This window comes from Chroicocephalus ridibundus, chromosome 5 (genome assembly GCF_963924245.1).
Source record: "Chroicocephalus ridibundus chromosome 5, bChrRid1.1, whole genome shotgun sequence".
NCBI lineage: Eukaryota > Metazoa > Chordata > Aves > Charadriiformes > Laridae > Chroicocephalus > Chroicocephalus ridibundus.
In genome coordinates, this window is record NC_086288.1 from 2,352,496 (window position 1) to 2,424,584 (window position 72,089).

Consider the following 72,089-nt stretch of genomic DNA (forward strand, 5'->3'; position numbering starts at 1 on the left):
TGGGAGATTTACAGCACAAAGATATCTAGTTGATTTGAAGCAGTTCCGAGAAAGTCTAAACATAATCCCCACTTCTCCCTCCTGGCACTTTCCATGTGGGAGATATAGCAGGATGTATATTGGTTTTGAGGACAACTCAATGGACAGTGTAGGGAGAAAAGGTCCTGGCTCCTTGAATGCCGTTTCTGGAGACACTGCGATCAATGTGGGAGATATGTCAAGATGTGTGTTGGTTTTGAGGACGGCTCTCTGGAGAGTCTTAGCAAAGAGGTCACACAGATAATCAGAGCAATTCTCAGAGACACTGAGAACAAGCTCCACAATTCCCTCCTGGCACTTTCCCTGTAGGAGATACCGCAAGACGTTTCTGTATATTGGGCACAGCGCTCTGCACGGTGTTAGCAGAGACTTTCCCGGCACAGTGAAACCCTATGTCAGAGACACTGAGAAGAAGCCCCAATGTTCCCTCCAGGCACTTTCAGTGTGGGTGCCTTCTCCACGCGGTTCCTGGTTTCACTGCAGCTCTGAAGAGAATGTTAGCCAAGAGGTAACCGGGACAGTGAAAACAGTACTCAAAGACAGGGAGAGCAAGCTCTCTCTTGGCACTTTGGATGTGGGACATACAGCGAGATGTTTGCTGCTTTTGCGTTTGGCTGTTGGGAGATTTACAGCACAAAGATATCTAGTTGATTTGAAGCAGTTCCGAGAAAGTCTAAACATAATCCCCACTTCTCCCTCCTGGCACTTTCCATGTGGGAGATATAGCAGGATGTATATTGGTTTTGAGGACAACTCAATGGACAGTGTAGGGAGAAAAGGTCCTGGCTCCTTGAATGCCGTTTCTGGAGACACTGCGATCAATGTGGGAGATATGTCAAGATGTGTGTTGGTTTTGAGGACGGCTCTCTGGAGAGTCTTAGCAAAGAGGTCACAGGGATAATCAGAGCAATTCTCAGAGACACTGAGAACAAGCTCCACAATTCCCTCCTGGCACTTTCCCTGTAGGAGATACCGCAAGACGTTTCTGTATATTGGGCACAGCGCTCTGCACGGTTTTAGCAGAGACTTTCCCGGGACAGTGAAACCCTATGTCAGAGACACTGAGAAGAAGCCCCAATGTTCCCTCCAGGCACTTTCAGTGTGGGTGCCTTCTCCACGCGGTTCCTGGTTTCACTGCAGCTCTGAAGAGAATGTTAGCCAAGAGGTAACCGGGACAGTGAAAACAGTACTCAAAGACAGGGAGAGCAAGCTCTCTCTTGGCACTTTGGATGTGGGACATACAGCGAGATGTTTGCTGCTTTTGCGTTTGGCTGTTGGGAGATTTACAGCACAAAGATATCTAGTTGATTTGAAGCAGTTCCGAGAAAGTCTAAACATAATCCCCACTTCTCCCTCCTGGCACTTTCCATGTGGGAGATATAGCAGGATGTATATTGGTTTTGAGGACAACTCAATGGACAGTGTAGGGAGAAAAGGTCCTGGCTCCTTGAATGCCGTTTCTGGAGACACTGCGATCAATGTGGGAGATATGTCAAGATGTGTGTTGGTTTTGAGGACGGCTCTCTGGAGAGTCTTAGCAAAGAGGTCACACAGATAATCAGAGCAATTCTCAGAGACACTGAGAACAAGCTCCACAATTCCCTCCTGGCACTTTCCCTGTAGGAGATACCGCAAGACGTTTCTGTATATTGGGCACAGCGCTCTGCACGGTGTTAGCAGAGACTTTCCCGGCACAGTGAAACCCTATGTCAGAGACACTGAGAAGAAGCCCCAATGTTCCCTCCAGGCACTTTCAGTGTGGGTGCCTTCTCCACGCGGTTCCTGGTTTCACTGCAGCTCTGAAGAGAATGTTAGCCAAGAGGTAACCGGGACAGTGAAAACAGTACTCAAAGACAGGGAGAGCAAGCTCTCTCTTGGCACTTTGGATGTGGGACATACAGCGAGATGTTTGCTGCTTTTGCGTTTGGCTGTTGGGAGATTTACAGCACAAAGATATCTAGTTGATTTGAAGCAGTTCCGAGAAAGTCTAAACATAATCCCCACTTCTCCCTCCTGGCACTTTCCATGTGGGAGATATAGCAGGATGTATATTGGTTTTGAGGACAACTCAATGGACAGTGTAGGGAGAAAAGGTCCTGGCTCCTTGAATGCCGTTTCTGGAGACACTGCGATCAGTGTGGGAGATATGTCAAGATGTGTGTTGGTTTTGAGGACGGCTCTCTGGAGAGTCTTAGCAAAGAGGTCACACAGATAATCAGAGCAATTCTCAGAGACACTGAGAACAAGCTCCACAATTCCCTCCTAGCACTTTCCCTGTAGGAGATACCGCAAGACGTTTCTGTATATTGGGCACAGCGCTCTGCACGGTGTTAGCAGAGACTTTCCCGGGACAGTGAAACCCTATGTCAGAGACACTGAGAAGAAGCCCCAATGTTCCCTCCAGGCACTTTCAGTGTGGGTGCCTTCTCCACGCGGTTCCTGGTTTCACTGCAGCTCTGAAGAGAATGTTAGCAAAGAGGTATCCGGGACAGTGAAAACAGTACTCAAAGACAGGGAGAGCAAGCTCTCTCTTGGCACTTTGGATGTGGGACATACAGCGAGATGTTTGCTGCTTTTGCGTTTGGCTGTTGGGAGATTTACAGCACAAAGATATCTAGTTGATTTGAAGCAGTTCCGAGAAAGTCTAAACATAATCCCCACTTCTCCCTCCTGGCACTTTCCATGTGGGAGATATAGCAGGATGTATATTGGTTTTGAGGACAACTCAATGGACAGTGTAGGGAGAAAAGGTCCTGGCTCCTTGAATACCATTTCTGGAGACACTGCGATCAATGTGGGAGATATGTCAAGATGTGTGTTGGTTTTGAGGACGGCTCTCTGGAGAGTCTTAGCAAAGAGGTCACACAGATAATCAGAGCAATTCTCAGAGACACTGAGAACAAGCTCCACAATTCCCTCCTGGCACTTTCCCTGTAGGAGATACCGCAAGACGTTTCTGTATATTGGGCACAGCGCTCTGCACGGTGTTAGCAGAGACTTTCCCGGCACAGTGAAACCCTATGTCAGAGACACTGAGAAGAAGCCCCAATGTTCCCTCCAGGCACTTTCAGTGTGGGTGCCTTCTCCACGCGGTTCCTGGTTTCACTGCAGCTCTGAAGAGAATGTTAGCCAAGAGGTAACCGGGACAGTGAAAACAGTACTCAAAGACAGGGAGAGCAAGCTCTCTCTTGGCACTTTGGATGTGGGACATACAGCGAGATGTTTGCTGCTTTTGCGTTTGGCTGTTGGGAGATTTACAGCACAAAGATATCTAGTTGATTTGAAGCAGTTCCGAGAAAGTCTAAACATAATCCCCACTTCTCCCTCCTGGCACTTTCCATGTGGGAGATATAGCAGGATGTATATTGGTTTTGAGGACAACTCAATGGACAGTGTAGGGAGAAAAGGTCCTGGCTCCTTGAATGCCGTTTCTGGAGACACTGCGATCAATGTGGGAGATATGTCAAGATGTGTGTTGGTTTTGAGGACGGCTCTCTGGAGAGTCTTAGCAAAGAGGTAACACAGATAATCAGAGCAATTCTCAGAGACACTGAGAACAAGCTCCACAATTCCCTCCTGGCACTTTCCCTGTAGGAGATACCGCAAGACGTTTCTGTATATTGGGCACAGCGCTCTGCACGGTGTTAGCAGAGACTTTCCCGGGACAGTGAAACCCTATGTCAGAGACACTGAGAAGAAGCCCCAATGTTCCCTCCAGGCACTTTCAGTGTGGGTGCCTTCTCCACACGGTTCCTGGTTTCACTGCAGCTCTGAAGAGAATGTTAGCAAAGAGGTAACCGGGACAGTGAAAACAGTACTCAAAGACAGGGAGAGCAAGCTCTCTCTTGGCACTTTGGATGTGGGACATACAGCGAGATGTTTGCTGCTTTTGCGTTTGGCTGTTGGGAGATTTACAGCACAAAGATATCTAGTTGATTTGAAGCAGTTCCGAGAAAGTCTAAACATAATCCCCACTTCTCCCTCCTGGCACTTTCCATGTGGGAGATATAGCAGGATGTATATTGGTTTTGAGGACAACTCAATGGACAGTGTAGGGAGAAAAGGTCCTGGCTCCTTGAATGCCGTTTCTGGAGACACTGCGATCAATGTGGGAGATATGTCAAGATGTGTGTTGGTTTTGAGGACGGCTCTCTGGAGAGTCTTAGCAAAGAGGTCACACAGATAATCAGAGCAATTCTCAGAGACACTGAGAACAAGCTCCACAATTCCCTCCTGGCACTTTCCCTGTAGGAGATACCGCAAGACGTTTCTGTATATTGGGCACAGCGCTCTGCAGGGTGTTAGCAGAGACTTTCCCGGGACAGTGAAACCCTATGTCAGAGACACTGAGAAGAAGCCCCAATGTTCCCTCCAGGCACTTTCAGTGTGGGTGCCTTCTCCACGCGGTTCCTGGTTTCACTGCAGCTCTGAAGAGAATGTTAGCAAAGAGGTAACCGGGACAGTGAAAACAGTACTCAAAGACAGGGAGAGCAAGCTCTCTCTTGGCACTTTGGATGTGGGACATACAGCGAGATGTTTGCTGCTTTTGCGTTTGGCTGTTGGGAGATTTACAGCACAAAGATATCTAGTTGATTTGAAGCAGTTCCGAGAAAGTCTAAACATAATCCCCACTTCTCCCTCCTGGCACTTTCCATGTGGGAGATATAGCAGGATGTATATTGGTTTTGAGGACAACTCAATGGACAGTGTAGGGAGAAAAGGTCCTGGCTCCTTGAATGCCGTTTCTGGAGACACTGCGATCAATGTGGGAGATATGTCAAGATGTGTGTTGGTTTTGAGGACGGCTCTCTGGAGAGTCTTAGCAAAGAGGTCACACAGATAATCAGAGCAATTCTCAGAGACACTGAGAACAAGCTCCACAATTCCCTCCTGGCACTTTCCCTGTAGGAGATACCGCAAGACGTTTCTGTATATTGGGCACAGCGCTCTGCACGGTGTTAGCAGAGACTTTCCCGGGACAGTGAAACCCTATGTCAGAGACACTGAGAAGAAGCCCCAATGTTCCCTCCAGGCACTTTCAGTGTGGGTGCCTTCTCCACGCGGTTCCTGGTTTCACTGCAGCTCTGAAGAGAATGTTAGCAAAGAGGTAACCGGGACAGTGAAAACAGTACTCAAAGACAGGGAGAGCAAGCTCTCTCTTGGCACTTTGGATGTGGGACATACAGCGAGATGTTTGCTGCTTTTGCGTTTGGCTGTTGGGAGATTTACAGCACAAAGATATCTAGTTGATTTGAAGCAGTTCCGAGAAAGTCTAAACATAATCCCCACTTCTCCCTCCTGGCACTTTCCATGTGGGAGATATAGCAGGATGTATATTGGTTTTGAGGACAACTCAATGGACAGTGTAGGGAGAAAAGCTCCTGGCTCCTTGAATGCCGTTTCTGGAGACACTGCGATCAATGTGGGAGATATGTCAAGATGTGTGTTGGTTTTGAGGACGGCTCTCTGGAGAGTCTTAGCAAAGAGGTCACACAGATAATCAGAGCAATTCTCAGAGACACTGAGAACAAGCTCCACAATTCCCTCCTGGCACTTTCCCTGTAGGAGATACCGCAAGACGTTTCTGTATATTGGGCACAGCGCTCTGCACGGTGTTAGCAGAGACTTTCCCGGCACAGTGAAACCCTATGTCAGAGACACTGAGAAGAAGCCCCAATGTTCCCTCCAGGCACTTTCAGTGTGGGTGCCTTCTCCACACGGTTCCTGGTTTCACTGCAGCTCTGAAGAGAATGTTAGCAAAGAGGTAACCGGGACAGTGAAAACAGTACTCAAAGACAGGGAGAGCAAGCTCTCTCTTGGCACTTTGGATGTGGGACATACAGCGAGATGTTTGCTGCTTTTGCGTTTGGCTGTTGGGAGATTTACAGCACAAAGATATCTAGTTGATTTGAAGCAGTTCCGAGAAAGTCTAAACATAATCCCCACTTCTCCCTCCTGGCACTTTCCATGTGGGAGATATAGCAGGATGTATATTGGTTTTGAGGACAACTCAATGGACAGTGTAGGGAGAAAAGGTCCTGGCTCCTTGAATGCCGTTTCTGGAGACACTGCGATCAATGTGGGAGATATGTCAAGATGTGTGTTGGTTTTGAGGACGGCTCTCTGGAGAGTCTTAGCAAAGAGGTCACACAGATAATCAGAGCAATTCTCAGAGACACTGAGAACAAGCTCCACAATTCCCTCCTGGCACTTTCCCTGTAGGAGATACCGCAAGACGTTTCTGTATATTGGGCACAGCGCTCTGCACGGTTTTAGCAGAGACTTTCCCGGGACAGTGAAACCCTATGTCAGAGACACTGAGAAGAAGCCCCAATGTTCCCTCCAGGCACTTTCAGTGTGGGTGCCTTCTCCACGCGGTTCCTGGTTTCACTGCAGCTCTGAAGAGAATGTTAGCCAAGAGGTAACCAGGACAGTGAAAACAGTACTCAAAGACAGGGAGAGCAAGCTCTCTCTTGGCACTTTGGATGTGGGACATACAGCGAGATGTTTGCTGCTTTTGCGTTTGGCTGTTGGGAGATTTACAGCACAAAGATATCTAGTTGATTTGAAGCAGTTCCGAGAAAGTCTAAACATAATCCCCACTTCTCCCTCCTGGCACTTTCCATGTGGGAGATATAGCAGGATGTATATTGGTTTTGAGGACAACTCAATGGACAGTGTAGGGAGAAAAGGTCCTGGCTCCTTGAATGCCGTTTCTGGAGACACTGCGATCAATGTGGGAGATATGTCAAGACGTGTGTTGGTTTTGAGGACGGCTCTCTGGAGAGTCTTAGCAAAGAGGTCACACAGATAATCAGAGCAATTCTCAGAGACACTGAGAACAAGCTCCACAATTCCCTCCTGGCACTTTCCCTGTAGGAGATACCGCAAGACGTTTCTGTATATTGGGCACAGCGCTCTGCAGGGTGTTAGCAGAGACTTTCCCGGGACAGTGAAACCCTATGTCAGAGACACTGAGAAGAAGCCCCAATGTTCCCTCCAGGCACTTTCAGTGTGGGTGCCTTCTCCACGCGGTTCCTGGTTTCACTGCAGCTCTGAAGAGAATGTTAGCCAAGAGGTAACCAGGACAGTGAAAACAGTACTCAAAGACAGGGAGAGCAAGCTCTCTCTTGGCACTTTGGATGTGGGACATACAGCGAGATGTTTGCTGCTTTTGCGTTTGGCTGTTGGGAGATTTACAGCACAAAGATATCTAGTTGATTTGAAGCAGTTCCGAGAAAGTCTAAACATAATCCCCACTTCTCCCTCCTGGCACTTTCCATGTGGGAGATATAGCAGGATGTATATTGGTTTTGAGGACAACTCAATGGACAGTGTAGGGAGAAAAGGTCCTGGCTCCTTGAATGCCGTTTCTGGAGACACTGCGATCAATGTGGGAGATATGTCAAGACGTGTGTTGGTTTTGAGGACGGCTCTCTGGAGAGTCTTAGCAAAGAGGTCACAGGGATAATCAGAGCAATTCTCAGAGACACTGAGAACAAGCTCCACAATTCCCTCCTGGCACTTTCCCTGTAGGAGATACCGCAAGACGTTTCTGTATATTGGGCACAGCGCTCTGCAGGGTGTTAGCAGAGACTTTCCCGGGACAGTGAAACCCTATGTCAGAGACACTGAGAAGAAGCCCCAATGTTCCCTCCAGGCACTTTCAGTGTGGGTGCCTTCTCCACGCGGTTCCTGGTTTCACTGCAGCTCTGAAGAGAATGTTAGCCAAGAGGTAACCAGGACAGTGAAAACAGTACTCAAAGACAGGGAGAGCAAGCTCTCTCTTGGCACTTTGGATGTGGGACATACAGCGAGATGTTTGCTGCTTTTGCGTTTGGCTGTTGGGAGATTTACAGCACAAAGATATCTAGTTGGTTTGAAGCAGTTCCGAGAAAGTCTAAACATAATCCCCACTTCTCCCTCCTGGCACTTTCCATGTGGGAGATATAGCAGGATGTATATTGGTTTTGAGGACAACTCAATGGACAGTGTAGGGAGAAAAGGTCCTGGCTCCTTGAATGCCGTTTCTGGAGACACTGCGATCAATGTGGGAGATATGTCAAGACGTGTGTTGGTTTTGAGGACGGCTCTCTGGAGAGTCTTAGCAAAGAGGTCACAGGGATAATCAGAGCAATTCTCAGAGACACTGAGAACAAGCTCCACAATTCCCTCCTGGCACTTTCCCTGTAGGAGATACCGCAAGACGTTTCTGTATATTGGGCACAGCGCTCTGCACGGTGTTAGCAGAGACTTTCCCGGGACAGTGAAACCCTATGTCAGAGACACTGAGAAGAAGCCCCAATGTTCCCTCCAGGCACTTTCAGTGTGGGTGCCTTCTCCACACGGTTCCTGGTTTCACTGCAGCTCTGAAGAGAATGTTAGCAAAGAGGTAACCGGGACAGTGAAAACAGTACTCAAAGACAGGGAGAGCAAGCTCTCTCTTGGCACTTTGGATGTGGGACATACAGCGAGATGTTTGCTGCTTTTGCGTTTGGCTGTTGGGAGATTTACAGCACAAAGATATCTAGTTGATTTGAAGCAGTTCCGAGAAAGTCTAAACATAATCCCCACTTCTCCCTCCTGGCACTTTCCATGTGGGAGATATAGCAGGATGTATATTGGTTTTGAGGACAACTCAATGGACAGTGTAGGGAGAAAAGGTCCTGGCTCCTTGAATGCCGTTTCTGGAGACACTGCGATCAATGTGGGAGATATGTCAAGATGTGTGTTGGTTTTGAGGACGGCTCTCTGGAGAGTCTTAGCAAAGAGGTCACACAGATAATCAGAGCAATTCTCAGAGACACTGAGAACAAGCTCCACAATTCCCTCCTGGCACTTTCCCTGTAGGAGATACCGCAAGACGTTTCTGTATATTGGGCACAGCGCTCTGCACGGTGTTAGCAGAGACTTTCCCGGCACAGTGAAACCCTATGTCAGAGACACTGAGAAGAAGCCCCAATGTTCCCTCCAGGCACTTTCAGTGTGGGTGCCTTCTCCACACGGTTCCTGGTTTCACTGCAGCTCTGAAGAGAATGTTAGCCAAGAGGTAACCGGGACAGTGAAAACAGTACTCAAAGACAGGGAGAGCAAGCTCTCTCTTGGCACTTTGGATGTGGGACATACAGCGAGATGTTTGCTGCTTTTGCGTTTGGCTGTTGGGAGATTTACAGCACAAAGATATCTAGTTGATTTGAAGCAGTTCCGAGAAAGTCTAAACATAATCCCCACTTCTCCCTCCTGGCACTTTCCATGTGGGAGATATAGCAGGATGTATATTGGTTTTGAGGACAACTCAATGGACAGTGTAGGGAGAAAAGGTCCTGGCTCCTTGAATGCCGTTTCTGGAGACACTGCGATCAATGTGGGAGATATGTCAAGATGTGTGTTGGTTTTGAGGACGGCTCTCTGGAGAGTCTTAGCAAAGAGGTCACACAGATAATCAGAGCAATTCTCAGAGACACTGAGAACAAGCTCCACAATTCCCTCCTGGCACTTTCCCTGTAGGAGATACCGCAAGACGTTTCTGTATATTGGGCACAGCGCTCTGCACGGTGTTAGCAGAGACTTTCCCGGCACAGTGAAACCCTATGTCAGAGACACTGAGAAGAAGCCCCAATGTTCCCTCCAGGCACTTTCAGTGTGGGTGCCTTCTCCACGCGGTTCCTGGTTTCACTGCAGCTCTGAAGAGAATGTTAGCCAAGAGGTAACCGGGACAGTGAAAACAGTACTCAAAGACAGGGAGAGCAAGCTCTCTCTTGGCACTTTGGATGTGGGACATACAGCGAGATGTTTGCTGCTTTTGCGTTTGGCTGTTGGGAGATTTACAGCACAAAGATATCTAGTTGATTTGAAGCAGTTCCGAGAAAGTCTAAACATAATCCCCACTTCTCCCTCCTGGCACTTTCCATGTGGGAGATATAGCAGGATGTATATTGGTTTTGAGGACAACTCAATGGACAGTGTAGGGAGAAAAGGTCCTGGCTCCTTGAATGCCGTTTCTGGAGACACTGCGATCAATGTGGGAGATATGTCAAGATGTGTGTTGGTTTTGAGGACGGCTCTCTGGAGAGTCTTAGCAAAGAGGTCACACAGATAATCAGAGCAATTCTCAGAGACACTGAGAACAAGCTCCACAATTCCCTCCTGGCACTTTCCCTGTAGGAGATACCGCAAGACGTTTCTGTATATTGGGCACAGCGCTCTGCACGGTTTTAGCAGAGACTTTCCCGGGACAGTGAAACCCTATGTCAGAGACACTGAGAAGAAGCCCCAATGTTCCCTCCAGGCACTTTCAGTGTGGGTGCCTTCTCCACGCGGTTCCTGGTTTCACTGCAGCTCTGAAGAGAATGTTAGCCAAGAGGTAACCGGGACAGTGAAAACAGTACTCAAAGACAGGGAGAGCAAGCTCTCTCTTGGCACTTTGGATGTGGGACATACAGCGAGATGTTTGCTGCTTTTGCGTTTGGCTGTTGGGAGATTTACAGCACAAAGATATCTAGTTGATTTGAAGCAGTTCCGAGAAAGTCTAAACATAATCCCCACTTCTCCCTCCTGGCACTTTCCATGTGGGAGATATAGCAGGATGTATATTGGTTTTGAGGACAACTCAATGGACAGTGTAGGGAGAAAAGGTCCTGGCTCCTTGAATGCCGTTTCTGGAGACACTGCGATCAATGTGGGAGATATGTCAAGATGTGTGTTGGTTTTGAGGACGGCTCTCTGGAGAGTCTTAGCAAAGAGGTCACACAGATAATCAGAGCAATTCTCAGAGACACTGAGAACAAGCTCCACAATTCCCTCCTGGCACTTTCCCTGTAGGAGATACCGCAAGACGTTTCTGTATATTGGGCACAGCGCTCTGCAGGGTGTTAGCAGAGACTTTCCCGGGACAGTGAAACCCTATGTCAGAGACACTGAGAAGAAGCCCCAGTGTTCCCTCCAGGCACTTTCAGTGTGGGTGCCTTCTCCACGCGGTTCCTGGTTTCACTGCAGCTCTGAAGAGAATGTTAGCAAAGAGGTAACCGGGACAGTGAAAACAGTACTCAAAGACAGGGAGAGCAAGCTCTCTCTTGGCACTTTGGATGTGGGACATACAGCGAGATGTTTGCTGCTTTTGCGTTTGGCTGTTGGGAGATTTACAGCACAAAGATATCTAGTTGATTTGAAGCAGTTCCGAGAAAGTCTAAACATAATCCCCACTTCTCCCTCCTGGCACTTTCCATGTGGGAGATATAGCAGGATGTATATTGGTTTTGAGGACAACTCAATGGACAGTGTAGGGAGAAAAGGTCCTGGCTCCTTGAATGCCGTTTCTGGAGACACTGCGATCAATGTGGGAGATATGTCAAGATGTGTGTTGGTTTTGAGGACGGCTCTCTGGAGAGTCTTAGCAAAGAGGTCACAGGGATAATCAGAGCAATTCTCAGAGACACTGAGAACAAGCTCCACAATTCCCTCCTGGCACTTTCCCTGTAGGAGATACCGCAAGACGTTTCTGTATATTGGGCACAGCGCTCTGCACGGTTTTAGCAGAGACTTTCCCGGGACAGTGAAACCCTATGTCAGAGACACTGAGAAGAAGCCCCAATGTTCCCTCCAGGCACTTTCAGTGTGGGTGCCTTCTCCACGCGGTTCCTGGTTTCACTGCAGCTCTGAAGAGAATGTTAGCCAAGAGGTAACCGGGACAGTGAAAACAGTACTCAAAGACAGGGAGAGCAAGCTCTCTCTTGGCACTTTGGATGTGGGACATACAGCGAGATGTTTGCTGCTTTTGCGTTTGGCTGTTGGGAGATTTACAGCACAAAGATATCTAGTTGATTTGAAGCAGTTCCGAGAAAGTCTAAACATAATCCCCACTTCTCCCTCCTGGCACTTTCCATGTGGGAGATATAGCAGGATGTATATTGGTTTTGAGGACAACTCAATGGACAGTGTAGGGAGAAAAGGTCCTGGCTCCTTGAATGCCGTTTCTGGAGACACTGCGATCAATGTGGGAGATATGTCAAGATGTGTGTTGGTTTTGAGGACGGCTCTCTGGAGAGTCTTAGCAAAGAGGTCACACAGATAATCAGAGCAATTCTCAGAGACACTGAGAACAAGCTCCACAATTCCCTCCTGGCACTTTCCCTGTAGGAGATACCGCAAGACGTTTCTGTATATTGGGCACAGCGCTCTGCACGGTGTTAGCAGAGACTTTCCCGGCACAGTGAAACCCTATGTCAGAGACACTGAGAAGAAGCCCCAATGTTCCCTCCAGGCACTTTCAGTGTGGGTGCCTTCTCCACGCGGTTCCTGGTTTCACTGCAGCTCTGAAGAGAATGTTAGCCAAGAGGTAACCGGGACAGTGAAAACAGTACTCAAAGACAGGGAGAGCAAGCTCTCTCTTGGCACTTTGGATGTGGGACATACAGCGAGATGTTTGCTGCTTTTGCGTTTGGCTGTTGGGAGATTTACAGCACAAAGATATCTAGTTGATTTGAAGCAGTTCCGAGAAAGTCTAAACATAATCCCCACTTCTCCCTCCTGGCACTTTCCATGTGGGAGATATAGCAGGATGTATATTGGTTTTGAGGACAACTCAATGGACAGTGTAGGGAGAAAAGGTCCTGGCTCCTTGAATGCCGTTTCTGGAGACACTGCGATCAGTGTGGGAGATATGTCAAGATGTGTGTTGGTTTTGAGGACGGCTCTCTGGAGAGTCTTAGCAAAGAGGTCACACAGATAATCAGAGCAATTCTCAGAGACACTGAGAACAAGCTCCACAATTCCCTCCTAGCACTTTCCCTGTAGGAGATACCGCAAGACGTTTCTGTATATTGGGCACAGCGCTCTGCACGGTGTTAGCAGAGACTTTCCCGGGACAGTGAAACCCTATGTCAGAGACACTGAGAAGAAGCCCCAATGTTCCCTCCAGGCACTTTCAGTGTGGGTGCCTTCTCCACGCGGTTCCTGGTTTCACTGCAGCTCTGAAGAGAATGTTAGCAAAGAGGTAACCGGGACAGTGAAAACAGTACTCAAAGACAGGGAGAGCAAGCTCTCTCTTGGCACTTTGGATGTGGGACATACAGCGAGATGTTTGCTGCTTTTGCGTTTGGCTGTTGGGAGATTTACAGCACAAAGATATCTAGTTGATTTGAAGCAGTTCCGAGAAAGTCTAAACATAATCCCCACTTCTCCCTCCTGGCACTTTCCATGTGGGAGATATAGCAGGATGTATATTGGTTTTGAGGACAACTCAATGGACAGTGTAGGGAGAAAAGGTCCTGGCTCCTTGAATGCCATTTCTGGAGACACTGCGATCAATGTGGGAGATATGTCAAGATGTGTGTTGGTTTTGAGGACGGCTCTCTGGAGAGTCTTAGCAAAGAGGTCACACAGATAATCAGAGCAATTCTCAGAGACACTGAGAACAAGCTCCACAATTCCCTCCTGGCACTTTCCCTGTAGGAGATACCGCAAGACGTTTCTGTATATTGGGCACAGCGCTCTGCACGGTGTTAGCAGAGACTTTCCCGGCACAGTGAAACCCTATGTCAGAGACACTGAGAAGAAGCCCCAATGTTCCCTCCAGGCACTTTCAGTGTGGGTGCCTTCTCCACGCGGTTCCTGGTTTCACTGCAGCTCTGAAGAGAATGTTAGCCAAGAGGTAACCGGGACAGTGAAAACAGTACTCAAAGACAGGGAGAGCAAGCTCTCTCTTGGCACTTTGGATGTGGGACATACAGCGAGATGTTTGCTGCTTTTGCGTTTGGCTGTTGGGAGATTTACAGCACAAAGATATCTAGTTGATTTGAAGCAGTTCCGAGAAAGTCTAAACATAATCCCCACTTCTCCCTCCTGGCACTTTCCATGTGGGAGATATAGCAGGATGTATATTGGTTTTGAGGACAACTCAATGGACAGTGTAGGGAGAAAAGTTCCTGGCTCCTTGAATGCCGTTTCTGGAGACACTGCGATCAATGTGGGAGATATGTCAAGACGTGTGTTGGTTTTGAGGACGGCTCTCTGGAGAGTCTTAGCAAAGAGGTCACACAGATAATCAGAGCAATTCTCAGAGACACTGAGAACAAGCTCCACAATTCCCTCCTGGCACTTTCCCTGTAGGAGATACCGCAAGACGTTTCTGTATATTGGGCACAGCGCTCTGCACGGTGTTAGCAGAGACTTTCCCGGCACAGTGAAACCCTATGTCAGAGACACTGAGAAGAAGCCCCAATGTTCCCTCCAGGCACTTTCAATGTGGGTGCCTTCTCCACACGGTTCCTGGTTTCACTGCAGCTCTGAAGAGAATGTTAGCAAAGAGGTAACCGGGACAGTGAAAACAGTACTCAAAGACAGGGAGAGCAAGCTCTCTCTTGGCACTTTGGATGTGGGACATACAGCGAGATGTTTGCTGCTTTTGCGTTTGGCTGTTGGGAGATTTACAGCACAAAGATATCTAGTTGATTTGAAGCAGTTCCGAGAAAGTCTAAACATAATCCCCACTTCTCCCTCCTGGCACTTTCCATGTGGGAGATATAGCAGGATGTATATTGGTTTTGAGGACAACTCAATGGACAGTGTAGGGAGAAAAGGTCCTGGCTCCTTGAATGCCGTTTCTGGAGACACTGCGATCAATGTGGGAGATATGTCAAGATGTGTGTTGGTTTTGAGGACGGCTCTCTGGAGAGTCTTAGCAAAGAGGTCACACAGATAATCAGAGCAATTCTCAGAGACACTGAGAACAAGCTCCACAATTCCCTCCTGGCACTTTCCCTGTAGGAGATACCGCAAGACGTTTCTGTATATTGGGCACAGCGCTCTGCACGGTGTTAGCAGAGACTTTCCCGGCACAGTGAAACCCTATGTCAGAGACACTGAGAAGAAGCCCCAATGTTCCCTCCAGGCACTTTCAGTGTGGGTGCCTTCTCCACACGGTTCCTGGTTTCACTGCAGCTCTGAAGAGAATGTTAGCAAAGAGGTAACCGGGACAGTGAAAACAGTACTCAAAGACAGGGAGAGCAAGCTCTCTCTTGGCACTTTGGATGTGGGACATACAGCGAGATGTTTGCTGCTTTTGCGTTTGGCTGTTGGGAGATTTACAGCACAAAGATATCTAGTTGATTTGAAGCAGTTCCGAGAAAGTCTAAACATAATCCCCACTTCTCCCTCCTGGCACTTTCCATGTGGGAGATATAGCAGGATGTATATTGGTTTTGAGGACAACTCAATGGACAGTGTAGGGAGAAAAGGTCCTGGCTCCTTGAATGCCGTTTCTGGAGACACTGCGATCAATGTGGGAGATATGTCAAGATGTGTGTTGGTTTTGAGGACGGCTCTCTGGAGAGTCTTAGCAAAGAGGTCACAGGGATAATCAGAGCAATTCTCAGAGACACTGAGAACAAGCTCCACAATTCCCTCCTGGCACTTTCCCTGTAGGAGATACCGCAAGACGTTTCTGTATATTGGGCACAGCGCTCTGCAGGGTGTTAGCAGAGACTTTCCCGGCACAGTGAAACCCTATGTCAGAGACACTGAGAAGAAGCCCCAATGTTCCCTCCAGGCACTTTCAGTGTGGGTGCCTTCTCCACGCGGTTCCTGGTTTCACTGCAGCTCTGAAGAGAATGTTAGCCAAGAGGTAACCGGGACAGTGAAAACAGTACTCAAAGACAGGGAGAGCAAGCTCTCTCTTGGCACTTTGGATGTGGGACATACAGCGAGATGTTTGCTGCTTTTGCGTTTGGCTGTTGGGAGATTTACAGCACAAAGATATCTAGTTGATTTGAAGCAGTTCCGAGAAAGTCTAAACATAATCCCCACTTCTCCCTCCTGGCACTTTCCATGTGGGAGATATAGCAGGATGTATATTGGTTTTGAGGACAACTCAATGGACAGTGTAGGGAGAAAAGGTCCTGGCTCCTTGAATGCCGTTTCTGGAGACACTGCGATCAATGTGGGAGATATGTCAAGATGTGTGTTGGTTTTGAGGACGGCTCTCTGGAGAGTCTTAGCAAAGAGGTCACACAGATAATCAGAGCAATTCTCAGAGACACTGAGAACAAGCTCCACAATTCCCTCCTGGCACTTTCCCTGTAGGAGATACCGCAAGACGTTTCTGTATATTGGGCACAGCGCTCTGCACGGTGTTAGCAGAGACTTTCCCGGCACAGTGAAACCCTATGTCAGAGACACTGAGAAGAAGCCCCAATGTTCCCTCCAGGCACTTTCAGTGTGGGTGCCTTCTCCACGCGGTTCCTGGTTTCACTGCAGCTCTGAAGAGAATGTTAGCAAAGAGGTAACCGGGACAGTGAAAACAGTACTCAAAGACAGGGAGAGCAAGCTCTCTCTTGGCACTTTGGATGTGGGACATACAGCGAGATGTTTGCTGCTTTTGCGTTTGGCTGTTGGGAGATTTACAGCACAAAGATATCTAGTTGATTTGAAGCAGTTCCGAGAAAGTCTAAACATAATCCCCACTTCTCCCTCCTGGCACTTTCCATGTGGGAGATATAGCAGGATGTATATTGGTTTTGAGGACAACTCAATGGACAGTGTAGGGAGAAAAGGTCCTGGCTCCTTGAATGCCGTTTCTGGAGACACTGCGATCAATGTGGGAGATATGTCAAGATGTGTGTTGGTTTTGAGGACGGCTCTCTGGAGAGTCTTAGCAAAGAGGTCACACAGATAATCAGAGCAATTCTCAGAGACACTGAGAACAAGCTCCACAATTCCCTCCTGGCACTTTCCCTGTAGGAGATACCGCAAGACGTTTCTGTATATTGGGCACAGCGCTCTGCAGGGTGTTAGCAGAGACTTTCCCGGCACAGTGAAACCCTATGTCAGAGACACTGAGAAGAAGCCCCAATGTTCCCTCCAGGCACTTTCAGTGTGGGTGCCTTCTCCACACGGTTCCTGGTTTCACTGCAGCTCTGAAGAGAATGTTAGCAAAGAGGTAACCGGGACAGTGAAAACAGTACTCAAAGACAGGGAGAGCAAGCTCTCTCTTGGCACTTTGGATGTGGGACATACAGCGAGATGTTTGCTGCTTTTGCGTTTGGCTGTTGGGAGATTTACAGCACAAAGATATCTAGTTGATTTGAAGCAGTTCCGAGAAAGTCTAAACATAATCCCCACTTCTCCCTCCTGGCACTTTCCATGTGGGAGATATAGCAGGATGTATATTGGTTTTGAGGACAACTCAATGGACAGTGTAGGGAGAAAAGGTCCTGGCTCCTTGAATGCCGTTTCTGGAGACACTGCGATCAATGTGGGAGATATGTCAAGATGTGTGTTGGTTTTGAGGACGGCTCTCTGGAGAGTCTTAGCAAAGAGGTCACACAGATAATCAGAGCAATTCTCAGAGACACTGAGAACAAGCTCCACAATTCCCTCCTGGCACTTTCCCTGTAGGAGATACCGCAAGACGTTTCTGTATATTGGGCACAGCGCTCTGCACGGTTTTAGCAGAGACTTTCCCGGGACAGTGAAACCCTATGTCAGAGACACTGAGAAGAAGCCCCAATGTTCCCTCCAGGCACTTTCAGTGTGGGTGCCTTCTCCACGCGGTTCCTGGTTTCACTGCAGCTCTGAAGAGAATGTTAGCCAAGAGGTAACCAGGACAGTGAAAACAGTACTCAAAGACAGGGAGAGCAAGCTCTCTCTTGGCACTTTGGATGTGGGACATACAGCGAGATGTTTGCTGCTTTTGCGTTTGGCTGTTGGGAGATTTACAGCACAAAGATATCTAGTTGATTTGAAGCAGTTCCGAGAAAGTCTAAACATAATCCCCACTTCTCCCTCCTGGCACTTTCCATGTGGGAGATATAGCAGGATGTATATTGGTTTTGAGGACAACTCAATGGACAGTGTAGGGAGAAAAGGTCCTGGCTCCTTGAATGCCGTTTCTGGAGACACTGCGATCAATGTGGGAGATATGTCAAGACGTGTGTTGGTTTTGAGGACGGCTCTCTGGAGAGTCTTAGCAAAGAGGTCACACAGATAATCAGAGCAATTCTCAGAGACACTGAGAACAAGCTCCACAATTCCCTCCTGGCACTTTCCCTGTAGGAGATACCGCAAGACGTTTCTGTATATTGGGCACAGCGCTCTGCACGGTGTTAGCAGAGACTTTCCCGGGACAGTGAAACCCTATGTCAGAGACACTGAGAAGAAGCCCCAATGTTCCCTCCAGGCACTTTCAGTGTGGGTGCCTTCTCCACGCGGTTCCTGGTTTCACTGCAGCTCTGAAGAGAATGTTAGCCAAGAGGTAACCAGGACAGTGAAAACAGTACTCAAAGACAGGGAGAGCAAGCTCTCTCTTGGCACTTTGGATGTGGGACATACAGCGAGATGTTTGCTGCTTTTGCGTTTGGCTGTTGGGAGATTTACAGCACAAAGATATCTAGTTGATTTGAAGCAGTTCCGAGAAAGTCTAAACATAATCCCCACTTCTCCCTCCTGGCACTTTCCATGTGGGAGATATAGCAGGATGTATATTGGTTTTGAGGACAACTCAATGGACAGTGTAGGGAGAAAAGGTCCTGGCTCCTTGAATGCCGTTTCTGGAGACACTGCGATCAATGTGGGAGATATGTCAAGACGTGTGTTGGTTTTGAGGACGGCTCTCTGGAGAGTCTTAGCAAAGAGGTCACAGGGATAATCAGAGCAATTCTCAGAGACACTGAGAACAAGCTCCACAATTCCCTCCTGGCACTTTCCCTGTAGGAGATACCGCAAGACGTTTCTGTATATTGGGCACAGCGCTCTGCACGGTGTTAGCAGAGACTTTCCCGGGACAGTGAAACCCTATGTCAGAGACACTGAGAAGAAGCCCCAATGTTCCCTCCAGGCACTTTCAGTGTGGGTGCCTTCTCCACGCGGTTCCTGGTTTCACTGCAGCTCTGAAGAGAATGTTAGCCAAGAGGTAACCAGGACAGTGAAAACAGTACTCAAAGACAGGGAGAGCAAGCTCTCTCTTGGCACTTTGGATGTGGGACATACAGCGAGATGTTTGCTGCTTTTGCGTTTGGCTGTTGGGAGATTTACAGCACAAAGATATCTAGTTGGTTTGAAGCAGTTCCGAGAAAGTCTAAACATAATCCCCACTTCTCCCTCCTGGCACTTTCCATGTGGGAGATATAGCAGGATGTATATTGGTTTTGAGGACAACTCAATGGACAGTGTAGGGAGAAAAGGTCCTGGCTCCTTGAATGCCGTTTCTGGAGACACTGCGATCAATGTGGGAGATATGTCAAGACGTGTGTTGGTTTTGAGGACGGCTCTCTGGAGAGTCTTAGCAAAGAGGTCACAGGGATAATCAGAGCAATTCTCAGAGACACTGAGAACAAGCTCCACAATTCCCTCCTGGCACTTTCCCTGTAGGAGATACCGCAAGACGTTTCTGTATATTGGGCACAGCGCTCTGCACGGTTTTAGCAGAGACTTTCCCGGGACAGTGAAACCCTATGTCAGAGACACTGAGAAGAAGCCCCAATGTTCCCTCCAGGCACTTTCAGTGTGGGTGCCTTCTCCACACGGTTCCTGGTTTCACTGCAGCTCTGAAGAGAATGTTAGCAAAGAGGTAACCGGGACAGTGAAAACAGTACTCAAAGACAGGGAGAGCAAGCTCTCTCTTGGCACTTTGGATGTGGGACATACAGCGAGATGTTTGCTGCTTTTGCGTTTGGCTGTTGGGAGATTTACAGCACAAAGATATCTAGTTGATTTGAAGCAGTTCCGAGAAAGTCTAAACATAATCCCCACTTCTCCCTCCTGGCACTTTCCATGTGGGAGATATAGCAGGATGTATATTGGTTTTGAGGACAACTCAATGGACAGTGTAGGGAGAAAAGGTCCTGGCTCCTTGAATGCCATTTCTGGAGACACTGCGATCAATGTGGGAGATATGTCAAGATGTGTGTTGGTTTTGAGGACGGCTCTCTGGAGAGTCTTAGCAAAGAGGTCACACAGATAATCAGAGCAATTCTCAGAGACACTGAGAACAAGCTCCACAATTCCCTCCTGGCACTTTCCCTGTAGGAGATACCGCAAGACGTTTCTGTATATTGGGCACAGCGCTCTGCACGGTGTTAGCAGAGACTTTCCCGGCACAGTGAAACCCTATGTCAGAGACACTGAGAAGAAGCCCCAATGTTCCCTCCAGGCACTTTCAGTGTGGGTGCCTTCTCCACGCGGTTCCTGGTTTCACTGCAGCTCTGAAGAGAATGTTAGCCAAGAGGTAACCAGGTCAGTGAAAACAGTACTCAAAGACAGGGAGAGCAAGCTCTCTCTTGGCACTTTGGATGTGGGACATACAGCGAGATGTTTGCTGCTTTTGCGTTTGGCTGTTGGGAGATTTACAGCACAAAGATATCTAGTTGATTTGAAGCAGTTCCGAGAAAGTCTAAACATAATCCCCACTTCTCCCTCCTGGCACTTTCCATGTGGGAGATATAGCAGGATGTATATTGGTTTTGAGGACAACTCAATGGACAGTGTAGGGAGAAAAGGTCCTGGCTCCTTGAATGCCGTTTCTGGAGACACTGCGATCAATGTGGGAGATATGTCAAGACGTGTGTTGGTTTTGAGGACGGCTCTCTGGAGAGTCTTAGCAAAGAGGTCACACAGATAATCAGAGCAATTCTCAGAGACACTGAGAACAAGCTCCACAATTCCCTCCTGGCACTTTCCCTGTAGGAGATACCGCAAGACGTTTCTGTATATTGGGCACAGCGCTCTGCACGGTGTTAGCAGAGACTTTCCCGGCACAGTGAAACCCTATGTCAGAGACACTGAGAAGAAGCCCCAATGTTCCCTCCAGGCACTTTCAGTGTGGGTGCCTTCTCCACGCGGTTCCTGGTTTCACTGCAGCTCTGAAGAGAATGTTAGCCAAGAGGTAACCAGGACAGTGAAAACAGTACTCAAAGACAGGGAGAGCAAGCTCTCTCTTGGCACTTTGGATGTGGGACATACAGCGAGATGTTTGCTGCTTTTGCGTTTGGCTGTTGGGAGATTTACAGCACAAAGATATCTAGTTGATTTGAAGCAGTTCCGAGAAAGTCTAAACATAATCCCCACTTCTCCCTCCTGGCACTTTCCATGTGGGAGATATAGCAGGATGTATATTGGTTTTGAGGACAACTCAATGGACAGTGTAGGGAGAAAAGGTCCTGGCTCCTTGAATGCCGTTTCTGGAGACACTGCGATCAATGTGGGAGATATGTCAAGACGTGTGTTGGTTTTGAGGACGGCTCTCTGGAGAGTCTTAGCAAAGAGGTCACAGGGATAATCAGAGCAATTCTCAGAGACACTGAGAACAAGCTCCACAATTCCCTCCTGGCACTTTCCCTGTAGGAGATACCGCAAGACGTTTCTGTATATTGGGCACAGCGCTCTGCACGGTGTTAGCAGAGACTTTCCCGGCACAGTGAAACCCTATGTCAGAGACACTGAGAAGAAGCCCCAATGTTCCCTCCAGGCACTTTCAGTGTGGGTGCCTTCTCCACACGGTTCCTGGTTTCACTGCAGCTCTGAAGAGAATGTTAGCAAAGAGGTAACCGGGACAGTGAAAACAGTACTCAAAGACAGGGAGAGCAAGCTCTCTCTTGGCACTTTGGATGTGGGACATACAGCGAGATGTTTGCTGCTTTTGCGTTTGGCTGTTGGGAGATTTACAGCACAAAGATATCTAGTTGATTTGAAGCAGTTCCGAGAAAGTCTAAACATAATCCCCACTTCTCCCTCCTGGCACTTTCCATGTGGGAGATATAGCAGGATGTATATTGGTTTTGAGGACAACTCAATGGACAGTGTAGGGAGAAAAGGTCCTGGCTCCTTGAATGCCGTTTCTGGAGACACTGCGATCAATGTGGGAGATATGTCAAGACGTGTGTTGGTTTTGAGGACGGCTCTCTGGAGAGTCTTAGCAAAGAGGTCACACAGATAATCAGAGCAATTCTCAGAGACACTGAGAACAAGCTCCACAATTCCCTCCTGGCACTTTCCCTGTAGGAGATACCGCAAGACGTTTCTGTATATTGGGCACAGCGCTCTGCACGGTGTTAGCAGAGACTTTCCCGGCACAGTGAAACCCTATGTCAGAGACACTGAGAAGAAGCCCCAGTGTTCCCTCCAGGCACTTTCAGTGTGGGTGCCTTCTCCACACGGTTCCTGGTTTCACTGCAGCTCTGAAGAGAATGTTAGCAAAGAGGTAACCGGGACAGTGAAAACAGTACTCAAAGACAGGGAGAGCAAGCTCTCTCTTGGCACTTTGGATGTGGGACATACAGCGAGATGTTTGCTGCTTTTGCGTTTGGCTGTTGGGAGATTTACAGCACAAAGATATCTAGTTGATTTGAAGCAGTTCCGAGAAAGTCTAAACATAATCTCCACTTCTCCCTCCTGGCACTTTCCATGTGGGAGATATAGCAGGATGTATATTGGTTTTGAGGACAACTCAATGGACAGTGTAGGGAGAAAAGGTCCTGGCTCCTTGAATGCCGTTTCTGGAGACACTGCGATCAATGTGGGAGATATGTCAAGATGTGTGTTGGTTTTGAGGACGGCTCTCTGGAGAGTCTTAGCAAAGAGGTCACACAGATAATCAGAGCAATTCTCAGAGACACTGAGAACAAGCTCCACAATTCCCTCCTGGCACTTTCCCTGTAGGAGATACCGCAAGACGTTTCTGTATATTGGGCACAGCGCTCTGCAGGGTGTTAGCAGAGACTTTCCCGGGACAGTGAAACCCTATGTCAGAGACACTGAGAAGAAGCCCCAATGTTCCCTCCAGGCACTTTCAGTGTGGGTGCCTTCTCCACGCGGTTCCTGGTTTCACTGCAGCTCTGAAGAGAATGTTAGCAAAGAGGTAACCGGGACAGTGAAAACAGTACTCAAAGACAGGGAGAGCAAGCTCTCTCTTGGCACTTTGGATGTGGGACATACAGCGAGATGTTTGCTGCTTTTGCGTTTGGCTGTTGGGAGATTTACAGCACAAAGATATCTAGTTGATTTGAAGCAGTTCCGAGAAAGTCTAAACATAATCCCCACTTCTCCCTCCTGGCACTTTCCATGTGGGAGATATAGCAGGATGTATATTGGTTTTGAGGACAACTCAATGGACAGTGTAGGGAGAAAAGGTCCTGGCTCCTTGAATGCCGTTTCTGGAGACACTGCGATCAATGTGGGAGATATGTCAAGATGTGTGTTGGTTTTGAGGACGGCTCTCTGGAGAGTCTTAGCAAAGAGGTCACACAGATAATCAGAGCAATTCTCAGAGACACTGAGAACAAGCTCCACAATTCCCTCCTGGCACTTTCCCTGTAGGAGATACCGCAAGACGTTTCTGTATATTGGGCACAGCGCTCTGCACGGTGTTAGCAGAGACTTTCCCGGCACAGTGAAACCCTATGTCAGAGACACTGAGAAGAAGCCCCAGTGTTCCCTCCAGGCACTTTCAGTGTGGGTGCCTTCTCCACGCGGTTCCTGGTTTCACTGCAGCTCTGAAGAGAATGTTAGCCAAGAGGTAACCGGGACAGTGAAAACAGTACTCAAAGACAGGGAGAGCAAGCTCTCTCTTGGCACTTTGGATGTGGGACATACAGCGAGATGTTTGCTGCTTTTGCGTTTGGCTGTTGGGAGATTTACAGCACAAAGATATCTAGTTGATTTGAAGCAGTTCCGAGAAAGTCTAAACATAATCCCCACTTCTCCCTCCTGGCACTTTCCATGTGGGAGATATAGCAGGATGTATATTGGTTTTGAGGACAACTCAATGGACAGTGTAGGGAGAAAAGGTCCTGGCTCCTTGAATGCCGTTTCTGGAGACACTGCGATTAATGTGGGAGATATGTCAAGATGTGTGTTTGTTTTGAGGACGGCTCTCTGGAGAGTCTTAGCAAAGAGGTCACACAGATAATCAGAGCAATTCTCAGAGACACTGAGAACAAGCTCCACAATTCCCTCCTGGCACTTTCCCTGTAGGAGATACCGCAAGACGTTTCTGTATATTGGGCACAGCGCTCTGCACGGTGTTAGCAGAGACTTTCCCGGGACAGTGAAACCCTATGTCAGAGACACTGAGAAGAAGCCCCAATGTTCCCTCCAGGCACTTTCAGTGTGGGTGCCTTCTCCACGCGGTTCCTGGTTTCACTGCAGCTCTGAAGAGAATGTTAGCCAAGAGGTAACCGGGACAGTGAAAACAGTACTCAAAGACAGGGAGAGCAAGCTCTCTCTTGGCACTTTGGATGTGGGACATACAGCGAGATGTTTGCTGCTTTTGCGTTTGGCTGTTGGGAGATTTACAGCACAAAGATATCTAGTTGATTTGAAGCAGTTCCGAGAAAGTCTAAACATAATCCCCACTTCTCCCTCCTGGCACTTTCCATGTGGGAGATATAGCAGGATGTATATTGGTTTTGAGGACAACTCAATGGACAGTGTAGGGAGAAAAGGTCCTGGCTCCTTGAATGCCGTTTCTGGAGACACTGCGATCAATGTGGGAGATATGTCAAGATGTGTGTTGGTTTTGAGGACGGCTCTCTGGAGAGTCTTAGCAAAGAGGTCACACAGATAATCAGAGCAATTCTCAGAGACACTGAGAACAAGCTCCACAATTCCCTCCTGGCACTTTCCCTGTAGGAGATACCGCAAGACGTTTCTGTATATTGGGCACAGCGCTCTGCAGGGTGTTAGCAGAGACTTTCCCGGGACAGTGAAACCCTATGTCAGAGACACTGAGAAGAAGCCCCAATGTTCCCTCCAGGCACTTTCAGTGTGGGTGCCTTCTCCACGCGGTTCCTGGTTTCACTGCAGCTCTGAAGAGAATGTTAGCAAAGAGGTAACCGGGACAGTGAAAACAGTACTCAAAGACAGGGAGAGCAAGCTCTCTCTTGGCACTTTGGATGTGGGACATACAGCGAGATGTTTGCTGCTTTTGCGTTTGGCTGTTGGGAGATTTACAGCACAAAGATATCTAGTTAATTTGAAGCAGTTCCGAGAAAGTCTAAACATAATCCCCACTTCTCCCTCCTGGCACTTTCCATGTGGGAGATATAGCAGGATGTATATTGGTTTTGAGGACAACTCAATGGACAGTGTAGGGAGAAAAGGTCCTGGCTCCTTGAATGCCGTTTCTGGAGACACTGCGATCAATGTGGGAGATATGTCAAGATGTGTGTTGGTTTTGAGGACGGCTCTCTGGAGAGTCTTAGCAAAGAGGTCACACAGATAATCAGAGCAATTCTCAGAGACACTGAGAACAAGCTCCACAATTCCCTCCTGGCACTTTCCCTGTAGGAGATACCGCAAGACGTTTCTGTATATTGGGCACAGCGCTCTGCACGGTGTTAGCAGAGACTTTCCCGGCACAGTGAAACCCTATGTCAGAGACACTGAGAAGAAGCCCCAATGTTCCCTCCAGGCACTTTCAGTGTGGGTGCCTTCTCCACGCGGTTCCTGGTTTCACTGCAGCTCTGAAGAGAATGTTAGCCAAGAGGTAACCGGGACAGTGAAAACAGTACTCAAAGACAGGGAGAGCAAGCTCTCTCTTGGCACTTTGGATGTGGGACATACAGCGAGATGTTTGCTGCTTTTGCGTTTGGCTGTTGGGAGATTTACAGCACAAAGATATCTAGTTGATTTGAAGCAGTTCCGAGAAAGTCTAAACATAATCCCCACTTCTCCCTCCTGGCACTTTCCATGTGGGAGATATAGCAGGATGTATATTGGTTTTGAGGACAACTCAATGGACAGTGTAGGGAGAAAAGGTCCTGGCTCCTTGAATGCCGTTTCTGGAGACACTGCGATTAATGTGGGAGATATGTCAAGATGTGTGTTTGTTTTGAGGACGGCTCTCTGGAGAGTCTTAGCAAAGAGGTCACACAGATAATCAGAGCAATTCTCAGAGACACTGAGAACAAGCTCCACAATTCCCTCCTGGCACTTTCCCTGTAGGAGATACCGCAAGACGTTTCTGTATATTGGGCACAGCGCTCTGCAGGGTGTTAGCAGAGACTTTCCCGGCACAGTGAAACCCTATGTCAGAGACACTGAGAAGAAGCCCTAGTGTTCCCTCCAGGCACTTTCAGTGTGGGTGCCTTCTCCACGCGGTTCCTGGTTTCACTGCAGCTCTGAAGAGAATGTTAGCAAAGAGGTAACCGGGACAGTGAAAACAGTACTCAAAGACAGGGAGAGCAAGCTCTCTCTTGGCACTTTGGATGTGGGACATACAGCGAGATGTTTGCTGCTTTTGCGTTTGGCTGTTGGGAGATTTACAGCACAAAGATATCTAGTTGATTTGAAGCAGTTCCGAGAAAGTCTAAACATAATCCCCACTTCTCCCTCCTGGCACTTTCCATGTGGGAGATATAGCAGGATGTATATTGGTTTTGAGGACAACTCAATGGACAGTGTAGGGAGAAAAGGTCCTGGCTCCTTGAATGCCGTTTCTGGAGACACTGAGATCAATGTGGGAGATATGTCAAGATGTGTGTTTGTTTTGAGGACGGCTCTCTGGAGAGTCTTAGCAAAGAGGTCACACAGATAATCAGAGCAATTCTCAGAGACACTGAGAACAAGCTCCACAATTCCCTCCTGGCACTTTCCCTGTAGGAGATACCGCAAGACGTTTCTGTATATTGGGCACAGCGCTCTGCACGGTGTTAGCAGAGACTTTCCCGGGACAGTGAAACCCTATGTCAGAGACACTGAGAAGAAGCCCCAATGTTCCCTCCAGGCACTTTCAGTGTGGGTGCCTTCTCCACGCGGTTCCTGGTTTCACTGCAGCTCTGAAGAGAATGTTAGCAAAGAGGTAACCGGGACAGTGAAAACAGTACTCAAAGACAGGGAGAGCAAGCTCTCTCTTGGCACTTTGGATGTGGGACGTACAGCGAGATGTTTGCTGCTTTTGCGTTTGGCTGTTGGGAGATTTAGAGCACAAAGATATCTAGTTGATTTGAAGCAGTTCCGAGAAAGTCTAAACATAATCCCCACTTCTCCCTCCTGGCACTTTCCATGTGGGAGATATAGCAGGATGTATATTGGTTTTGAGGACAACTCAATGGACAGTGTAGGGAGAAAAGGTCCTGGCTCCTTGAATGCCGTTTCTGGAGACACTGCGATCAATGTGGGAGATATGTCAAGATGTGTGTTGGTTTTGAGGACGGCTCTCTGGAGAGTCTTAGCAAAGAGGTCACACAGATAATCAGAGCAATTCTCAGAGACACTGAGAACAAGCTCCACAATTCCCTCCTGGCACTTTCCCTGTAGGAGATACCGCAAGACGTTTCTGTATATTGGGCACAGCGCTCTGCAGGGTGTTAGCAGAGACTTTCCCGGCAGAGTGAAACCCTATGTCAGAGACACTGAGAAGAAGCCCCAATGTTCCCTCCAGGCACTTTCAGTGTGGGTGCCTTCTCCACGCGGTTCCTGGTTTCACTGCAGCTCTGAAGAGAATGTTAGCAAAGAGGTAACCGGGACAGTGAAAACAGTACTCAAAGACAGGGAGAGCAAGCTCTCTCTTGGCACTTTGGATGTGGGACGTACAGCGAGATGTTTGCTGCTTTTGCGTTTGGCTGTTGGGAGATTTAGAGCACAAAGATATCTAGTTGATTTGAAGCAGTTCCGAGAAAGTCTAAACATAATCCCCACTTCTCCCTCCTGGCACTTTCCATGTGGGAGATATAGCAGGATGTATATTGGTTTTGAGGACAACTCAATGGACAGTGTAGGGAGAAAAGGTCCTGGCTCCTTGAATGCCGTTTCTGGAGACACTGCGATCAATGTGGGAGATATGTCAAGATGTGTGTTGGTTTTGAGGACGGCTCTCTGGAGAGTCTTAGCAAAGAGGTCACACAGATAATCAGAGCAATTCTCAGAGACACTGAGAACAAGCTCCACAATTCCCTCCTGGCACTTTCCCTGTAGGAGATACCGCAAGACGTTTCTGTATATTGGGCACAGCGCTCTGCACGGTTTTAGCAGAGACTTTCCCGGCACAGTGAAACCCTATGTCAGAGACACTGAGAAGAAGCCCCAATGTTCCCTCCAGGCACTTTCAGTGTGGGTGCCTTCTCCACGCGGTTCCTGGTTTCACTGCAGCTCTGAAGAGAATGTTAGCAAAGAGGTAACCGGGACAGTGAAAACAGTACTCAAAGACAGGGAGAGCAAGCTCTCTCTTGGCACTTTGGATGTGGGACATACAGCGAGATGTTTGCTGCTTTTGCGTTTGGCTGTTGGGAGATTTACAGCACAAAGATATCTAGTTGATTTGAAGCAGTTCCGAGAAAGTCTAAACATAATCCCCACTTCTCCCTCCTGGCACTTTCCATGTGGGAGATATAGCAGGATGTATATTGGTTTTGAGGACAACTCAATGGACAGTGTAGGGAGAAAAGGTCCTGGCTCCTTGAATGCCGTTTCTGGAGACACTGCGATCAATGTGGGAGATATGTCAAGATGTGTGTTGGTTTTGAGGACGGCTCTCTGGAGAGTCTTAGCAAAGAGGTCACAGGGATAATCAGAGCAATTCTCAGAGACACTGAGAACAAGCTCCACAATTCCCTCCTGGCACTTTCCCTGTAGGAGATACCGCAAGACGTTTCTGTATATTGGGCACAGCGCTCTGCACGGTGTTAGCAGAGACTTTCCCGGGACAGTGAAACCCTATGTCAGAGACACTGAGAAGAAGCCCCAATGTTCCCTCCAGGCACTTTCAGTGTGGGTGCCTTCTCCACGCGGTTCCTGGTTTCACTGCAGCTCTGAAGAGAATGTTAGCCAAGAGGTAACCGGGACAGTGAAAACAGTACTCAAAGACAGGGAGAGCAAGCTCTCTCTTGGCACTTTGGATGTGGGACATACAGCGAGATGTTTGCTGCTTTTGCGTTTGGCTGTTGGGAGATTTACAGCACAAAGATATCTAGTTGATTTGAAGCAGTTCCGAGAAAGTCTAAACATAATCCCCACTTCTCCCTCCTGGCACTTTCCATGTGGGAGATATAGCAGGATGTATATTGGTTTTGAGGACAACTCAATGGACAGTGTAGGGAGAAAAGGTCCTGGCTCCTTGAATGCCGTTTCTGGAGACACTGCGATTAATGTGGGAGATATGTCAAGATGTGTGTTTGTTTTGAGGACGGCTCTCTGGAGAGTCTTAGCAAAGAGGTCACACAGATAATCAGAGCAATTCTCAGAGACACTGAGAACAAGCTCCACAATTCCCTCCTGGCACTTTCCCTGTAGGAGATACCGCAAGACGTTTCTGTATATTGGGCACAGCGCTCTGCAGGGTGTTAGCAGAGACTTTCCCGGCACAGTGAAACCCTATGTCAGAGACACTGAGAAGAAGCCCTAGTGTTCCCTCCAGGCACTTTCAGTGTGGGTGCCTTCTCCACGCGGTTCCTGGTTTCACTGCAGCTCTGAAGAGAATGTTAGCAAAGAGGTAACCGGGACAGTGAAAACAGTACTCAAAGACAGGGAGAGCAAGCTCTCTCTTGGCACTTTGGATGTGGGACATACAGCGAGATGTTTGCTGCTTTTGCGTTTGGCTGTTGGGAGATTTACAGCACAAAGATATCTAGTTGATTTGAAGCAGTTCCGAGAAAGTCTAAACATAATCCCCACTTCTCCCTCCTGGCACTTTCCATGTGGGAGATATAGCAGGATGTATATTGGTTTTGAGGACAACTCAATGGACAGTGTAGGGAGAAAAGGTCCTGGCTCCTTGAATGCCGTTTCTGGAGACACTGAGATCAATGTGGGAGATATGTCAAGATGTGTGTTTGTTTTGAGGACGGCTCTCTGGAGAGTCTTAGCAAAGAGGTCACAGGGATAATCAGAGCAATTCTCAGAGACACTGAGAACAAGCTCCACAATTCCCTCCTGGCACTTTCCCTGTAGGAGATACCGCAAGACGTTTCTGTATATTGGGCACAGCGCTCTGCACGGTGTTAGCAGAGACTTTCCCGGGACAGTGAAACCCTATGTCAGAGACACTGAGAAGAAGCCCCAATGTTCCCTCCAGGCACTTTCAGTGTGGGTGCCTTCTCCACGCGGTTCCTGGTTTCACTGCAGCTCTGAAGAGAATGTTAGCCAAGAGGTAACCGGGACAGTGAAAACAGTACTCAAAGACAGGGAGAGCAAGCTCTCTCTTGGCACTTTGGATGTGGGACATACAGCGAGATGTTTGCTGCTTTTGCGTTTGGCTGTTGGGAGATTTACAGCACAAAGATATCTAGTTGATTTGAAGCAGTTCCGAGAAAGTCTAAACATAATCCCCACTTCTCCCTCCTGGCACTTTCCATGTGGGAGATATAGCAGGATGTATATTGGTTTTGAGGACAACTCAATGGACAGTGTAGGGAGAAAAGGTCCTGGCTCCTTGAATGCCGTTTCTGGAGACACTGCGATTAATGTGGGAGATATGTCAAGATGTGTGTTTGTTTTGAGGACGGCTCTCTGGAGAGTCTTAGCAAAGAGGTCACACAGATAATCAGAGCAATTCTCAGAGACACTGAGAACAAGCTCCACAATTCCCTCCTGGCACTTTCCCTGTAGGAGATACCGCAAGACGTTTCTGTATATTGGGCACAGCGCTCTGCAGGGTGTTAGCAGAGACTTTCCCGGCACAGTGAAACCCTATGTCAGAGACACTGAGAAGAAGCCCCAATGTTCCCTCCAGGCACTTTCAGTGTGGGTGCCTTCTCCACGCGGTTCCTGGTTTCACTGCAGCTCTGAAGAGAATGTTAGCAAAGAGGTAACCGGGACAGTGAAAACAGTACTCAAAGACAGGGAGAGCAAGCTCTCTCTTGGCACTTTGGATGTGGGACATACAGCGAGATGTTTGCTGCTTTTGCGTTTGGCTGTTGGGAGATTTACAGCACAAAGATATCTAGTTGATTTGAAGCAGTTCCGAGAAAGTCTAAACATAATCCCCACTTCTCCCTCCTGGCACTTTCCATGTGGGAGATATAGCAGGATGTATATTGGTTTTGAGGACAACTCAATGGACAGTGTAGGGAGAAAAGGTCCTGGCTCCTTGAATGCCGTTTCTGGAGACACTGAGATCAATGTGGGAGATATGTCAAGATGTGTGTTTGTTTTGAGGACGGCTCTCTGGAGAGTCTTAGCAAAGAGGTCACACAGATAATCAGAGCAATTCTCAGAGACACTGAGAACAAGCTCCACAATTCCCTCCTGGCACTTTCCCTGTAGGAGATACCGCAAGACGTTTCTGTATATTGGGCACAGCGCTCTGCACGGTGTTAGCAGAGACTTTCCCGGGACAGTGAAACCCTATGTCAGAGACACTGAGAAGAAGCCCCAATGTTCCCTCCAGGCACTTTCAGTGTGGGTGCCTTCTCCACGCGGTTCCTGGTTTCACTGCAGCTCTGAAGAGAATGTTAGCAAAGAGGTAACCGGGACAGTGAAAACAGTACTCAAAGACAGGGAGAGCAAGCTCTCTCTTGGCACTTTGGATGTGGGACGTACAGCGAGATGTTTGCTGCTTTTGCGTTTGGCTGTTGGGAGATTTAGAGCACAAAGATATCTAGTTGATTTGAAGCAGTTCCGAGAAAGTCTAAACATAATCCCCACTTCTCCCTCCTGGCACTTTCCATGTGGGAGATATAGCAGGATGTATATTGGTTTTGAGGACAACTCAATGGACAGTGTAGGGAGAAAAGGTCCTGGCTCCTTGAATGCCGTTTCTGGAGACACTGCGATCAATGTGGGAGATATGTCAAGATGTGTGTTGGTTTTGAGGACGGCTCTCTGGAGAGTCTTAGCAAAGAGGTCACACAGATAATCAGAGCAATTCTCAGAGACACTGAGAACAAGCTCCACAATTCCCTCCTGGCACTTTCCCTGTAGGAGATACCGCAAGACGTTTCTGTATATTGGGCACAGCGCTCTGCAGGGTGTTAGCAGAGACTTTCCCGGCAGAGTGAAACCCTATGTCAGAGACACTGAGAAGAAGCCCCAATGTTCCCTCCAGGCACTTTCAGTGTGGGTGCCTTCTCCACGCGGTTCCTGGTTTCACTGCAGCTCTGAAGAGAATGTTAGCAAAGAGGTAACCGGGACAGTGAAAACAGTACTCAAAGACAGGGAGAGCAAGCTCTCTCTTGGCACTTTGGATGTGGGACGTACAGCGAGATGTTTGCTGCTTTTGCGTTTGGCTGTTGGGAGATTTAGAGCACAAAGATATCTAGTTGATTTGAAGCAGTTCCGAGAAAGTCTAAACATAATCCCCACTTCTCCCTCCTGGCACTTTCCATGTGGGAGATATAGCAGGATGTATATTGGTTTTGAGGACAACTCAATGGACAGTGTAGGGAGAAAAGGTCCTGGCTCCTTGAATGCCGTTTCTGGAGACACTGCGATCAATGTGGGAGATATGTCAAGATGTGTGTTGGTTTTGAGGACGGCTCTCTGGAGAGTCTTAGCAAAGAGGTCACACAGATAATCAGAGCAATTCTCAGAGACACTGAGAACAAGCTCCACAATTCCCTCCTGGCACTTTCCCTGTAGGAGATACCGCAAGACGTTTCTGTATATTGGGCACAGCGCTCTGCACGGTTTTAGCAGAGACTTTCCCGGCACAGTGAAACCCTATGTCAGAGACACTGAGAAGAAGCCCCAATGTTCCCTCCAGGCACTTTCAGTGTGGGTGCCTTCTCCACGCGGTTCCTGGTTTCACTGCAGCTCTGAAGAGAATGTTAGCAAAGAGGTAACCGGGACAGTGAAAACAGTACTCAAAGACAGGGAGAGCAAGCTCTCTCTTGGCACTTTGGATGTGGGACATACAGCGAGATGTTTGCTGCTTTTGCGTTTGGCTGTTGGGAGATTTACAGCACAAAGATATCTAGTTGATTTGAAGCAGTTCCGAGAAAGTCTAAACATAATCCCCACTTCTCCCTCCTGGCACTTTCCATGTGGGAGATATAGCAGGATGTATATTGGTTTTGAGGACAACTCAATGGACAGTGTAGGGAGAAAAGGTCCTGGCTCCTTGAATGCCATTTCTGGAGACACTGCGATCAATGTGGGAGATATGTCAAGATGTGTGTTGGTTTTGAGGACGGCTCTCTGGAGAGTCTTAGCAAAGAGGTCACAGGGATAATCAGAGCAATTCTCAGAGACACTGAGAACAAGCTCCACAATTCCCTCCTGGCACTTTCCCTGTAGGAGATACCGCAAGACGTTTCTGTATATTGGGCACAGCGCTCTGCACGGTTTTAGCAGAGACTTTCCCGGGACAGTGAAACCCTATGTCAGAGACACTGAGAAGAAGCCCCAATGTTCCCTCCAGGCACTTTCAGTGTGGGTGCCTTCTCCACGCGGTTCCTGGTTTCACTGCAGCTCTGAAGAGAATGTTAGCCAAGAGGTAACCGGGACAGTGAAAACAGTACTCAAAGACAGGGAGAGCAAGCTCTCACTTGGCACTTTGGATGTGGGACATACAGCGAGATGTTTGCTGCTTTTGCGTTTGGCTGTTGGGAGATTTAGAGCACAAAGATATCTAGTTGATTTGAAGCAGTTCCGAGAAAGTCTAAACATAATCCCCACTTCTCCCTCCTGGCACTTTCCATGTGGGAGATATAGCAGGATGTATATTGGTTTTGAGGACAACTCAATGGACAGTGTAGGGAGAAAAGGTCCTGGCTCCTTGAATGCCGTTTCTGGAGACACTGCGATCAATGTGGGAGATATGTCAAGATGTGTGTTGGTTTTGAGGACGGCTCTCTGGAGAGTCTTAGCAAAGAGGTCACACAGATAATCAGAGCAATTCTCAGAGACACTGAGAACAAGCTCCACAATTCCCTCCTGGCACTTTCCCTGTAGGAGATACCGCAAGACGTTTCTGTATATTGGGCACAGCGCTCTGCACGGTGTTAGCAGAGACTTTCCCGGCACAGTGAAACCCTATGTCAGAGACACTGAGAAGAAGCCCCAATGTTCCCTCCAGGCACTTTCAGTGTGGGTGCCTTCTCCACGCGGTTCCTGGTTTCACTGCAGCTCTGAAGAGAATGTTAGCAAAGAGGTAACCGGGACAGTGAAAACAGTACTCAAAGACAGGGAGAGCAAGCTCTCTCTTGGCACTTTGGATGTGGGACATACAGCGAGATGTTTGCTGCTTTTGCGTTTGGCTGTTGGGAGATTTACAGCACAAAGATATCTAGTTGATTTGAAGCAGTTCCGAGAAAGTCTAAACATAATCCCCACTTCTCCCTCCTGGCACTTTCCATGTGGGAGATATAGCAGGATGTATATTGGTTTTGAGGACAACTCAATGGACAGTGTAGGGAGAAAAGGTCCTGGCTCCTTGAATGCCGTTTCTGGAGACACTGCGATCAATGTGGGAGATATGTCAAGATGTGTGTTGGTTTTGAGGACGGCTCTCTGGAGAGTCTTAGCAAAGAGGTCACAGGGATAATCAGAGCAATTCTCAGAGACACTGAGAACAAGCTCCACAATTCCCTCCTGGCACTTTCCCTGTAGGAGATACCGCAAGACGTTTCTGTATATTGGGCACAGCGCTCTGCACGGTGTTAGCAGAGACTTTCCCGGGACAGTGAAACCCTATGTCAGAGACACTGAGAAGAAGCCCCAATGTTCCCTCCAGGCACTTTCAGTGTGGGTGCCTTCTCCACGCGGTTCCTGGTTTCACTGCAGCTCTGAAGAGAATGTTAGCCAAGAGGTAACCGGGACAGTGAAAACAGTACTCAAAGACAGGGAGAGCAAGCTCTCTCTTGGCACTTTGGATGTGGGACGTACAGCGAGATGTTTGCTGCTTTTGCGTTTGGCTGTTGGGAGATTTACAGCACAAAGATATCTAGTTGATTTGAAGCAGTTCCGAGAAAGTCTAAACATAATCCCCACTTCTCCCTCCTGGCACTTTCCATGTGGGAGATATAGCAGGATGTATATTGGTTTTGAGGACAACTCAATGGACAGTGTAGGGAGAAAAGGTCCTGGCTCCTTGAATGCCGTTTCTGGAGACACTGCGATCAATGTGGGAGATATGTCAAGATGTGTGTTGGTTTTGAGGACGGCTCTCTGGAGAGTCTTAGCAAAGAGGTCACACAGATAATCAGAGCAATTCTCAGAGACACTGAGAACAAGCTCCACAATTCCCTCCTGGCACTTTCCCTGTAGGAGATACCGCAAGACGTTTCTGTATATTGGGCACAGCGCTCTGCACGGTGTTAGCAGAGACTTTCCCGGGACAGTGAAACCCTATGTCAGAGACACTGAGAAGAAGCCCCAATGTTCCCTCCAGGCACTTTCAGTGTGGGTGCCTTCTCCACGCGGTTCCTGGTTTCACTGCAGCTCTGAAGAGAATGTTAGCCAAGAGGTAACCGGGACAGTGAAAACAGTACTCAAAGACAGGGAGAGCAAGCTCTCTCTTGGCACTTTGGATGTGGGACATACAGCGAGATGTTTGCTGCTTTTGCGTTTGGCTGTTGGGAGATTTACAGCACAAAGATATCTAGTTGATTTGAAGCAGTTCCGAGAAAGTCTAAACATAATCCCCACTTCTCCCTCCTGGCACTTTCCATGTGGGAGATATAGCAGGATGTATATTGGTTTTGAGGACAACTCAATGGACAGTGTAGGGAGAAAAGGTCCTGGCTCCTTGAATGCCGTTTCTGGAGACACTGCGATCAATGTGGGAGATATGTCAAGATGTGTGTTGGTTTTGAGGACGGCTCTCTGGAGAGTCTTAGCAAAGAGGTCACAGGGATAATCAGAGCAATTCTCAGAGACACTGAGAACAAGCTCCACAATTCCCTCCTGGCACTTTCCCTGTAGGAGATACCGCAAGACGTTTCTGTATATTGGGCACAGCGCTCTGCACGGTGTTAGCAGAGACTTTCCCGGCACAGTGAAACCCTATGTCAGAGACACTGAGAAGAAGCCCCAATGTTCCCTCCAGGCACTTTCAGTGTGGGTGCCTTCTCCACGCGGTTCCTGGTTTCACTGCAGCTCTGAAGAGAATGTTAGCAAAGAGGTAACCGGGACAGTGAAAACAGTACTCAAAGACAGGGAGAGCAAGCTCTCTCTTGGCACTTTGGATGTGGGACATACAGCGAGATGTTTGCTGCTTTTGCGTTTGGCTGTTGGGAGATTTACAGCACAAAGATATCTAGTTGATTTGAAGCAGTTCCGAGAAAGCCTAAACATAATCCCCACTTCTCCCTCCTGGCACTTTCCATGTGGGAGATATAGCAGGATGTATATTGGTTTTGAGGACAACTCAATGGACAGTGTAGGGAGAAAAGGTCCTGGCTCCTTGAATGCCGTTTCTGGAGACACTGCGATCAATGTGGGAGATATGTCAAGATGTGTGTTTGTTTTGAGGACGGCTCTCTGGAGAGTCTTAGCAAAGAGGTCACACAGATAATCAGAGCAATTCTCAGAGACACTGAGAACAAGCTCGACAATTCCCTCCTGGCACTTTCCCTGTAGGAGATACCGCAAGACGTTTCTGTATATTGGGCACAGCGCTCTGCAGGGTGTTAGCAGAGACTTTCCCGGCACAGTGAAACCCTATGTCAGAGACACTGAGAAGAAGCCCCAATGTTCCCTCCAGGCACTTTCAGTGTGGGTGCCTTCTCCACGCGGTTCCTGGTTTCACTGCAGCTCTGAAGAGAATGTTAGCCAAGAGGTAACTGGGACAGTGAAAACAGTACTCAAAGACAGGGAGAGCAAGCTCTCTCTTGGCACTTTGGATGTGGGACATACAGCGAGATGTTTGCTGCTTTTGCGTTTGGCTGTTGGGAGATTTACAGCACAAAGATATCTAGTTGATTTGAAGCAGTTCCGAGAAAGTCTAAACATAATCCCCACTTCTCCCTCCTGGCACTTTCCATGTGGGAGATATAGCAGGATGTATATTGGTTTTGAGGACAACTCAATGGACAGTGTAGGGAGAAAAGGTCCTGGCTCCTTGAATGCCGTTTCTGGAGACACTGCGATCAATGTGGGAGATATGTCAAGATGTGTGTTTGTTTTGAGGACGGCTCTCTGGAGAGTCTTAGCAAAGAGGTCACACGGATAATCAGAGCAATTCTCAGAGACACTGAGAACAAGCTCCACAATTCCCTCCTGGCACTTTCCCTGTAGGAGATACCGCAAGACGTTTCTGTATATTGGGCACAGCGCTCTGCACGGTGTTAGCAGAGACTTTCCCGGCACAGTGAAACCCTATGTCAGAGACACTGAGAAGAAGCCCCAATGTTCCCTCCAGGCACTTTCAGTGTGGGTGCCTTCTCCACGCGGTTCCTGGTTTCACTGCAGCTCTGAAGAGAATGTTAGCCAAGAGGTAACCGGGACAGTGAAAACAGTACTCAAAGACAGGGAAAGCAAGCTCTCTCTTGGCACTTTGGATGTGGGACATACAGCGAGATGTTTGCTGCTTTTGCGTTTGGCTGTTGGGAGATTTACAGCACAAAGATATCTAGTTGATTTGAAGCAGTTCCGAGAAAGCCTAAACATAATCCCCACTTCTCCCTCCTGGCACTTTCCATGTGGGAGATATAGCAGGATGTATATTGGTTTTGAGGACAACTCAATGGACAGTGTAGGGAGAAAAGGTCCTGGCTCCTTGAATGCCGTTTCTGGAGACACTGCGATCAATGTGGGAGATATGTCAAGATGTGTGTTGGTTTTGAGGACGGCTCTCTGGAGAGTCTTAGCAAAGAGGTCACACAGATAATCAGAGCAATTCTCAGAGACACTGAGAACAAGCTCCAAAATTCCCTCCTGGCACTTTCCCTGTAGGAGATACCGCAAGACGTTTCTGTATATTGGGCACAGCGCTCTGCAGGGTGTTAGCAGAGACTTTCCCGGCACAGTGAAACCCTATGTCAGAGACACTGAGAAGAAGCCCCAATGTTCCCTCCAGGCACTTTCAGTGTGGGTGCCTTCTCCACGCGGTTCCTGGTTTCACTGCAGCTCTGAAGAGAATGTTAGCCAAGAGGTAACCGGGACAGTGAAAACAGTACTCAAAGACAGGGAGAGCAAGCTCTCTCTTGGCACTTTGGATGTGGGACATACAGCGAGATGTTTGCTGCTTTTGCGTTTGGCTGTTGGGAGATTTACAGCACAAAGATATCTAGTTGATTTGAAGCAGTTCCGAGAAAGTCTAAACATAATCCCCACTTCTCCCTCCTGGCACTTTCCATGTGGGAGATATAGCAGGATGTATATTGGTTTTGAGGACAACTCAATGGACAGTGTAGGGAGAAAAGGTCCTGGCTCCTTGAATGCCGTTTCTGGAGACACTGCGATCAATGTGGGAGATATGTCAAGATGTGTGTTTGTTTTGAGGACGGCTCTCTGGAGAGTCTTAGCAAAGAGGTCACACGGATAATCAGAGCAATTCTCAGAGACACTGAGAACAAGCTCCACAATTCCCTCCTGGCACTTTCCCTGTAGGAGATACCGCAAGACGTTTCTGTATATTGGGCACAGCGCTCTGCACGGTGTTAGCAGAGACTTTCCCGGCACAGTGAAACCCTATGTCAGAGACACTGAGAAGAAGCCCCAATGTTCCCTCCAGGCACTTTCAGTGTGGGTGCCTTCTCCACGCGGTTCCTGGTTTCACTGCAGCTCTGAAGAGAATGTTAGCCAAGAGGTAACCGGGACAGTGAAAACAGTACTCAAAGACAGGGAAAGCAAGCTCTCTCTTGGCACTTTGGATGTGGGACATACAGCGAGATGTTTGCTGCTTTTGCGTTTGGCTGTTGGGAGATTTACAGCACAAAGATATCTAGTTGATTTGAAGCAGTTCCGAGAAAGCCTAAACATAATCCCCACTTCTCCCTCCTGGCACTTTCCATGTGGGAGATATAGCAGGATGTATATTGGTTTTGAGGACAACTCAATGGACAGTGTAGGGAGAAAAGGTCCTGGCTCCTTGAATGCCGTTTCTGGAGACACTGCGATCAATGTGGGAGATATGTCAAGATGTGTGTTGGTTTTGAGGACGGCTCTCTGGAGAGTCTTAGCAAAGAGGTCACACAGATAATCAGAGCAATTCTCAGAGACACTGAGAACAAGCTCCAAAATTCCCTCCTGGCACTTTCCCTGTAGGAGATACCGCAAGACGTTTCTGTATATTGGGCACAGCGCTCTGCAGGGTGTTAGCAGAGACTTTCCCGGCACAGTGAAACCCTATGTCAGAGACACTGAGAAGAAGCCCCAATGTTCCCTCCAGGCACTTTCAGTGTGGGTGCCTTCTCCACGCGGTTCCTGGTTTCACTGCAGCTCTGAAGAGAATGTTAGCCAAGAGGTAACCGGGACAGTGAAAACAGTACTCAAAGACAGGGAGAGCAAGCTCTCTCTTGGCACTTTGGATGTGGGACATACAGCGAGATGTTTGCTGCTTTTGCGTTTGGCTGTTGGGAGATTTACAGCACAAAGATATCTAGTTGATTTGAAGCAGTTCCGAGAAAGTCTAAACATAATCCCCACTTCTCCCTCCTGGCACTTTCCATGTGGGAGATATAGCAGGATGTATATTGGTTTTGAGGACAACTCAATGGACAGTGTAGGGAGAAAAGGTCCTGGCTCCTTGAATGCCGTTTCTGGAGACACTGCGATCAATGTGGGAGATATGTCAAGATGTGTGTTGGTTTTGAGGACGGCTCTCTGGAGAGTCTTAGCAAAGAGGTCACACAGATAATCAGAGCAATTCTCAGAGACACTGAGAACAAGCTCCACAATTCCCTCCTGGCACTTTCCCTGTAGGAGATACCGCAAGACGTTTCTGTATATTGGGAACAGCGCTCTGCACGGTGTTAGCAGAGACTTTCCCGGGACAGTGAAACCCCATGTCAGAGACACTGAGAAGAAGCCCCAATGTTCCCTCCAGGCACTTTCAGTGTGGGTGCCTTCTCCACGCGGTTCCTGGTTTCACTGCAGCTCTGAAGAGAATGTTAGCAAAGAGGTAACCGGGACAGTGAAAACAGTACTCAAAGACAGGGAGAGCAAGCTCTCTCTTGGCACTTTGGATGTGGGACATACAGCGAGATGTTTGCTGCTTTTGCGTTTGGCTGTTGGGAGATTTACAGCACAAAGATATCTAGTTGATTTGAAGCAGTTCCGAGAAAGTCTAAACATAATCCCCACTTCTCCCTCCTGGCACTTTCCATGTGGGAGATATAGCAGGATGTATATTGGTTTTGAGGACAACTCAATGGACAGTGTAGGGAGAAAAGGTCCTGGCTCCTTGAATGCCGTTTCTGGAGACACTGCGATCAATGTGGGAGATATGTCAAGATGTGTGTTTGTTTTGAGGACGGCTCTCTGGAGAGTCTTAGCAAAGAGGTCACAGGGATAATCAGAGCAATTCTCAGAGACACTGAGAACAAGCTCCACAATTCCCTCCTGGCACTTTCCCTGTAGGAGATACCGCAAGACGTTTCTGTATATTGGGCACAGCGCTCTGCAGGGTGTTAGCAGAGACTTTCCCGGCACAGTGAAACCCTATGTCAGAGACACTGAGAAGAAGCCCCAATGTTCCCTCCAGGCACTTTCAGTGTGGGTGCCTTCTCCACGCGGTTCCTGGTTTCACTGCAGCTCTGAAGAGAATGTTAGCAAAGAGGTAACCGGGACAGTGAAAACAGTACTCAAAGACAGGGAGAGCAAGCTCTCTCTTGGCACTTTGGATGTGGGACATACAGCGAGATGTTTGCTGCTTTTGCGTTTGGCTGTTGGGAGATTTACAGCACAAAGATATCTAGTTGATTTGAAGCAGTTCCGAGAAAGTCTAAACATAATCCCCACTTCTCCCTCCTGGCACTTTCCATGTGGGAGATATAGCAGGATGTATATTGGTTTTGAGGACAACTCAATGGACAGTGTAGGGAGAAAAGGTCCTGGCTCCTTGAATGCCGTTTCTGGAGACACTGCGATCAATGTGGGAGATATGTCAAGATGTGTGTTGGTTTTGAGGACGGCTCTCTGGAGAGTCTTAGCAAAGAGGTCACACAGATAATCAGAGCAATTCTCAGAGACACTGAGAACAAGCTCCACAATTCCCTCCTGGCACTTTCCCTGTAGGAGATACCGCAAGACGTTTCTGTATATTGGGCACAGCGCTCTGCACGGTGTTAGCAGAGACTTTCCCGGCACAGTGAAACCCCATGTCAGAGACACTGAGAAGAAGCCCCAATGTTCCCTCCAGGCACTTTCAGTGTGGGTGCCTTCTCCACGCGGTTCCTTGTTTCACTGCAGCTCTGAAGAGAATGTTAGCCAAGAGGTAACCGGGACAGTGAAAACAGTACTCAAAGACAGGGAGAGCAAGCTCTCTCTTGGCACTTTGGATGTGGGACATACAGCGAGATGTTTGCTGCTTTTGCATTTGGCTGTTGGGAGATTTACAGCACAAAGATATCTAGTTGATTTGAAGCAGTTCCGAGAAAGTCTAAACATAATCCCCAATTCTCCCTCCTGGCACTTCCCATGTGGGAGATATAACAGGATGTATATTGGTTTTGAGGACAACTCAATGGACAGTGTAGGGAGAAAAGGTCCTGGCTCCTTGAATGCCGTTTCTGGAGACACTGCGATCAATGTGGGAGATATGTCAAGACGTGTGTTGGTTTTGAGGACGGCTCTCTGGAGAGTCTTAGCAAAGAGGTCACACAGATAATCAGAGCAATTCTCAGAGACACTGAGAACAAGCTCCACAATTCCCTCCTGGCACTTTCCCTGTAGGAGATACCGCAAGACGTTTCTGTATATTGGGCACAGCGCTCTGCACGGTGTTAGCAGAGACTTTCCCGGCACAGTGAAACCCCATGTCAGAGACACTGAGAAGAAGCCCCAATGTTCCCTCCAGGCACTTTCAGTGTGGGTGCCTTCTCCACGCGGTTCCTTGTTTCACTGCAGCTCTGAAGAGAATGTTAGCCAAGAGGTAACCGGGACAGTGAAAACAGTACTCAAAGACAGGGAGAGCAAGCTCTCTCTTGGCACTTTGGATGTGGGACATACAGCGAGATGTTTGCTGCTTTTGCATTTGGCTGTTGGGAGATTTACAGCACAAAGATATCTAGTTGATTTGAAGCAGTTCCGAGAAAGTCTAAACATAATCCCCAATTCTCCCTCCTGGCACTTCCCATGTGGGAGATATAACAGGATGTATATTGGTTTTGAGGACAACTCAATGGACAGTGTAGGGAGAAAAGGTCCTGGCTCCTTGAATGCCGTTTCTGGAGACACTGCGATCAATGTGGGAGATATGTCAAGACGTGTGTTGGTTTTGAGGACGGCTCTCTGGAGAGTCTTAGCAAAGAGGTCACAGGGATAATCAGAGCAATTCTCAGAGACACTGAGAACAAGCTCCACAATTCCCTCCTGGCACTTTCCCTGTAGGAGATACCGCAAGACGTTTCTGTATATTGGGCACAGCGCTCTGCACGGTGTTAGCAGAGACTTTCCCGGGACAGTGAAACCCTATGTCAGAGACACTGAGAAGAAGCCCCAATGTTCCCTCCAGGCACTTTCAGTGTGGGTGCCTTCTCCACGCGGTTCCTGGTTTCACTGCAGCTCTGAAGAGAATGTTAGCAAAGAGGTAACCGGGACAGTGAAAACAGTACTCAAAGACAGGGAGAGCAAGCTCTCTCTTGGCACTTTGGATGTGGGACATACAGCGAGATGTTTGCTGCTTTTGCGTTTGGCTGTTGGGAGATTTACAGCACAAAGATATCTAGTTGATTTGAAGCAGTTCCGAGAAAGTCTAAACATAATCCCCACTTCTCCCTCCTGGCACTTTCCATGTGGGAGATATAGCAGGATGTATATTGGTTTTGAGGACAACTCAATGGACAGTGTAGGGAGAAAAGGTCCTGGCTCCTTGAATGCCGTTTCTGGAGACACTGCGATCAATGTGGGAGATATGTCAAGATGTGTGTTGGTTTTGAGGACGGCTCTCTGGAGAGTCTTAGCAAAGAGGTCACAGGAATAATCAGAGCAATTCTCAGAGACACTGAGAACAAGCTCCACAATTCCCTCCTGGCACTTTCCCTGTAGGAGATACCGCAAGACGTTTCTGTATATTGGGCACAGCGCTCTGCACGGTGTTAGCAGAGACTTTCCCGGCACAGTGAAACCCTATGTCAGAAACACTGAGAAGAAGCCCCAATGTTCCCTCCAGGCACTTTCAGTGTGGGTGCCTTCTCCACGCGGTTCCTGGTTTCACTGCAGCTCTGAAGAGAATGTTAGCCAAGAGGTAACCGGGACAGTGAAAACAGTACTCAAAGACAGGGAGAGCAAGCTCTCTCTTGGCACTTTGGATGTGGGACATACAGCGAGATGTTTGCTGCTTTTGCGTTTGGCTGTTGGGAGATTTACAGCACAAAGATATCTAGTTGATTTGAAGCAGTTCCGAGAAAGTCTAAACATAATCCCCACTTCTCCCTCCTGGCACTTTCCATGTGGGAGATATAGCAGGATGTATATTGGTTTTGAGGACAACTCAATGGACAGTGTAGGGAGAAAAGGTCCTGGCTCCTTGAATGCCGTTTCTGGAGACACTGCGATCAATGTGGGAGATATGTCAAGATGTGTGTTGGTTTTGAGGACGGCTCTCTGGAGAGTCTTAGCAAAGAGGTCACAGGGATAATCAGAGCAATTCTCAGAGACACTGAGAACAAGCTCCACAATTCCCTCCTGGCACTTTCCCTGTAGGAGATACCGCAAGACGTTTCTGTATATTGGGCACAGCGCTCTGCACGGTGTTAGCAGAGACTTTCCCGGCACAGTGAAACCCTATGTCAGAGACACTGAGAAGAAGCCCCAATGTTCCCTCCAGGCACTTTCAGTGTGGGTGCCTTCTCCACGCGGTTCCTGGTTTCACTGCAGCTCTGAAGAGAATGTTAGCAAAGAGGTAACCGGGACAGTGAAAACAGTACTCAAAGACAGGGAGAGCAAGCTCTCTCTTGGCACTTTGGATGTGGGACATACAGCGAGATGTTTGCTGCTTTTGCGTTTGGCTGTTGGGAGATTTACAGCACAAAGATATCTAGTTGATTTGAAGCAGTTCCGAGAAAGTCTAAACATAATCCCCACTTCTCCCTCCTGGCACTTTCCATGTGGGAGATATAGCAGGATGTATATTGGTTTTGAGGACAACTCAATGGACAGTGTAGGGAGAAAAGGTCCTGGCTCCTTGAATGCCGTTTCTGGAGACACTGCGATCAATGTGGGAGATATGTCAAGATGTGTGTTGGTTTTGAGGACGGCTCTCTGGAGAGTCTTAGCAAAGAGGTCACAGGGATAATCAGAGCAATTCTCAGAGACACTGAGAACAAGCTCCACAATTCCCTCCTGGCACTTTCCCTGTAGGAGATACCGCAAGACGTTTCTGTATATTGGGCACAGCGCTCTGCACGGTGTTAGCAGAGACTTTCCCGGCACAGTGAAACCCTATGTCAGAGACACTGAGAAGAAGCCCCAATGTTCCCTCCAGGCACTTTCAGTGTGGGTGCCTTCTCCACGCGGTTCCTGGTTTCACTGCAGCTCTGAAGAGAATGTTAGCAAAGAGGTAACCGGGACAGTGAAAACAGTACTCAAAGACAGGGAGAGCAAGCTCTCTCTTGGCACTTTGGATGTGGGACATACAGCGAGATGTTTGCTGCTTTTGCGTTTGGCTGTTGGGAGATTTACAGCACAAAGATATCTAGTTGATTTGAAGCAGTTCCGAGAAAGTCTAAACATAATCCCCACTTCTCCCTCCTGGCACTTTCCATGTGGGAGATATAGCAGGATGTATATTGGTTTTGAGGACAACTCAATGGACAGTGTAGGGAGAAAAGGTCCTGGCTCCTTGAATGCCGTTTCTGGAGACACTGCGATCAATGTGGGAGATATGTCAAGATGTGTGTTGGTTTTGAGGACGGCTCTCTGGAGAGTCTTAGCAAAGAGGTCACACAGATAATCAGAGCAATTCTCAGAGACACTGAGAACAAGCTCCACAATTCCCTCCTGGCACTTTCCCTGTAGGAGATACCGCAAGACGTTTCTGTATATTGGGCACAGCGCTCTGCACGGTGTTAGCAGAGACTTTCCCGGCACAGTGAAACCCCATGTCAGAGACACTGAGAAGAAGCCCCAATGTTCCCTCCAGGCACTTTCAGTGTGGGTGCCTTCTCCACGCGGTTCCTGGTTTCACTGCAGCTCTGAAGAGAATGTTAGCAAAGAGGTAACCGGGAGAGTGAAAACAGTACTCAAAGACAGGGAGAGCAAGCTCTCTCTTGGCACTTTGGATGTGGGACATACAGCGAGATGTTTGCTGCTTTTGCGTTTGGCTGTTGGGAGATTTACAGCACAAAGATATCTAGTTGATTTGAAGCAGTTCCGAGAAAGTCTAAACATAATCCCCACTTCTCCCTCCTGGCACTTTCCATGTGGGAGATATAGCAGGATGTATATTGGTTTTGAGGACAACTCAATGGACAGTGTAGGGAGAAAAGGTCCTGGCTCCTTGAATGCCGTTTCTGGAGAAACTGCGATCAATGTGGGAGATATGTCAAGACGTGTGTTGGTTTTGAGGACGGCTTTCTGGAGAGTCTTAGCAAAGAGGTCACACAGATAATCAGAGCAATTCTCAGAGACACTGAGAACAAGCTCCACAATTCCCTCCTGGCACTTTCCCTGTAGGAGATACCGCAAGACGTTTCTGTATATTGGGCACAGCGCTCTGCAGGGTGTTAGCAGAGACTTTCCCGGGACAGTGAAACCCTATGTCAGAGACACTGAGAAGAAGCCCCAATGTTCCCTCCAGGCACTTTCAGTGTGGGTGCCTTCTCCACGCGGTTCCTGGTTTCACTGCAGCTCTGAAGAGAATGTTAGCCAAGAGGTAACCGGGACAGTGAAAACAGTACTCAAAGACAGGGAGAGCAAGCTCTCTCTTGGCACTTTGGATGTGGGACATACAGCGAGATGTTTGCTGCTTTTGCGTTTGGCTGTTGGGAGATTTACAGCACAAAGATATCTAGTTGATTTGAAGCAGTTCCGAGAAAGTCTAAACATAATCCCCACTTCTCCCTCCTGGCACTTTCCATGTGGGAGATATAGCAGGATGTATATTGGTTTTGAGGACAACTCAATGGACAGTGTAGGGAGAAAAGGTCCTGGCTCCTTGAATGCCGTTTCTGGAGACACTGCGATCAATGTGGGAGATATGTCAAGATGTGTGTTGGTTTTGAGGACGGCTCTCTGGAGAGTCTTAGCAAAGAGGTCACAGGGATAATCAGAGCAATTCTCAGAGACACTGAGAACAAGCTCCACAATTCCCTCCTGGCACTTTCCCTGTAGGAGATACCGCAAGACGTTTCTGTATATTGGGCACAGCGCTCTGCACGGTGTTAGCAGAGACTTTCCCGGCACAGTGAAACCCTATGTCAGAGACACTGAGAAGAAGCCCCAATGTTCCCTCCAGGCACTTTCAGTGTGGGTGCCTTCTCCACGCGGTTCCTGGTTTCACTGCAGCTCTGAAGAGAATGTTAGCAAAGAGGTAACCGGGACAGTGAAAACAGTACTCAAAGACAGGGAGAGCAAGCTCTCTCTTGGCACTTTGGATGTGGGACATACAGCGAGATGTTTGCTGCTTTTGCGTTTGGCTGTTGGGAGATTTACAGCACAAAGATATCTAGTTGATTTGAAGCAGTTCCGAGAAAGTCTAAACATAATCCCCACTTCTCCCTCCTGGCACTTTCCATGTGGGAGATATAGCAGGATGTATATTGGTTTTGAGGACAACTCAATGGACAGTGTAGGGAGAAAAGGTCCTGGCTCCTTGAATGCCGTTTCTGGAGACACTGCGATCAATGTGGGAGATATGTCAAGATGTGTGTTGGTTTTGAGGACGGCTCTCTGGAGAGTCTTAGCAAAGAGGTCACACAGATAATCAGAGCAATTCTCAGAGACACTGAGAACAAGCTCCACAATTCCCTCCTGGCACTTTCCCTGTAGGAGATACCGCAAGACGTTTCTGTATATTGGGCACAGCGCTCTGCACGGTGTTAGCAGAGACTTTCCCGGGACAGTGAAACCCCATGTCAGAGACACTGAGAAGAAGCCCCAATGTTCCCTCCAGGCACTTTCAGTGTGGGTGCCTTCTCCACGCGGTTCCTGGTTTCACTGCAGCTCTGAAGAGAATGTTAGCAAAGAGGTAACCGGGACAGTGAAAACAGTACTCAAAGACAGGGAGAGCAAGCTCTCTCTTGGCACTTTGGATGTGGGACATACAGCGAGATGTTTGCTGCTTTTGCGTTTGGCTGTTGGGAGATTTACAGCACAAAGATATCTAGTTGATTTGAAGCAGTTCCGAGAAAGTCTAAACATAATCCCCACTTCTCCCTCCTGGCACTTTCCATGTGGGAGATATAGCAGGATGTATATTGGTTTTGAGGACAACTCAATGGACAGTGTAGGGAGAAAAGGTCCTGGCTCCTTGAATGCCGTTTCTGGAGACACTGCGATCAATGTGGGAGATATGTCAAGATGTGTGTTGGTTTTGAGGACGGCTCTCTGGAGAGTCTTAGCAAAGAGGTCACACAGATAATCAGAGCAATTCTCAGAGACACTGAGAACAAGCTCCACAATTCCCTCCTGGCACTTTCCCTGTAGGAGATACCGCAAGACGTTTCTGTATATTGGGCACAGCGCTCTGCACGGTGTTAGCAGAGACTTTCCCGGGACAGTGAAACCCCATGTCAGAGACACTGAGAAGAAGCCCCAATGTTCCCTCCAGGCACTTTCAGTGTGGGTGCCTTCTCCACGCGGTTCCTGGTTTCACTGCAGCTCTGAAGAGAATGTTAGCAAAGAGGTAACCGGGACAGTGAAAACAGTACTCAAAGACAGGGAGAGCAAGCTCTCTCTTGGCACTTTGGATGTGGGACATACAGCGAGATGTTTGCTGCTTTTGCGTTTGGCTGTTGGGAGATTTACAGCACAAAGATATCTAGTTGATTTGAAGCAGTTCCGAGAAAGTCTAAACATAATCCCCACTTCTCCCTCCTGGCACTTTCCATGTGGGAGATATAGCAGGATGTATATTGGTTTTGAGGACAACTCAATGGACAGTGTAGGGAGAAAAGGTCCTGGCTCCTTGAATGCCGTTTCTGGAGACACTGCGATCAATGTGGGAGATATGTCAAGATGTGTGTTGGTTTTGAGGACGGCTCTCTGGAGAGTCTTAGCAAAGAGGTCACAGGGATAATCAGAGCAATTCTCAGAGACACTGAGAACAAGCTCCACAATTCCCTCCTGGCACTTTCCCTGTAGGAGATACCGCAAGACGTTTCTGTATATTGGGCACAGCGCTCTGCACGGTGTTAGCAGAGACTTTCCCGGCACAGTGAAACCCTATGTCAGAGACACTGAGAAGAAGCCCCAATGTTCCCTCCAGGCACTTTCAGTGTGGGTGCCTTCTCCACGCGGTTCCTGGTTTCACTGCAGCTCTGAAGAGAATGTTAGCAAAGAGGTAACCGGGACAGTGAAAACAGTACTCAAAGACAGGGAGAGCAAGCTCTCTCTTGGCACTTTGGATGTGGGACATACAGCGAGATGTTTGCTGCTTTTGCGTTTGGCTGTTGGGAGATTTACAGCACAAAGATATCTAGTTGATTTGAAGCAGTTCCGAGAAAGTCTAAACATAATCCCCACTTCTCCCTCCTGGCACTTTCCATGTGGGAGATATAGCAGGATGTATATTGGTTTTGAGGACAACTCAATGGACAGTGTAGGGAGAAAAGGTCCTGGCTCCTTGAATGCCGTTTCTGGAGACACTGCGATCAATGTGGGAGATATGTCAAGATGTGTGTTGGTTTTGAGGACGGCTCTCTGGAGAGTCTTAGCAAAGAGGTCACAGGGATAATCAGAGCAATTCTCAGAGACACTGAGAACAAGCTCCACAATTCCCTCCTGGCACTTTCCCTGTAGGAGATACCGCAAGACGTTTCTGTATATTGGGCACAGCGCTCTGCACGGTGTTAGCAGAGACTTTCCCGGCACAGTGAAACCCTATGTCAGAGACACTGAGAAGAAGCCCCAATGTTCCCTCCAGGCACTTTCAGTGTGGGTGCCTTCTCCACGCGGTTCCTGGTTTCACTGCAGCTCTGAAGAGAATGTTAGCAAAGAGGTAACCGGGACAGTGAAAACAGTACTCAAAGACAGGGAGAGCAAGCTCTCTCTTGGCACTTTGGATGTGGGACATACAGCGAGATGTTTGCTGCTTTTGCGTTTGGCTGTTGGGAGATTTACAGCACAAAGATATCTAGTTGATTTGAAGCAGTTCCGAGAAAGTCTAAACATAATCCCCACTTCTCCCTCCTGGCACTTTCCATGTGGGAGATATAGCAGGATGTATATTGGTTTTGAGGACAACTCAATGGACAGTGTAGGGAGAAAAGGTCCTGGCTCCTTGAATGCCGTTTCTGGAGACACTGCGATCAATGTGGGAGATATGTCAAGATGTGTGTTGGTTTTGAGGACGGCTCTCTGGAGAGTCTTAGCAAAGAGGTCACACAGATAATCAGAGCAATTCTCAGAGACACTGAGAACAAGCTCCACAATTCCCTCCTGGCACTTTCCCTGTAGGAGATACCGCAAGACGTTTCTGTATATTGGGCACAGCGCTCTGCACGGTGTTAGCAGAGACTTTCCCGGCACAGTGAAACCCCATGTCAGAGACACTGAGAAGAAGCCCCAATGTTCCCTCCAGGCACTTTCAGTGTGGGTGCCTTCTCCACGCGGTTCCTGGTTTCACTGCAGCTCTGAAGAGAATGTTAGCAAAGAGGTAACCGGGAGAGTGAAAACAGTACTCAAAGACAGGGAGAGCAAGCTCTCTCTTGGCACTTTGGATGTGGGACATACAGCGAGATGTTTGCTGCTTTTGCGTTTGGCTGTTGGGAGATTTACAGCACAAAGATATCTAGTTGATTTGAAGCAGTTCCGAGAAAGTCTAAACATAATCCCCACTTCTCCCTCCTGGCACTTTCCATGTGGGAGATATAGCAGGATGTATATTGGTTTTGAGGACAACTCAATGGACAGTGTAGGGAGAAAAGGTCCTGGCTCCTTGAATGCCGTTTCTGGAGAAACTGCGATCAATGTGGGAGATATGTCAAGACGTGTGTTGGTTTTGAGGACGGCTTTCTGGAGAGTCTTAGCAAAGAGGTCACACAGATAATCAGAGCAATTCTCAGAGACACTGAGAACAAGCTCCACAATTCCCTCCTGGCACTTTCCCTGTAGGAGATACCGCAAGACGTTTCTGTATATTGGGCACAGCGCTCTGCAGGGTGTTAGCAGAGACTTTCCCGGGACAGTGAAACCCTATGTCAGAGACACTGAGAAGAAGCCCCAATGTTCCCTCCAGGCACTTTCAGTGTGGGTGCCTTCTCCACGCGGTTCCTGGTTTCACTGCAGCTCTGAAGAGAATGTTAGCCAAGAGGTAACCGGGACAGTGAAAACAGTACTCAAAGACAGGGAGAGCAAGCTCTCTCTTGGCACTTTGGATGTGGGACATACAGCGAGATGTTTGCTGCTTTTGCGTTTGGCTGTTGGGAGATTTACAGCACAAAGATATCTAGTTGATTTGAAGCAGTTCCGAGAAAGTCTAAACATAATCCCCACTTCTCCCTCCTGGCACTTTCCATGTGGGAGATATAGCAGGATGTATATTGGTTTTGAGGACAACTCAATGGACAGTGTAGGGAGAAAAGGTCCTGGCTCCTTGAATGCCGTTTCTGGAGACACTGCGATCAATGTGGGAGATATGTCAAGATGTGTGTTGGTTTTGAGGACGGCTCTCTGGAGAGTCTTAGCAAAGAGGTCACACAGATAATCAGAGCAATTCTCAGAGACACTGAGAACAAGCTCCACAATTCCCTCCTGGCACTTTCCCTGTAGGAGATACCGCAAGACGTTTCTGTATATTGGGCACAGCGCTCTGCACGGTGTTAGCAGAGACTTTCCCGGCACAGTGAAACCCCATGTCAGAGACACTGAGAAGAAGCCCCAATGTTCCCTCCAGGCACTTTCAGTGTGGGTGCCTTCTCCACGCGGTTCCTGGTTTCACTGCAGCTCTGAAGAGAATGTTAGCAAAGAGGTAACCGGGAGAGTGAAAACAGTACTCAAAGACAGGGAGAGCAAGCTCTCTCTTGGCACTTTGGATGTGGGACATACAGCGAGATGTTTGCTGCTTTTGCGTTTGGCTGTTGGGAGATTTACAGCACAAAGATATCTAGTTGATTTGAAGCAGTTCCGAGAAAGTCTAAACATAATCCCCACTTCTCCCTCCTGGCACTTTCCATGTGGGAGATATAGCAGGATGTATATTGGTTTTGAGGACAACTCAATGGACAGTGTAGGGAGAAAAGGTCCTGGCTCCTTGAATGCCGTTTCTGGAGAAACTGCGATCAATGTGGGAGATATGTCAAGACGTGTGTTGGTTTTGAGGACGGCTTTCTGGAGAGTCTTAGCAAAGAGGTCACACAGATAATCAGAGCAATTCTCAGAGACACTGAGAACAAGCTCCACAATTCCCTCCTGGCACTTTCCCTGTAGGAGATACCGCAAGACGTTTCTGTATATTGGGCACAGCGCTCTGCAGGGTGTTAGCAGAGACTTTCCCGGGACAGTGAAACCCTATGTCAGAGACACTGAGAAGAAGCCCCAATGTTCCCTCCAGGCACTTTCAGTGTGGGTGCCTTCTCCACGCGGTTCCTGGTTTCACTGCAGCTCTGAAGAGAATGTTAGCCAAGAGGTAACCGGGACAGTGAAAACAGTACTCAAAGACAGGGAGAGCAAGCTCTCTCTTGGCACTTTGGATGTGGGACATACAGCGAGATGTTTGCTGCTTTTGCGTTTGGCTGTTGGGAGATTTACAGCACAAAGATATCTAGTTGATTTGAAGCAGTTCCGAGAAAGTCTAAACATAATCCCCACTTCTCCCTCCTGGCACTTTCCATGTGGGAGATATAGCAGGATGTATATTGGTTTTGAGGACAACTCAATGGACAGTGTAGGGAGAAAAGGTCCTGGCTCCTTGAATGCCGTTTCTGGAGACACTGCGATCAATGTGGGAGATATGTCAAGATGTGTGTTTGTTTTGAGGACGGCTCTCTGGAGAGTCTTAGCAAAGAGGTCACAGGGATAATCAGAGCAATTCTCAGAGACACTGAGAACAAGCTCCACAATTCCCTCCTGGCACTTTCCCTGTAGGAGATACCGCAAGACGTTTCTGTATATTGGGCACAGCGCTCTGCACGGTGTTAGCAGAGACTTTCCCGGCACAGTGAAACCCTATGTCAGAGACACTGAGAAGAAGCCCCAATGTTCCCTCCAGGCACTTTCAGTGTGGGTGCCTTCTCCACGCGGTTCCTGGTTTCACTGCAGCTCTGAAGAGAATGTTAGCAAAGAGGTAACCGGGACAGTGAAAACAGTACTCAAAGACAGGGAGAGCAAGCTCTCTCTTGGCACTTTGGATGTGGGACATACAGCGAGATGTTTGCTGCTTTTGCGTTTGGCTGTTGGGAGATTTACAGCACAAAGATATCTAGTTGATTTGAAGCAGTTCCGAGAAAGTCTAAACATAATCCCCACTTCTCCCTCCTGGCACTTTCCATGTGGGAGATATAGCAGGATGTATATTGGTTTTGAGGACAACTCAATGGACAGTGTAGGGAGAAAAGGTCCTGGCTCCTTGAATGCCGTTTCTGGAGACACTGCGATCAATGTGGGAGATATGTCAAGATGTGTGTTGGTTTTGAGGACGGCTCTCTGGAGAGTCTTAGCAAAGAGGTCACAGGGATAATCAGAGCAATTCTCAGAGACACTGAGAACAAGCTCCACAATTCCCTCCTGGCACTTTCCCTGTAGGAGATACCGCAAGACGTTTCTGTATATTGGGCACAGCGCTCTGCACGGTGTTAGCAGAGACTTTCCCGGGACAGTGAAACCCCATGTCAGAGACACTGAGAAGAAGCCCCAATGTTCCCTCCAGGCACTTTCAGTGTGGGTGCCTTCTCCACGCGGTTCCTGGTTTCACTGCAGCTCTGAAGAGAATGTTAGCAAAGAGGTAACCGGGACAGTGAAAACAGTACTCAAAGACAGGGAGAGCAAGCTCTCTCTTGGCACTTTGGATGTGGGACATACAGCGAGATGTTTGCTGCTTTTGCGTTTGGCTGTTGGGAGATTTACAGCACAAAGATATCTAGTTGATTTGAAGCAGTTCCGAGAAAGTCTAAACATAATCCCCACTTCTCCCTCCTGGCACTTTCCATGTGGGAGATATAGCAGGATGTATATTGGTTTTGAGGACAACTCAATGGACAGTGTAGGGAGAAAAGGTCCTGGCTCCTTGAATGCCGTTTCTGGAGAAACTGCGATCAATGTGGGAGATATGTCAAGACGTGTGTTGGTTTTGAGGACGGCTTTCTGGAGAGTCTTAGCAAAGAGGTCACACAGATAATCAGAGCAATTCTCAGAGACACTGAGAACAAGCTCCACAATTCCCTCCTGGCACTTTCCCTGTAGGAGATACCGCAAGACGTTTCTGTATATTGGGCACAGCGCTCTGCAGGGTGTTAGCAGAGACTTTCCCGGGACAGTGAAACCCTATGTCAGAGACACTGAGAAGAAGCCCCAATGTTCCCTCCAGGCACTTTCAGTGTGGGTGCCTTCTCCACGCGGTTCCTGGTTTCACTGCAGCTCTGAAGAGAATGTTAGCCAAGAGGTAACCGGGACAGTGAAAACAGTACTCAAAGACAGGGAGAGCAAGCTCTCTCTTGGCACTTTGGATGTGGGACATACAGCGAGATGTTTGCTGCTTTTGCGTTTGGCTGTTGGGAGATTTACAGCACAAAGATATCTAGTTGATTTGAAGCAGTTCCGAGAAAGTCTAAACATAATCCCCACTTCTCCCTCCTGGCACTTTCCATGTGGGAGATATAGCAGGATGTATATTGGTTTTGAGGACAACTCAATGGACAGTGTAGGGAGAAAAGGTCCTGGCTCCTTGAATGCCGTTTCTGGAGAAACTGCGATCAATGTGGGAGATATGTCAAGACGTGTGTTGGTTTTGAGGACGGCTTTCTGGAGAGTCTTAGCAAAGAGGTCACACAGATAATCAGAGCAATTCTCAGAGACACTGAGAACAAGCTCCACAATTCCCTCCTGGCACTTTCCCTGTAGGAGATACCGCAAGACGTTTCTGTATATTGGGCACAGCGCTCTGCAGGGTGTTAGCAGAGACTTTCCCGGGACAGTGAAACCCTATGTCAGAGACACTGAGAAGAAGCCCCAATGTTCCCTCCAGGCACTTTCAGTGTGGGTGCCTTCTCCACGCGGTTCCTGGTTTCACTGCAGCTCTGAAGAGAATGTTAGCCAAGAGGTAACCGGGACAGTGAAAACAGTACTCAAAGACAGGGAGAGCAAGCTCTCTCTTGGCACTTTGGATGTGGGACATACAGCGAGATGTTTGCTGCTTTTGCGTTTGGCTGTTGGGAGATTTACAGCACAAAGATATCTAGTTGATTTGAAGCAGTTCCGAGAAAGTCTAAACATAATCCCCACTTCTCCCTCCTGGCACTTTCCATGTGGGAGATATAGCAGGATGTATATTGGTTTTGAGGACAACTCAATGGACAGTGTAGGGAGAAAAGGTCCTGGCTCCTTGAATGCCGTTTCTGGAGACACTGCGATCAATGTGGGAGATATGTCAAGATGTGTGTTTGTTTTGAGGACGGCTCTCTGGAGAGTCTTAGCAAAGAGGTCACAGGGATAATCAGAGCAATTCTCAGAGACACTGAGAACAAGCTCCACAATTCCCTCCTGGCACTTTCCCTGTAGGAGATACCGCAAGACGTTTCTGTATATTGGGCACAGCACTCTGCATGGTGTTAGCAGAGACTTTCCCGGGACAGTGAAACCCCATGTCAGAGACACTGAGAAGAAGCCCCAATGTTCCCTCCAGGCACTTTCAGTGTGGGTGCCTTCTCCACGCGGTTCCTGGTTTCACTGCAGCTCTGAAGAGAATGTTAGCCAAGAGGTAACCGGGACAGTGAAAACAGTACTCAAAGACAGGGAGAGCAAGCTCTCTCTTGGCACTTTGGATGTGGGACATACAGCGAGATGTTTGCTGCTTTTGCGTTTGGCTGTTGGGAGATTTACAGCACAAAGATATCTAGTTGATTTGAAGCAGTTCCGAGAAAGTCTAAACATAATCCCCACTTCTCCCTCCTGGCACTTTCCATGTGGGAGATATAGCAGGATGTATATTGGTTTTGAGGACAACTCAATGGACAGTGTAGGGAGAAAAGGTCCTGGCTCCTTGAATGCCGTTTCTGGAGACACTGCGATCAATGTGGGAGATATGTCAAGATGTGTGTTTGTTTTGAGGACGGCTCTCTGGAGAGTCTTAGCAAAGAGGTCACACAGATAATCAGAGCAATTCTCAGAGACACTGAGAACAAGCTCCACAATTCCCTCCTGGCACTTTCCCTGTAGGAGATACCGCAAGACGTTTCTGTATATTGGGCACAGCGCTCTGCAGGGTGTTAGCAGAGACTTTCCCGGCACAGTGAAACCCCATGTCAGAGACACTGAGAAGAAGCCCCAATGTTCCCTCCAGGCACTTTCAGTGTGGGTGCCTTCTCCACGCGGTTCCTGGTTTCACTGCAGCTCTGAAGAGAATGTTAGCCAAGAGGTAACCGGGACAGTGAAAACAGTACTCAAAGACAGGGAGAGCAAGCTCTCTCTTGGCACTTTGGATGTGGGACATACAGCGAGATGTTTGCTGCTTTTGCGTTTGGCTGTTGGGAGATTTACAGCACAAAGATATCTAGTTGATTTGAAGCAGTTCCGAGAAAGTCTAAACATAATCCCCACTTCTCCCTCCTGGCACTTTCCATGTGGGAGATATAGCAGGATGTATATTGGTTTTGAGGACAACTCAATGGACAGTGTAGGGAGAAAAGGTCCTGGCTCCTTGAATGCCGTTTCTGGAGACACTGCGATCAATGTGGGAGATATGTCAAGATGTGTGTTGGTTTTGAGGACGGCTCTCTGGAGAGTCTTAGCAAAGACGTCACAGGGATAATCAGAGCAATTCTCAGAGACACTGAGAACAAGCTCCACAATTCCCTCCTGGCACTTTCCCTGTAGGAGATACCGCAAGACGTTTCTGTATATTGGGCACAGCGCTCTGCACGGTGTTAGCAGAGACTTTCCCGGGACAGTGAAACCCCATGTCAGAGACACTGAGAAGAAGCCCCAATGTTCCCTCCAGGCACTTTCAGTGTGGGTGCCTTCTCCACGCGGTTCCTGGTTTCACTGCAGCTCTGAAGAGAATGTTAGCAAAGAGGTAACCGGGACAGTGAAAACAGTACTCAAAGACAGGGAGAGCAAGCTCTCTCTTGGCACTTTGGATGTGGGACATACAGCGAGATGTTTGCTGCTTTTGCGTTTGGCTGTTGGGAGATTTACAGCACAAAGATATCTAGTTGATTTGAAGCAGTTCCGAGAAAGTCTAAACATAATCCCCACTTCTCCCTCCTGGCACTTTCCATGTGGGAGATATAGCAGGATGTATATTGGTTTTGAGGACAACTCAATGGACAGTGTAGGGAGAAAAGGTCCTGGCTCCTTGAATGCCGTTTCTGGAGACACTGCGATCAATGTGGGAGATATGTCAAGACGTGTGTTGGTTTTGAGGACGGCTCTCTGGAGAGTCTTAGCAAAGAGGTCACAGGGATAATCAGAGCAATTCTCAGAGACACTGAGAACAAGCTCCACAATTCCCTCCTGGCACTTTCCCTGTAGGAGATACCGCAAGACGTTTCTGTATATTGGGCACAGCGCTCTGCACGGTGTTAGCAGAGACTTTCCCGGGACAGTGAAACCCTATGTCAGAGACACTGAGAAGAAGCCCCAATGTTCCCTCCAGGCACTTTCAGTGTGGGTGCCTTCTCCACGCGGTTCCTGGTTTCACTGCAGCTCTGAAGAGAATGTTAGCAAAGAGGTAACCGGGACAGTGAAAACAGTACTCAAAGACAGGGAGAGCAAGCTCTCTCTTGGCACTTTGGATGTGGGACATACAGCGAGATGTTTGCTGCTTTTGCGTTTGGCTGTTGGGAGATTTACAGCACAAAGATATCTAGTTGATTTGAAGCAGTTCCGAGAAAGTCTAAACATAATCCCCACTTCTCCCTCCTGGCACTTTCCATGTGGGAGATATAGCAGGATGTATATTGGTTTTGAGGACAACTCAATGGACAGTGTAGGGAGAAAAGGTCCTGGCTCCTTGAATGCCGTTTCTGGAGACACTGCGATCAATGTGGGAGATATGTCAAGACGTGTGTTGGTTTTGAGGACGGCTCTCTGGAGAGTCTTAGCAAAGAGGTCACACAGATAATCAGAGCAATTCTCAGAGACACTGAGAACAAGCTCCACAATTCCCTCCTGGCACTTTCCCTGTAGGAGATACCGCAAGACGTTTCTGTATATTGGGCACAGCGCTCTGCACGGTGTTAGCAGAGACTTTCCCGGGACAGTGAAACCCTATGTCAGAGACACTGAGAAGAAGCCCCAATGTTCCCTCCAGGCACTTTCAGTGTGGGTGCCTTCTCCACGCGGTTCCTGGTTTCACTGCAGCTCTGAAGAGAATGTTAGCAAAGAGGTAACCGGGACAGTGCAAACAGTACTCAAAGACAGGGAGAGCAAGCTCTCTCTTGGCACTTTGGATGTGGGACATACAGCGAGATGTTTGCTGCTTTTGCGTTTGGCTGTTGGGAGATTTACAGCACAAAGATATCTAGTTGATTTGAAGCAGTTCCGAGAAAGTCTAAACATAATCCCCACTTCTCCCTCCTGGCACTTTCCATGTGGGAGATATAGCAGGATGTATATTGGTTTTGAGGACAACTCAATGGACAGTGTAGGGAGAAAAGGTCCTGGCTCCTTGAATGCCGTTTCTGGAGACACTGCGATCAATGTGGGAGATATGTCAAGATGTGTGTTGGTTTTGAGGACGGCTCTCTGGAGAGTCTTAGCAAAGAGGTCACAGGGATAATCAGAGCAATTCTCAGAGACACTGAGAACAAGCTCCACAATTCCCTCCTGGCACTTTCCCTGTAGGAGATACCGCAAGACGTTTCTGTATATTGGGCACAGCGCTCTGCACGGTGTTAGCAGAGACTTTCCCGGGACAGTGAAACCCTATGTCAGAGACACTGAGAAGAAGCCCCAATGTTCCCTCCAGGCACTTTCAGTGTGGGTGCCTTCTCCACGCGGTTCCTGGTTTCACTGCAGCTCTGAAGAGAATGTTAGCAAAGAGGTAACCGGGACAGTGAAAACAGTACTCAAAGACAGGGAGAGCAAGCTCTCTCTTGGCACTTTGGATGTGGGACATACAGCGAGATGTTTGCTGCTTTTGCGTTTGGCTGTTGGGAGATTTACAGCACAAAGATATCTAGTTGATTTGAAGCAGTTCCGAGAAAGTCTAAACATAATCCCCACTTCTCCCTCCTGGCACTTTCCATGTGGGAGATATAGCAGGATGTATATTGGTTTTGAGGACAACTCAATGGACAGTGTAGGGAGAAAAGGTCCTGGCTCCTTGAATGCCGTTTCTGGAGACACTGCGATCAATGTGGGAGATATGTCAAGATGTGTGTTTGTTTTGAGGACGGCTCTCTGGAGAGTCTTAGCAAAGAGGTCACACAGATAATCAGAGCAATTCTCAGAGACACTGAGAACAAGCTCCACAATTCCCTCCTGGCACTTTCCCTGTAGGAGATACCGCAAGACGTTTCTGTATATTGGGCACAGCGCTCTGCACGGTGTTAGCAGAGACTTTCCCGGGACAGTGAAACCCTATGTCAGAGACACTGAGAAGAAGCCCCAATGTTCCCTCCAGGCACTTTCAGTGTGGGTGCCTTCTCCACGCGGTTCCTGGTTTCACTGCAGCTCTGAAGAGAATGTTAGCAAAGAGGTAACCGGGACAGTGAAAACAGTACTCAAAGACAGGGAGAGCAAGCTCTCTCTTGGCACTTTGGATGTGGGACATACAGCGAGATGTTTGCTGCTTTTGCGTTTGGCTGTTGGGAGATTTACAGCACAAAGATATCTAGTTGATTTGAAGCAGTTCCGAGAAAGTCTAAACATAATCCCCACTTCTCCCTCCTGGCACTTTCCATGTGGGAGATATAGCAGGATGTATATTGGTTTTGAGGACAACTCAATGGACAGTGTAGGGAGAAAAGGTCCTGGCTCCTTGAATGCCGTTTCTGGAGACACTGCGATCAATGTGGGAGATATGTCAAGACGTGTGTTGGTTTTGAGGACGGCTCTCTGGAGAGTCTTAGCAAAGAGGTCACACAGATAATCAGAGCAATTCTCAGAGACACTGAGAACAAGCTCCACAATTCCCTCCTGGCACTTTCCCTGTAGGAGATACCGCAAGACGTTTCTGTATATTGGGCACAGCGCTCTGCACGGTGTTAGCAGAGACTTTCCCGGGACAGTGAAACCCTATGTCAGAGACACTGAGAAGAAGCCCCAATGTTCCCTCCAGGCACTTTCAGTGTGGGTGCCTTCTCCACGCGGTTCCTGGTTTCACTGCAGCTCTGAAGAGAATGTTAGCAAAGAGGTAACCGGGACAGTGAAAACAGTACTCAAAGACAGGGAGAGCAAGCTCTCTCTTGGCACTTTGGATGTGGGACATACAGCGAGATGTTTGCTGCTTTTGCGTTTGGCTGTTGGGAGATTTACAGCACAAAGATATCTAGTTGATTTGAAGCAGTTCCGAGAAAGTCTAAACATAATCCCCACTTCTCCCTCCTGGCACTTTCCATGTGGGAGATATAGCAGGATGTATATTGGTTTTGAGGACAACTCAATGGACAGTGTAGGGAGAAAAGGTCCTGGCTCCTTGAATGCCGTTTCTGGAGACACTGCGATCAATGTGGGAGATATGTCAAGACGTGTGTTGGTTTTGAGGACGGCTCTCTGGAGAGTCTTAGCAAAGAGGTCACACAGATAATCAGAGCAATTCTCAGAGACACTGAGAACAAGCTCCACAATTCCCTCCTGGCACTTTCCCTGTAGGAGATACCGCAAGACGTTTCTGTATATTGGGCACAGCGCTCTGCACGGTGTTAGCAGAGACTTTCCCGGGACAGTGAAACCCCATGTCAGAGACACTGAGAAGAAGCCCCAATGTTCCCTCCAGGCACTTTCAGTGTGGGTGCCTTCTCCACGCGGTTCCTGGTTTCACTGCAGCTCTGAAGAGAATGTTAGCAAAGAGGTAACCGGGACAGTGAAAACAGTACTCAAAGACAGGGAGAGCAAGCTCTCTCTTGGCACTTTGGATGTGGGACATACAGCGAGATGTTTGCTGCTTTTGCGTTTGGCTGTTGGGAGATTTACAGCACAAAGATATCTAGTTGATTTGAAGCAGTTCCGAGAAAGTCTAAACATAATCCCCACTTCTCCCTCCTGGCACTTTCCATGTGGGAGATATAGCAGGATGTATATTGGTTTTGAGGACAACTCAATGGACAGTGTAGGGAGAAAAGGTCCTGGCTCCTTGAATGCCGTTTCTGGAGACACTGCGATCAATGTGGGAGATATGTCAAGATGTGTGTTGGTTTTGAGGACGGCTCTCTGGAGAGTCTTAGCAAAGAGGTCACACAGATAATCAGAGCAATTCTCAGAGACACTGAGAACAAGCTCCACAATTCCCTCCTGGCACTTTCCCTGTAGGAGATACCGCAAGACGTTTCTGTATATTGGGCACAGCGCTCTGCACGGTGTTAGCAGAGACTTTCCCGGGACAGTGAAACCCCATGTCAGAGACACTGAGAAGAAGCCCCAATGTTCCCTCCAGGCACTTTCAGTGTGGGTGCCTTCTCCACGCGGTTCCTGGTTTCACTGCAGCTCTGAAGAGAATGTTAGCAAAGAGGTAACCGGGACAGTGAAAACAGTACTCAAAGACAGGGAGAGCAAGCTCTCTCTTGGCACTTTGGATGTGGGACATACAGCGAGATGTTTGCTGCTTTTGCGTTTGGCTGTTGGGAGATTTACAGCACAAAGATATCTAGTTGATTTGAAGCAGTTCCGAGAAAGTCTAAACATAATCCCCACTTCTCCCTCCTGGCACTTTCCATGTGGGAGATATAGCAGGATGTATATTGGTTTTGAGGACAACTCAATGGACAGTGTAGGGAGAAAAGGTCCTGGCTCCTTGAATGCCGTTTCTGGAGACACTGCGATCAATGTGGGAGATATGTCAAGACGTGTGTTGGTTTTGAGGACGGCTCTCTGGAGAGTCTTAGCAAAGAGGTCACACAGATAATCAGAGCAATTCTCAGAGACACTGAGAACAAGCTCCACAATTCCCTCCTGGCACTTTCCCTGTAGGAGATACCGCAAGACGTTTCTGTATATTGGGCACAGCGCTCTGCACGGTGTTAGCAGAGACTTTCCCGGGACAGTGAAACCCTATGTCAGAGACACTGAGAAGAAGCCCCAATGTTCCCTCCAGGCACTTTCAGTGTGGGTGCCTTCTCCACGCGGTTCCTGGTTTCACTGCAGCTCTGAAGAGAATGTTAGCAAAGAGGTAACCGGGACAGTGAAAACAGTACTCAAAGACAGGGAGAGCAAGCTCTCTCTTGGCACTTTGGATGTGGGACATACAGCGAGATGTTTGCTGCTTTTGCGTTTGGCTGTTGGGAGATTTACAGCACAAAGATATCTAGTTGATTTGAAGCAGTTCCGAGAAAGTCTAAACATAATCCCCACTTCTCCCTCCTGGCACTTTCCATGTGGGAGATATAGCAGGATGTATATTGGTTTTGAGGACAACTCAATGGACAGTGTAGGGAGAAAAGGTCCTGGCTCCTTGAATGCCGTTTCTGGAGACACTGCGATCAATGTGGGAGATATGTCAAGACGTGTGTTGGTTTTGAGGACGGCTCTCTGGAGAGTCTTAGCAAAGAGGTCACACAGATAATCAGAGCAATTCTCAGAGACACTGAGAACAAGCTCCACAATTCCCTCCTGGCACTTTCCCTGTAGGAGATACCGCAAGACGTTTCTGTATATTGGGCACAGCGCTCTGCACGGTGTTAGCAGAGACTTTCCCGGGACAGTGAAACCCCATGTCAGAGACACTGAGAAGAAGCCCCAATGTTCCCTCCAGGCACTTTCAGTGTGGGTGCCTTCTCCACGCGGTTCCTGGTTTCACTGCAGCTCTGAAGAGAATGTTAGCAAAGAGGTAACCGGGGCAGTGAAAACAGTACTCAAAGACAGGGAGAGCAAGCTCTCTCTTGGCACTTTGGATGTGGGACATACAGCGAGATGTTTGCTGCTTTTGCGTTTGGCTGTTGGGAGATTTACAGCACAAAGATATCTAGTTGATTTGAAGCAGTTCCGAGAAAGTCTAAACATAATCCCCACTTCTCCCTCCTGGCACTTTCCATGTGGGAGATATAGCAGGATGTATATTGGTTTTGAGGACAACTCAATGGACAGTGTAGGGAGAAAAGGTCCTGGCTCCTTGAATGCCGTTTCTGGAGACACTGCGATCAATGTGGGAGATATGTCAAGATGTGTGTTGGTTTTGAGGACGGCTCTCTGGAGAGTCTTAGCAAAGAGGTCACAGGGATAATCAGAGCAATTCTCAGAGACACTGAGAACAAGCTCCACAATTCCCTCCTGGCACTTTCCCTGTAGGAGATACCGCAAGACGTTTCTGTATATTGGGCACAGCGCTCTGCACGGTGTTAGCAGAGACTTTCCCGGGACAGTGAAACCCTATGTCAGAGACACTGAGAAGAAGCCCCAATGTTCCCTCCAGGCACTTTCAGTGTGGGTGCCTTCTCCACGCGGTTCCTGGTTTCACTGCAGCTCTGAAGAGAATGTTAGCAAAGAGGTAACCGGGACAGTGAAAACAGTACTCAAAGACAGGGAGAGCAAGCTCTCTCTTGGCACTTTGGATGTGGGACATACAGCGAGATGTTTGCTGCTTTTGCGTTTGGCTGTTGGGAGATTTACAGCACAAAGATATCTAGTTGATTTGAAGCAGTTCCGAGAAAGTCTAAACATAATCCCCACTTCTCCCTCCTGGCACTTTCCATGTGGGAGATATAGCAGGATGTATATTGGTTTTGAGGACAACTCAATGGACAGTGTAGGGAGAAAAGGTCCTGGCTCCTTGAATGCCGTTTCTGGAGACACTGCGATCAATGTGGGAGATATGTCAAGATGTGTGTTTGTTTTGAGGACGGCTCTCTGGAGAGTCTTAGCAAAGAGGTCACACAGATAATCAGAGCAATTCTCAGAGACACTGAGAACAAGCTCCACAATTCCCTCCTGGCACTTTCCCTGTAGGAGATACCGCAAGACGTTTCTGTATATTGGGCACAGCGCTCTGCACGGTGTTAGCAGAGACTTTCCCGGGACAGTGAAACCCTATGTCAGAGACACTGAGAAGAAGCCCCAATGTTCCCTCCAGGCACTTTCAGTGTGGGTGCCTTCTCCACGCGGTTCCTGGTTTCACTGCAGCTCTGAAGAGAATGTTAGCAAAGAGGTAACCGGGACAGTGAAAACAGTACTCAAAGACAGGGAGAGCAAGCTCTCTCTTGGCACTTTGGATGTGGGACATACAGCGAGATGTTTGCTGCTTTTGCGTTTGGCTGTTGGGAGATTTACAGCACAAAGATATCTAGTTGATTTGAAGCAGTTCCGAGAAAGTCTAAACATAATCCCCACTTCTCCCTCCTGGCACTTTCCATGTGGGAGATATAGCAGGATGTATATTGGTTTTGAGGACAACTCAATGGACAGTGTAGGGAGAAAAGGTCCTGGCTCCTTGAATGCCGTTTCTGGAGACACTGCGATCAATGTGGGAGATATGTCAAGACGTGTGTTGGTTTTGAGGACGGCTCTCTGGAGAGTCTTAGCAAAGAGGTCACACAGATAATCAGAGCAATTCTCAGAGACACTGAGAACAAGCTCCACAATTCCCTCCTGGCACTTTCCCTGTAGGAGATACCGCAAGACGTTTCTGTATATTGGGCACAGCGCTCTGCACGGTGTTAGCAGAGACTTTCCCGGGACAGTGAAACCCTATGTCAGAGACACTGAGAAGAAGCCCCAATGTTCCCTCCAGGCACTTTCAGTGTGGGTGCCTTCTCCACGCGGTTCCTGGTTTCACTGCAGCTCTGAAGAGAATGTTAGCAAAGAGGTAACCGGGACAGTGAAAACAGTACTCAAAGACAGGGAGAGCAAGCTCTCTCTTGGCACTTTGGATGTGGGACATACAGCGAGATGTTTGCTGCTTTTGCGTTTGGCTGTTGGGAGATTTACAGCACAAAGATATCTAGTTGATTTGAAGCAGTTCCGAGAAAGTCTAAACATAATCCCCACTTCTCCCTCCTGGCACTTTCCATGTGGGAGATATAGCAGGATGTATATTGGTTTTGAGGACAACTCAATGGACAGTGTAGGGAGAAAAGGTCCTGGCTCCTTGAATGCCGTTTCTGGAGACACTGCGATCAATGTGGGAGATATGTCAAGACGTGTGTTGGTTTTGAGGACGGCTCTCTGGAGAGTCTTAGCAAAGAGGTCACACAGATAATCAGAGCAATTCTCAGAGACACTGAGAACAAGCTCCACAATTCCCTCCTGGCACTTTCCCTGTAGGAGATACCGCAAGACGTTTCTGTATATTGGGCACAGCGCTCTGCACGGTGTTAGCAGAGACTTTCCCGGGACAGTGAAACCCCATGTCAGAGACACTGAGAAGAAGCCCCAATGTTCCCTCCAGGCACTTTCAGTGTGGGTGCCTTCTCCACGCGGTTCCTGGTTTCACTGCAGCTCTGAAGAGAATGTTAGCAAAGAGGTAACCGGGACAGTGAAAACAGTACTCAAAGACAGGGAGAGCAAGCTCTCTCTTGGCACTTTGGATGTGGGACATACAGCGAGATGTTTGCTGCTTTTGCGTTTGGCTGTTGGGAGATTTACAGCACAAAGATATCTAGTTGATTTGAAGCAGTTCCGAGAAAGTCTAAACATAATCCCCACTTCTCCCTCCTGGCACTTTCCATGTGGGAGATATAGCAGGATGTATATTGGTTTTGAGGACAACTCAATGGACAGTGTAGGGAGAAAAGGTCCTGGCTCCTTGAATGCCGTTTCTGGAGACACTGCGATCAATGTGGGAGATATGTCAAGATGTGTGTTGGTTTTGAGGACGGCTCTCTGGAGAGTCTTAGCAAAGAGGTCACAGGGATAATCAGAGCAATTCTCAGAGACACTGAGAACAAGCTCCACAATTCCCTCCTGGCACTTTCCCTGTAGGAGATACCGCAAGACGTTTCTGTATATTGGGCACAGCGCTCTGCACGGTGTTAGCAGAGACTTTCCCGGGACAGTGAAACCCTATGTCAGAGACACTGAGAAGAAGCCCCAATGTTCCCTCCAGGCACTTTCAGTGTGGGTGCCTTCTCCACGCGGTTCCTGGTTTCACTGCAGCTCTGAAGAGAATGTTAGCAAAGAGGTAACCGGGACAGTGAAAACAGTACTCAAAGACAGGGAGAGCAAGCTCTCTCTTGGCACTTTGGATGTGGGACATACAGCGAGATGTTTGCTGCTTTTGCGTTTGGCTGTTGGGAGATTTACAGCACAAAGATATCTAGTTGATTTGAAGCAGTTCCGAGAAAGTCTAAACATAATCCCCACTTCTCCCTCCTGGCACTTTCCATGTGGGAGATATAGCAGGATGTATATTGGTTTTGAGGACAACTCAATGGACAGTGTAGGGAGAAAAGGTCCTGGCTCCTTGAATGCCGTTTCTGGAGACACTGCGATCAATGTGGGAGATATGTCAAGATGTGTGTTTGTTTTGAGGACGGCTCTCTGGAGAGTCTTAGCAAAGAGGTCACACAGATAATCAGAGCAATTCTCAGAGACACTGAGAACAAGCTCCACAATTCCCTCCTGGCACTTTCCCTGTAGGAGATACCGCAAGACGTTTCTGTATATTGGGCACAGCGCTCTGCACGGTGTTAGCAGAGACTTTCCCGGGACAGTGAAACCCCATGTCAGAGACACTGAGAAGAAGCCCCAATGTTCCCTCCAGGCACTTTCAGTGTGGGTGCCTTCTCCACGCGGTTCCTGGTTTCACTGCAGCTCTGAAGAGAATGTTAGCAAAGAGGTAACCGGGACAGTGAAAACAGTACTCAAAGACAGGGAGAGCAAGCTCTCTCTTGGCACTTTGGATGTGGGACATACAGCGAGATGTTTGCTGCTTTTGCGTTTGGCTGTTGGGAGATTTACAGCACAAAGATATCTAGTTAATTTGAAGCAGTTCCGAGAAAGTCTAAACATAATCCCCACTTCTCCCTCCTGGCACTTTCCATGTGGGAGATATAGCAGGATGTATATTGGTTTTGAGGACAACTCAATGGACAGTGTAGGGAGAAAAGGTCCTGGCTCCTTGAATGCCGTTTCTGGAGACACTGCGATCAATGTGGGAGATATGTCAAGACGTGTGTTGGTTTTGAGGACGGCTCTCTGGAGAGTCTTAGCAAAGAGGTCACACAGATAATCAGAGCAATTCTCAGAGACACTGAGAACAAGCTCCACAATTCCCTCCTGGCACTTTCCCTGTAGGAGATACCGCAAGACGTTTCTGTATATTGGGCACAGCGCTCTGCACGGTGTTAGCAGAGACTTTCCCGGGACAGTGAAACCCCATGTCAGAGACACTGAGAAGAAGCCCCAATGTTCCCTCCAGGCACTTTCAGTGTGGGTGCCTTCTCCACGCGGTTCCTGGTTTCACTGCAGCTCTGAAGAGAATGTTAGCAAAGAGGTAACCGGGACAGTGAAAACAGTACTCAAAGACAGGGAGAGCAAGCTCTCTCTTGGCACTTTGGATGTGGGACATACAGCGAGATGTTTGCTGCTTTTGCGTTTGGCTGTTGGGAGATTTACAGCACAAAGATATCTAGTTGATTTGAAGCAGTTCCGAGAAAGTCTAAACATAATCCCCACTTCTCCCTCCTGGCACTTTCCATGTGGGAGATATAGCAGGATGTATATTGGTTTTGAGGACAACTCAATGGACAGTGTAGGGAGAAAAGGTCCTGGCTCCTTGAATGCCGTTTCTGGAGACACTGCGATCAATGTGGGAGATATGTCAAGATGTGTGTTGGTTTTGAGGACGGCTCTCTGGAGAGTCTTAGCAAAGAGGTCACACAGATAATCAGAGCAATTCTCAGAGACACTGAGAACAAGCTCCACAATTCCCTCCTGGCACTTTCCCTGTAGGAGATACCGCAAGACGTTTCTGTATATTGGGCACAGCGCTCTGCACGGTGTTAGCAGAGACTTTCCCGGGACAGTGAAACCCCATGTCAGAGACACTGAGAAGAAGCCCCAATGTTCCCTCCAGGCACTTTCAGTGTGGGTGCCTTCTCCACGCGGTTCCTGGTTTCACTGCAGCTCTGAAGAGAATGTTAGCAAAGAGGTAACCGGGACAGTGAAAACAGTACTCAAAGACAGGGAGAGCAAGCTCTCTCTTGGCACTTTGGATGTGGGACATACAGCGAGATGTTTGCTGCTTTTGCGTTTGGCTGTTGGGAGATTTACAGCACAAAGATATCTAGTTGATTTGAAGCAGTTCCGAGAAAGTCTAAACATAATCCCCACTTCTCCCTCCTGGCACTTTCCATGTGGGAGATATAGCAGGATGTATATTGGTTTTGAGGACAACTCAATGGACAGTGTAGGGAGAAAAGGTCCTGGCTCCTTGAATGCCGTTTCTGGAGACACTGCGATCAATGTGGGAGATATGTCAAGACGTGTGTTGGTTTTGAGGACGGCTCTCTGGAGAGTCTTAGCAAAGAGGTCACACAGATAATCAGAGCAATTCTCAGAGACACTGAGAACAAGCTCCACAATTCCCTCCTGGCACTTTCCCTGTAGGAGATACCGCAAGACGTTTCTGTATATTGGGCACAGCGCTCTGCACGGTGTTAGCAGAGACTTTCCCGGCACAGTGAAACCCTATGTCAGAGACACTGAGAAGAAGCCCCAATGTTCCCTCCAGGCACTTTCAGTGTGGGTGCCTTCTCCACGCGGTTCCTGGTTTCACTGCAGCTCTGAAGAGAATGTTAGCAAAGAGGTAACCGGGACAGTGAAAACAGTACTCAAAGACAGGGAGAGCAAGCTCTCTCTTGGCACTTTGGATGTGGGACATACAGCGAGATGTTTGCTGCTTTTGCGTTTGGCTGTTGGGAGATTTACAGCACAAAGATATCTAGTTGATTTGAAGCAGTTCCGAGAAAGTCTAAACATAATCCCCACTTCTCCCTCCTGGCACTTTCCATGTGGGAGATATAGCAGGATGTATATTGGTTTTGAGGACAACTCAATGGACAGTGTAGGGAGAAAAGGTCCTGGCTCCTTGAATGCCGTTTCTGGAGACACTGCGATCAATGTGGGAGATATGTCAAGACGTGTGTTGGTTTTGAGGACGGCTCTCTGGAGAGTCTTAGCAAAGAGGTCACACAGATAATCAGAGCAATTCTCAGAGACACTGAGAACAAGCTCCACAATTCCCTCCTGGCACTTTCCCTGTAGGAGATACCGCAAGACGTTTCTGTATATTGGGCACAGCGCTCTGCACGGTGTTAGCAGAGACTTTCCCGGGACAGTGAAACCCCATGTCAGAGACACTGAGAAGAAGCCCCAATGTTCCCTCCAGGCACTTTCAGTGTGGGTGCCTTCTCCACGCGGTTCCTGGTTTCACTGCAGCTCTGAAGAGAATGTTAGCAAAGAGGTAACCGGGACAGTGAAAACAGTACTCAAAGACAGGGAGAGCAAGCTCTCTCTTGGCACTTTGGATGTGGGACATACAGCGAGATGTTTGCTGCTTTTGCGTTTGGCTGTTGGGAGATTTACAGCACAAAGATATCTAGTTGATTTGAAGCAGTTCCGAGAAAGTCTAAACATAATCCCCACTTCTCCCTCCTGGCACTTTCCATGTGGGAGATATAGCAGGATGTATATTGGTTTTGAGGACAACTCAATGGACAGTGTAGGGAGAAAAGGTCCTGGCTCCTTGAATGCCGTTTCTGGAGACACTGCGATCAATGTGGGAGATATGTCAAGATGTGTGTTGGTTTTGAGGACGGCTCTCTGGAGAGTCTTAGCAAAGAGGTCACACAGATAATCAGAGCAATTCTCAGAGACACTGAGAACAAGCTCCACAATTCCCTCCTGGCACTTTCCCTGTAGGAGATACCGCAAGACGTTTCTGTATATTGGGCACAGCGCTCTGCACGGTGTTAGCAGAGACTTTCCCGGGACAGTGAAACCCTATGTCAGAGACACTGAGAAGAAGCCCCAATGTTCCCTCCAGGCACTTTCAGTGTGGGTGCCTTCTCCACGCGGTTCCTGGTTTCACTGCAGCTCTGAAGAGAATGTTAGCAAAGAGGTAACCGGGAGAGTGAAAACAGTACTCAAAGACAGGGAGAGCAAGCTCTCTCTTGGCACTTTGGATGTGGGACATACAGCGAGATGTTTGCTGCTTTTGCGTTTGGCTGTTGGGAGATTTACAGCACAAAGATATCTAGTTGATTTGAAGCAGTTCCGAGAAAGTCTAAACATAATCCCCACTTCTCCCTCCTGGCACTTTCCACGTGGGAGATATAGCAGGATGTATATTGGTTTTGAGGACAACTCAATGGACAGTGTAGGGAGAAAAGGTCCTGGCTCCTTGAATGCCGTTTCTGGAGACACTGCGATCAATGTGGGAGATATGTCAAGACGTGTGTTGGTTTTGAGGACGGCTCTCTGGAGAGTCTTAGCAAAGAGGTCACACAGATAATCAGAGCAATTCTCAGAGACACTGAGAACAAGCTCCACAATTCCCTCCTGGCACTTTCCCTGTAGGAGATACCGCAAGACGTTTCTGTATATTGGGCACAGCGCTCTGCACGGTGTTAGCAGAGACTTTCCCGGGACAGTGAAACCCCATGTCAGAGACACTGAGAAGAAGCCCCAATGTTCCCTCCAGGCACTTTCAGTGTGGGTGCCTTCTCCACGCGGTTCCTGGTTTCACTGCAGCTCTGAAGAGAATGTTAGCAAAGAGGTAACCGGGACAGTGAAAACAGTACTCAAAGACAGGGAGAGCAAGCTCTCTCTTGGCACTTTGGATGTGGGACATACAGCGAGATGTTTGCTGCTTTTGCGTTTGGCTGTTGGGAGATTTACAGCACAAAGATATCTAGTTAATTTGAAGCAGTTCCGAGAAAGTCTAAACATAATCCCCACTTCTCCCTCCTGGCACTTTCCATGTGGGAGATATAGCAGGATGTATATTGGTTTTGAGGACAACTCAATGGACAGTGTAGGGAGAAAAGGTCCTGGCTCCTTGAATGCCGTTTCTGGAGACACTGCGATCAATGTGGGAGATATGTCAAGACGTGTGTTGGTTTTGAGGACGGCTCTCTGGAGAGTCTTAGCAAAGAGGTCACACAGATAATCAGAGCAATTCTCAGAGACACTGAGAACAAGCTCCACAATTCCCTCCTGGCACTTTCCCTGTAGGAGATACCGCAAGACGTTTCTGTATATTGGGCACAGCGCTCTGCACGGTGTTAGCAGAGACTTTCCCGGGACAGTGAAACCCTATGTCAGAGACACTGAGAAGAAGCCCCAATGTTCCCTCCAGGCACTTTCAGTGTGGGTGCCTTCTCCACGCGGTTCCTGGTTTCACTGCAGCTCTGAAGAGAATGTTAGCAAAGAGGTAACCGGGACAGTGAAAACAGTACTCAAAGACAGGGAGAGCAAGCTCTCTCTTGGCACTTTGGATGTGGGACATACAGCGAGATGTTTGCTGCTTTTGCGTTTGGCTGTTGGGAGATTTACAGCACAAAGATATCTAGTTGATTTGAAGCAGTTCCGAGAAAGTCTAAACATAATCCCCACTTCTCCCTCCTGGCACTTTCCATGTGGGAGATATAGCAGGATGTATATTGGTTTTGAGGACAACTCAATGGACAGTGTAGGGAGAAAAGGTCCTGGCTCCTTGAATGCCGTTTCTGGAGACACTGCGATCAATGTGGGAGATATGTCAAGACGTGTGTTGGTTTTGAGGACGGCTCTCTGGAGAGTCTTAGCAAAGAGGTCACACAGATAATCAGAGCAATTCTCAGAGACACTGAGAACAAGCTCCACAATTCCCTCCTGGCACTTTCCCTGTACGAGATACCGCAAGACGTTTCTGTATATTGGGCACAGCGCTCTGCACGGTGTTAGCAGAGACTTTCCCGGGACAGTGAAACCCCATGTCAGAGACACTGAGAAGAAGCCCCAATGTTCCCTCCAGGCACTTTCAGTGTGGGTGCCTTCTCCACGCGGTTCCTGGTTTCACTGCAGCTCTGAAGAGAATGTTAGCAAAGAGGTAACCGGGACAGTGAAAACAGTACTCAAAGACAGGGAGAGCAAGCTCTCTCTTGGCACTTTGGATGTGGGACATACAGCGAGATGTTTGCTGCTTTTGCGTTTGGCTGTTGGGAGATTTACAGCACAAAGATATCTAGTTGATTTGAAGCAGTTCCGAGAAAGTCTAAACATAATCCCCACTTCTCCCTCCTGGCACTTTCCATGTGGGAGATATAGCAGGATGTATATTGGTTTTGAGGACAACTCAATGGACAGTGTAGGGAGAAAAGGTCCTGGCTCCTTGAATGCCGTTTCTGGAGACACTGCGATCAATGTGGGAGATATGTCAAGATGTGTGTTGGTTTTGAGGACGGCTCTCTGGAGAGTCTTAGCAAAGAGGTCACAGGGATAATCAGAGCAATTCTCAGAGACACTGAGAACAAGCTCCACAATTCCCTCCTGGCACTTTCCCTGTAGGAGATACCGCAAGACGTTTCTGTATATTGGGCACAGCGCTCTGCACGGTGTTAGCAGAGACTTTCCCGGGACAGTGAAACCCTATGTCAGAGACACTGAGAAGAAGCCCCAATGTTCCCTCCAGGCAC